General features: G+C 45.3%; 2 protein-coding genes and 1 long non-coding RNA gene across 3 annotated transcripts; 1 reads left to right on the top strand and 2 right to left on the bottom strand.

Annotated features, from left to right (window-relative positions):
- Positions 1 to 1,376: 1,376 nt before the first annotated feature.
- On the bottom strand, positions 1,377 to 6,495 carry LOC119170630 (zinc finger SWIM domain-containing protein 3). The gene is made up of 5 exons (XM_037421846.2): positions 5,599 to 6,495; positions 5,339 to 5,447; positions 4,408 to 4,639; positions 2,374 to 4,278; positions 1,377 to 2,106 (listed from the first exon to the last, which is right to left on the bottom strand). Exons 1-5 carry the CDS (start codon positions 5,844 to 5,846, stop codon positions 1,799 to 1,801), a joined length of 2,802 nt encoding a protein of 933 aa, XP_037277743.1. The 5' UTR covers positions 5,847 to 6,495; the 3' UTR covers positions 1,377 to 1,798.
- A 1,781-nt stretch (positions 6,496 to 8,276) lies between these two features.
- LOC142776616 (uncharacterized) lies at positions 8,277 to 57,161 on the top strand. The gene is made up of 4 exons (XR_012887682.1): positions 8,277 to 8,685; positions 28,555 to 28,610; positions 46,891 to 53,524; positions 54,776 to 57,161. It is a non-coding gene; the product is annotated as an uncharacterized LOC142776616 (long non-coding RNA).
- LOC119161796 (uncharacterized) lies at positions 29,706 to 37,912 on the bottom strand. Its single transcript, XM_075880581.1, has one exon. It carries the CDS (start codon positions 36,713 to 36,715, stop codon positions 36,140 to 36,142), a length of 576 nt encoding a protein of 191 aa, XP_075736696.1. The 5' UTR covers positions 36,716 to 37,912; the 3' UTR covers positions 29,706 to 36,139.
- Positions 57,162 to 72,089: the final 14,928 nt, after the last annotated feature.

Raw genomic sequence — 72,089 nt, forward strand, 5'->3', positions numbered from 1 at the left:
CGGACGTACCCGATTACCCGAACTGCTTGAAAACGACGGACGGGCAGGTGGAACTTGAGTCGCTTGAGTGAAAACTTGCGAGAAAGCGCACGTCGGACGTACCTTTAGCTTTTAGTATTCTGGTACGTCCGACGTACCAGAATACTGTGTGTCTAAAGGTACGTCGGACGTACCCGAATACCAAAAGCTAAAGGTACGTCCGACGTACCCGAAACCGTGAGTCTAAAGATACGTCGGACGTACCCGATTACTAAAAGCTAAAGGTACGTCCGACGTACCCGAAACCGTGAGTCTAAAGATACGTCGGGGGTACGCGAAACTGAGTCTAAAAAAAAAAAAAAGATACGTCGGACGTACGCCGGGAGTTGCCGGGTGGGTCCACGGCTACCGCGTACCAATTTTTGCATATATACGAAGAAACGAGCCTTCGTGCGAGCCTGCTCACGTAAAAGACTGACAGGGAGCGAGTACTACCAGACTGACAGGGAGCGAGTACTACCGGTGACAATGGAAAACTTAGAGCATCGCGTGGTTGACGAACGGCGTCGATGTCGGCGGTGCCGTTCTCTCCTAGCAGATCTTTTGAACGGAAAGGGGGAGGCTCGCACGTAAGTACAGAGGCTGATGTCCTTCCCTCGGCAGAGCAATTTTCGGGCAAAGAGTTCTGTGCGGTACTCTCGCGAACGCGGTTTTGTGTGATATGCGCCTATGTAGCCAGCTGAGTTTGCACGAAAACCATTCTGGGAGCCGACCTACTCGCTGACCTTTGAAACCGTAACTGCGACCGGCTCCCAAAAACTAACCAGCGCGCTTGAGTCCACGAGGTTTCCAGATGAGCGGGTCGTTAGCTAATTACTGCAGGGAAAAAAACAAGATGTAAGATTTTTAAATGCAAAGCATTTCTTAGCAAACCAAACGAATTTATTTATCTGGTTAGCCAAGTTAGATCACTAACTAGCTAGCCGCCTACGCCTGGGTGCTCTCATGATCTCCTCCTTAGCAGGTTGCAAAAACGAAAAAGACAGGCCAGATAGCATTTTAATGCTCTTATTATACATAGTTTTCACGTGACATCACAGACAGGTTCTCTGCACTGGGTGCTCCGAGATGGCGGCAACCGTGACTTTTTATGTCATTAGAGAGTACCATTGCAGAGGAGGACACACAGTTGTTCGGTCCCCGTGTTCTTTTGTGATGTCCCCACTTTCTTCTGTTCGCAAGGCGCGCTGTGGGGAATCAAAGGAACGCGAAGGGCACCGGCACAAATCCTATGTCACCGTTTGAGCTAACCCAGCATCTCAAAGTAGCTGGGGGCCCTAAGATGGCGGCCATGGTGACGTCAATGCAAACTATGTATACAATGAATGAATTCAGTGTTCACTGAAGGCACAACTAATGCAAGCTTTAATCAAAGGATCACAATTGTATGAAGAATAATAGGAACAAATACACAGACACACAATACATGTAAATGTCACTCGCATGAAACAGCACTAAGCTTTCTTCCATTTTTTATAAGCATGCCAGTGGGGCATACACTCAGCCATCTTTTGTTGTGCTTAAGCAAACCCTGCTTGCGAGCTCCCCTGCTTGCGTAGAAGCAAACCCTGCTTGCGTAGAAGCTTTGGAGCAATTCTGCTCATTTGTAGCATTAATGTAGTAGCTTTCACAAAACGTAGCAGGTTGGAGTAATTTTGCTCATTTGTAGCATGTATGGACCAGCTTTAACAAAATATAGCACGTAGGAGCAATTGCAGCAGGTTTCCCATCGCTGTGTTCCACTCACGGAGCAGCTCCTTTACATTTGGGCTGCTGCTACACACTTCGCACAAAACCAGGAACTATTCCTGTTGCGGCTGCTCAGTGAAGTACAGATTTGGTGGAACCAACACAAACATAAGTCACAAATCACAGAAGGGTCCTCTTCTAACAGGTCCCGACATTCGTTGCATTTCCACTTTATGGTTTGCTTCTTCACCTTGACTGTTGCCAGCACAGCTGTCCAGCCGTCTTCAGTGAAGTATTTCTGGACACAGTCAAGGTGAACTTCCTCGTCGAGGATTGTCTCTGGAATCCTGGAAGGTATGGTTTCCACCTGGTCCTCACCTGTAAAAATTACTGAATAAGTGTTCTGAACCTGCCATCAGATGGCTTTAAGGTACAACAGAATGCTATGAATCTGAACAAGGGGAACTTATTTCTAGGGCTCAGGTTTATTTTGTGAATTGAACACTCAATATTCTTACAGAATGTAGCTGTAGTTGCAGCCCTATAGGTGATATCAGACACCTTCGTACTACACCTTAGATAGCGACTGAAGTTGCAACAAAATAGGAAATTTAAGCATAAATAAAGGTAAATCTCACAACTCACCGAGTAGCAGTTTCCCCTGCTGAACCTCACTTAGCAGGCCCTGAGGAACTAAGCAACTTAGGATCCTGAGCTCCTTTTCCTGAGGAGGCAGATCGCGAAATGGCTGCAGTGTTGCTGCTGATTTGTGGGGTCCCTGCCGCCGTCGTGGAAGCCCAATAACGGTTTTCTCCGCCCCTTTGGGTCGACCTCGTGACTTCACCTTAGCGGGCACTTTCAGCTTTCCGAGGCGTTCGCGCATGTAGTCTGAAGGCCCGGCGCTGCTTGCAGGGGCCAAGGTATTCTCGCGTGGCTGTGCCTTTCTCACTTCATCAGGAGTTTCGCATGCACCTGCATTATGGGCACGCTGCTCTTTCTCAGGAGTGGTATGAAGTGGTTCTGCCCCGGTATGGCTTAAAGGTGCTTGAGGCAGATCTGGTTGATCATGTGAATTATTCTGATCTGCAGTTTCAGACGTGTCCCAATCCTCACCTGATGCAGCTTTGGGTGACTCTGCATTCTCTTCTACGGACACAGTCAGCTCCAGCTGGCGTCTGACTTGCTCTGGTGATGAAGGGGATGAGGCTTCATGACGCAACACTTCCACGATTTCAATTTCGCGCCCTTGCTCCCATGCCTCAGAGAGTGCCAACAAAACTTTTAGACGGCCCTGGTATCTTTCACCTGTTTCTTCTGCAGCAAGTTGAGCTATGTACTTGCATGTAGGAAATACCTCCCTGTATTTCTCATGCTGCGACATTGGCCTCCGAGGTTTTGCAGCCTGCTCCGAAATGGAATGTTCAGTTGTGCACTTCTCTTGAGAAAGGAAGGCTCTCTGATGACAGTAGTAATATGCCTTGGACCACCTTTTTAGAAAAAGTTTGTCATCAAAGAGACTAATGTTCAGAGTCCGCCTAACTGCAAACACATGCCGGCATGGCAGTCTCATAGCGTTCCAAAAGGAACAATTGCAGTTAGTTTTTGTTGTTGACGTGTTGCCAGACGACGCCTCGAATGTGAACACATCTGCTTTTTGGTCACTTGGTACTCGCTTGGCTGACAGGTAGATCTGCTCCCTTACAAGCTTAAAGGCATAGGGAGTCAATGATTCCTGATACATAGCTTCTTCAGGGCTAGAAGGTGCTTTGCAAGGTCTTTTGGATATGCTTGTCAATGCTCTGTGGTCACGTTCATCGCTCAAGGCGTTCAATACTGTGAAAAGTGAGCACACAAACTCTTCAAGGGAGCTATTCTTTTTTATAACACTTTTCAGTTTTGCGTTCAGACTTTCAATTCTGTTGTTGGTAGTGTTGTTAAAGTTTTCAGACATAAACTTGGGTCCAGTGTACCACTCATCCTTGATGGGACGCCAGTTTTTGTCATAGTAAGAGCGGATCTCTTGGCAAACATTATTGTCAAATTCCAGTTGAAGCTCCTCAAATTTTTCACTCGATCGTGACAGGACCATCTTCTGGAGCAGTGCCAGGGCTTGGTCCCTTTCCTCTGCAGTGATGTTCATCTTGTTGCAGGCAATCTCGCGTCGAAAAGTCTTTAAAGTGTGGAACACACAGATGAGCACCTTCGACTGCGGGAAGCTTTCTTTGAGAAGGTCACGCTCCAAAAGGTCCTTGTCTGCCATGACACACTTTACTTTTGGCCAAGATGGGTGCAGTTCCTTGAACTTTTCCAACATCCATTTGATAGTGGGTGCAGACTCATTCACAAGAATTGCAACACATACTGTCTCTGTGTCTCCATTGGAGTCTTCAACGTGCATCACATAGACTGGTGTTCGTATTTCTAGAAGCTTGTAGGTGGCATCAATTCCTAGGAATTCTGGGTAGGCATCCATATTTGACCGCATAGACTCATTGGACAGCAAAATTCCTTGGAAGTTTTCCCCATCAGCAAGGATGTGGTAGTCTGTACCTGTAGAAATAAATTTCATGGTCTAAATGTAAAAGATTTGGCCGACTGTACATACGAGTTTCTCTGAAGCCCACTGGAAAACCCAGATGCAATTATTTAAAAACTTGTGCTACAATATCAGGTGCTTACCATGCTCATTTTGCAGAAGAGCTGCAGTCTTAATGAGGTCATTCCTTGTCTGTGGTCTGAGGGAAGAGGCCGCATTGCTCAAGTCTTTGAGCAGGACAAGTTTCCCCGTCTTTTCTTCTATCCTTTTCTTAACCAACTTCTTGTTGGCATGCAAAGCCAAGAGCTGTGTGGCTTCCTCCTTGGCCCCTGGTTCTCTTAATGCTCTGGTTTGTGGCAGGTGGCTGTAGAGTAACTGCAATAAAATAAACTTTTCATTCAATGTTAAACTGAACTACATATGCAATTATAGGTTAACTGCATTATGCAATGTCAAGCTCACAGAGTGAAGCAAACAAGTGCAGACAACATTCTGCATATATGGCATCTAGGTTCTTAGCACAAGCAAGCTCACTTCAATCTCACCTTATCATGCTTGTAACTGTAAATCTGTGTTTCCTATATATGGCTCGCATGTGATGTCAAGGACACAGTTCCTGAATGTAGTAGCACTGTAGAATGGCGGCTTTGATGACAAGCAAGTTGCAGTTAATCTGCCTCAATGTAATAATGATGCAGCAGGAATTCCTCTGAGTGTGAATAAGAAATGAACCTGCATGTACTGCTTTGATCCCATTAATTTGACATCGCAAAACTTCGCATCCCCTGTGCTGGTGCTACCAGCTCAATGAGAATTGAGCGAGAACATTTTGCGCGATCAAGTAAGCACGTCAAACATTTCGTCAAAAGTATATTTCAGTGGTGCATGTCACCCTGTATAACCTCAAAACTCAGGTTTGTTTCTGTGAAAAAACAGAACTGAACTTCACTAACCAATATGAACAGGTAACAGCAAAAGCTGTATTGGCTTAATTTAACAACACATGGTGAGGGATGAAGGACAGGGCATTAAGATACTGTCGCACACTTTTAAGGATGCTTAGGAACTCCATACCTTCGATAACTCATGGTTGTGGTCCTCATTCATTTCAATAACCTCCAGGAAGTTCCCATCGTCAGAGGCCCTGCACTTCACGAACGCCGGACATCCAGCCTGAAAGGTGCTGAAAGTGATCCGTTGTCACATGCTCAATGTCTCTCAGGAAACAATCGTCTAAATGCATGATGTGTACAACGCAACCACGTCGCTGACCATGGTGGATTGGCAGCACAGAAAGAAACACAAAGGAAACAATGACCAGTGCTGGCCCTCACCTGGTATCTCTTTCCCCCTTGCTGCGGCTCTTGAAAGACTTGCCCCCCTTGATACAGCAGTAAACCACCTGATACATTCCAAGTCGTTCGTTCAGAAAACGCTTCACTTTGGTCTTCGCCGCTGTGACAGTTCGACAGTCACGTTTGTAAAACTGCACGAACTTCTCTTCACTGTATCCTTTCACAGCAGCTTCCAGTTCCCTGAACGTTGGAAATTTGTCCCCAACTTTCATTTTGCTGCCAGCCATCACACGAGCTGCGGAACGGGAACACTTGACTGGCGCCGCACGTGCTGCGGAACGGTCACCACAGAACACCTGTAACACGCTGACTGAAGAGACGGGAGAATGGCGCCACACAAGTAGGACGGATAAGACTATGGATAAGACAGACTCACAGAACACCTGACAGACTCGGACGGACTCCAAGAACTGGATTGGAATGGATTGATTTGTACTACTTGCATCGAAATCGACCCGATGGCGAAAACTTTTTTTTTTTCCTAATCAAGCGATATAATAGCTGCGTGTAAACCACGGAGGAATAAACATTTCCGTGGTATAAACCAAGCTTGAGTAGGCGAGAAAGTGCAACCCGTGCAACGTCTGATGTAACCGGTGCAACGTCTGCGCGTCCAACTACAAACTCGTTGACGAAAACTTTTTTTTTCTCGGATCCGCGCGTCTAAGAGGTCAGTCGTGCGAACTGCTTGAAAACGACGGACGGGCAGGTGGAACTTGAGTCGCTTGAGTGAAAACTTGCGAGAAAGCGCACGTCGGACGTACCTTTAGCTTTTAGTATTCTGGTACGTCCGAAGTATCTTTAGACTCACGGTTTCGGGTACGTCGGACGTACCTTTAGCTTTTGGTATTCGGGTACGTCCGACGTACCTTTAGACACAGCGAACAAACATACCTACGTACCTTTTAATGAACAAGCGAGAGCCGTCAACTGCACACACACACGTAAAATTTATTTACACAAAAGTCGTAGCTGTTCCTCCTTTTCCCTATTCGGAGTCCGAGTCGGAGATCACACATTCATCCTCGCCGAGCGGGGATTCGTTTTCGGTGTCCGAATCATCCGCTCCCCACAACATGTCATCCTCACTCGCATCCAGTGCGTTCGAGATACCCGTCTTCTTGAAGCTTTTCCTGACGACTTTGTCGGAGATCGCCTGCCACGCTTCTACGATCCAAGCGCACAGCGTTTCCACAGGCGGCCTCTTAATCTTACCACCTGGAGTCAGCTGATGTTGTCCTCCAGCCATCCAGGTGGTGTACAGCCTTCGAACATTGTCCTTGAAAGGTTTATTCAAAGACACGTCCAAAGGCTGCAGTATCGATGTGAGGCCGCCCGGAATCGCTGCCAGATCTGTGCGCAGCTCCTTTAGCTTATCTCGTACGCGGCCTACTAGGTGCCCACGAAAACTGTCCAGGACAAGCATGGACGGCAACAACAGACCACCCGGCCGCCGACCCCAGACTGTTTTCACCCAATCCACCATGAGTTCCGCGCTAATCCAGCCTTTTTCCTGGACTCTGACGTAGATCCCTTGAGGGAATTTTGCCTTTGGGAGCCTCTTACGTTTAAAAATAACGTAAGGCGGTAGCTTACGCCCATCCGCTGTCACCGCCAGCATTACGGTGCATCGTTGTTTATCAGCGCCAGACGTTCTGACGATGACGCTCCGTGCACCTTTCTCCTCCACTGTCGTGTTCCACGGCATATCAAAGCAAAGGGGGGTCTGATCAGCGTTGCCGATCTGGGACAAAATGAAGTCTTTCTGCTGTCGGAGCTTTATAACAAAACTGTGGAAGTCCACCACTTTGTCCTCATATGCTGCGGGCAAGCGCTGGCACAAGGCGGTCCGCCTTCGCAGTGCGAGGCCATGGCGCCGCATGAAACGAGTTGTCCATCCGGAGCTGGCTTTGAACTCTTTTGCTTCGATGCCCTGCGCTCAGGCTATTCTGCGCGCCTCAGTCTGCACAATATCCAACGACACAGCACAGCCGTCTTGTCGTAGCTCCCGTTTATGCCGGACCAGTTGCTCTTCAACGTTCGGATACCTGCCGGTCTTGGCACCGCGGAAAGCCCATCGTGTCTTCTTCGTCGCCTTAAGTTTTTCTTCTTGGTCCCTCCAGTATCGAATACTGGTTTCTCCAACGCCGAAATGCCTGCTTGCAGCCCGGTTGCCGTGCTCCAGCGCGTACTGCACTGCCTTCAGTTTAAACCCAGCCGTATAGCTCGCGTACTTCCCCATGGTGGAACCAAAGTTCAATACACGACCACAACATACGCACACCGCTTGCAAAATGGCGTTTCTTTCTTTTTCTCTGATGGTGGTGATGGCGATCGAGCCCCCGGCGTTGTACACGTGACCTCCAAAAAGCGCGGCGAATTGTGGGGCATCAGTAATTGATGGAACAGCCGTTTTTTTTTTCAAGTTTTATTTCGAAAAACACGTTCGTTAGGTCGTTGCACTTCGAATTTTTTTATTTTCTCGTCGATTTGCCTTCTTTTTTTCTTCAGGGTACGTGGACCGCATTCCAACTGTACCGCTGGGGGGTAGAATCGTTTCTGATCACGGCCAAGTTCGGGGTGCGCCTATTATGCGCGGAATTAAAAAAAAATCGAATTTTTTGCGACCAAACTAGGGGTGCGCCTATTATGCGAGTGCGCCGATTATGCGAGTAAATACGGTATATAGCCATAGTTGCGTATTTTGCAATCATTTCGTGTATGAATAAAGCATTTTTTTGTGGGTTTGTGTATGTTTCGAAATTGGATGCCACATTGAATGATGCCAGTTTGTGATGCCCCAAATGCATTCCCTCGTTGTGGAGAGCTGGTTTTTCAAGAGTACTTGGAAATTATGTGCACCTGCTGTCACACAAGCATGTGCGACACTGTCACTATACTCGGGGACAGCTTTCTGTTACAATGAAGGGAAAGATGTGGGGGCGGAGTTGTACTGCACATGTACTCCTCCGTGAAGTAGTCTGGCTAGACTCGCTTTCTGAACGACGGCCGTGTGCATATAATACCACAGAATAGAACTTGCTACGTGTGCTTACACAGCCAATGGTGAGTGAAATTTGACACAAGTTCGTTCGGCGAGTCGTCTGAATTGCTGGAGGGTGCCATGCACTCACCTAAAAGTGAAGCCACCATTTTGACTATAAGGTGTACCTAAAACGTGCGAAGTTTTCAGACGTGCAAAATGAAAAAATCACAATTCATAAAGCAAAACAAATAATTATATATCCTTGGTTCGTTAGACATGTCTTTATAAACAGCATTCTGTAGAAAATGAAGCAATGTTGTTTTTATGATTTTCTCAAGGAAAGCAGACGCATTTGAGGGACTATATTCTTCAACTGTGGCACACACCCACTTTAGTTTCGAAGGCTTCCCTAATTGCCACAGGAAGTTGTCCCTCAGTTTAGGCACATATTTTTGACATAAATGCCACATTTGCTGTATATGAATCAAAGAACAAATATAAAAAATTTATCAAATTATTGACTTTTTGTTATGTGTAACGGCACCTGAAATGAGGAAAAGTCAGTTTTGCTTGTTTATTAAGGGTCACAGCTTGGCTATGCAGAGAAATGTGTTTGTATGGCACTGTTGGACAATAAGTATTGTTGACCATCAAAAGTTGCACTGGTATGCATGCTAATTTTGACACAACATGGTATCACAGGATGAATTTCCGAATGCGTCATTAGTGTTGATAATATTTACGCAGATTTGATGAAGGTAATAAATAATTTGAATTAATAGTTTTCATGGCAAAAGGATCAGAAATGTTTAAATGACGACTTCATCATTATTTTTTCTGTGCTTGCGTGTAATTTACGAACTTTGTATACTTCTTCGGAACTAGACAAGTGAACGGCAAGGTACATTTCTTTCACATTTTTTCTAACCTTGTGCACATCTGGTGGGTCATACCATGCATGAACATGCAAGACGGCTTTAGTTTACTGTAGCGATCAATCAAGCGGTCGCTCATTAGCTTGCTCAGAACAGCCAGATTGCTTTTTAAATGCGAAGCAACTTATAATGGAGTTATTGTCCTTCCCTCCTTGCCAGGGCGTCTAGAACCCAATTGCGCATGCTTGTCCCCTCGCCCTCTCACTGCTCTCCTATGCTCCCACGTGTCTCTTCTGAGTCGTCGGCGAAAAAAAAAAAAAAAGCGCCAGAGGTAGCGCTCAGTGACGGGGTCTAGACGATGATGGTTGTTGAGGCATTTGAATTTGTTCATCATGTACTTGTTCACATTGCCGTTCTTGTGGTGGAAGTGATGGTCACCGGCAGCGGCAGTCAGTTAGAGGTTATGAATGTTCGTGCATCTGCTTCAGGTCACATAGACGAGTTTTTGTGGGTGTTGTTCACCATCTCCCAGCGGCTTCGCATCCAAAGATGGTCTCTTTTAAAATGGTGTAATTTTTTACACGTAAATGATAATAATAACAATCACTCTAATTACTATCACAAAAATGGATGGATGAATGAACTTTATTAGGTACTTTGGAAGGTGCTTTATGACGTTACAGGCCGCTCAAAACAGAAAGATAAAGTTTCTCTGCTGTGTCGTAAGCCCGTTAAACTGCGCATGTGTGTTGTTCGAGTACAGAGCTGGCAATAGCACCCTCCCATTTGAAAGGCGGGATAACTTCTCCACAGCATGATGTGGAACACCACCAGAGCATGTGTTCTAAATTAGTTATATCATTGCAGAAGAAGCGTGTATTAGTTGGTTTTATTTCGAGATAAATCTTGTACAATAAGTCGAGCCCACATATAATGGCCCCACTGAAAACGAACTTTCGCTTAAAATGAACAATTTCCGCGTGACCGTGAAAACATACTTTGGTTCAATGGCACAAAATTGCACTTACAATGAACGTCTCCGAGCGCCACCGATCGGTTAGAGCGAACGGGGTCGGCGCTCAGTCAACTTCCCGGGAAACCACTTTCGACCACCCATCAGGCATCGGCGAGGTGCGCATACATTCTTATTGTTAAACGCCGACCCTGCCACCGCGCGCCTCTAGTTGCCGCTCTCCCCGACCGCTTTTTGTTATGCACCCCTGCGTGCTTTGTCCCCCCTCCCCCCCGCTACTTTGAGCACCCCGCATCGCCAGACGAGGCCCGTGTTTTCACACTGACACTGATCTTTCAAAGACCGGTCGGCCATCTTCCCTGTTTTTTTATCGCTGGTATATATACTGTCATTGGCGTCGCCGGCCTGGAGTGACCAGACCATTTGCCAACACCGTCGGCCACCAAGTGTATCCGTTCGTCTGCGTCTAGTGAACGCGCGTACGCTACCCCACCGACTCTGATCATTCGCGATTCGTTTTGTGTTTAGGACCTGTTCTCGCTCACTTCGCACTCGGCTCAGCATGCCCTCCACACGCAGGCAGAAGCGTGAAAACGGCTGTTAATTTGAGTGGAACGAATCGCGAAATATTGAAGTCAGTGAGGCCACGCAAACCCGCCGGCGCAACAAAACGATTTTTCGACCACGATCACCGATTCTTTGAACATCGCCGCGTGCGCCGATCCAAGCGGCCGGGCTTGGATCAAGCAAGCGACGTGTCCCATGGTGGAACACTGAGTTTCCGATTTCGCTAAAGGAGCAGAACAGGGCATGGAGGTTTCTTCTAAACTCACCTACAGCGACAATCTTGACAGCTTTCAGACAATTAAGTCTCAATGCAGGAGAACGCGTCGGCAGGCGAGAAGAGAAACCTGGCAGAAGTTCTTGTGAGCGATCAGTTCATATACGCAGGAGGCTGAAGTCTGTAACATGGTCGGTAGAATAGCAGTGAGGACAAGTACACTCACTCCCACTCGTGAACACACATGGTGACAGGTTGGAATATCAGGCGAACTTCCTGGGTGCACACTTCGATCAGGTGTTTAGCTCGTCACACTATTCTGACGCTTTCTAAAAATACAAAAGAAGAATAGAAAAGCAGTAACTAGAACACAAATGTACAAAATACGAGGCATACAACCAAGCTTTCATTTTAGCTGAGTTCCAAACATCAGTGAACTCCTGCAGTAATTCCGCACCAGGTTCCCCGTGTGCTGCATGAAATGCTGAAAAACCTCCCAATTGAAACGCAAAAAAAAAAAAAACTGTACAATGCTATCTGGTTTTCTGGCAATATCTCTGCTTTCTAGAAGAGTCTATTATTATTCCCATTTTGAAAGAGGGCAAGGATCCTTTTTCAGTTTTGAGTTATAGGCCTACTGCGCTTACAAGCTGCTTCTGCAAACTTTTCGGAGAAAAAAAAATTATATACTGCCGACTTTTACATTTACTTGAAACAAACAATTTGTTCGACCCATTCCAGTGTGGATTTCCAGAGGGTAGATCTACCACCGACGATCTTGTTCGTATCGAGGTACCGATCAGAGACGCTTTCGTCCACAAACAATACATTATTTCTTTGTTCCTCTATATCGAAAAGGCTTATGATACAACATGGCGCTTTGGCAGATTAAGAGGCCTATCCCACCTTGGCGTGTGTGGCAGAATGTTTATTATAATCAAGAGTTACTTGTCAAACCGGACATGCCGTGTCCGAGTGGGCAGCGTTTTTTCCAAAACATTTGTTCAAGAAACAGGAGTGCCCCAAGGTGGTGTACTTAATTGCACACTTTTCATTATCAAAATGAATTCTTTGCGCTTGTCTAATCCTCGCAATATGTTTTATTGCACATATTTCGACAACGTCCAGCTCGGTTGAAAATCTTGTAATCTGGCAATGTGTGAGCGACAGGTTCAGCTTGGTTTGAACAAAGTGTCCAATTGGCCAGAAGAAAATGTGTCCCGACTGAATGCACACAAAAGCACGTGTGCCTTGTTCTCCAGGAAGAGAGACATTCATTCCGATCCCGATGTTCAACTGCATGGGCGATGTCTTTCTGTTAATGTTGAACACATATTCTTAGGTCTAATATTAGACGCCAAGCTAACCTTCATACCACAGATGAAGTATTAAAAAAAGAAGTTCATTAAAACAATGAAAGTTCTAAAAGTGTTTTCACACACTGCGTGGGGAAGTGACAAAAAGTGTTTATTGAATTTGTATAAAAGCCTCATACGCACCCACGTAGACTATGGTGCAATAGCATAGCAGTCTGCAACACTTATCCTTAAAATGATTGACCCTGTTCATCACTTAGGCATCCGACTCTCTCTACGGGTGCTTTTCGCACTAGGCCCGTGGAAAGCCTGTACGTGAAATTGAACGAATGGTCGCTCCACCTACAGAGATGTTACATGTCTTATAAATATTATCTTATAGGGAACACAGGCATGGAACACCCTTCACATTCGACAAAGACTGACATGACAAGTTATACTGTGTTTGAAAAACGGCCTTCTATGGGACAGCCCTATTCACTCTGTATTAGGGCCCTAGCGAAGGAAACTGGTGTGTCACTTAAACACCGTTTGATGGCTCCCGCCGTGTGCCTGTCACGGTGGCAGTGGCAGGCAATAGACTGCGAAGTGTCTTTTTTAGGGGTTACGAAGCACGCGCCAATTGCCCATATTCAGACATACTTCCTAGAACTTCAACATAAATACACGTCTTTAGTTCTTTACGGATGCTTCAAAGTCCAACACTTTTGTCTCGTACGCAGCCGTCGGCCCATCCTTTTCGAAAGCTATCGTTCTGCCCTTTGATACGAGCATTTTTACCGGCGAAGCTTATGCGATACTTGCGGCTGTTAAACATAAAAATAAAACTACACAAGGCAATACTATATACAAATTCCTTAAGTATAGTAAAATCTCTGAAGACTCCTGAAAAGCACTAAAACCTGTCCTTGTCTCGCTTTATTCACTTTTATGCACAGTCTCTTCATCCAAGCAGCATGTTGTAGTCCGTTGGGTGCCAGGACACCACAAAATACAAGGCAACGGTCTGGTGGACCAGCTAGCTGGATCCGCCAACAAAACCGATACCAGTACATTGATACCAATTCCTGCACTCGACTTGAAACCTTTTCTAAAATGAAGGCTCAGGGGTTATTGGCAGAGCACATAGGACCGACACACAGGTAATCAAATGCATGCCATCATGCCACAACTTGGTCATTGGCCGCCAGTATGAAAATCACGCCACACATAAGCAATACAGTCGCCGACCGATTTTCCGGACTCCAAAAATTCGGACTTGTTGGATATTCCGGGCTTCATAAATACACTTTCGGGGATCCCATAGAGCTAATGCATTGTTTCGACCGATTTTTCGGGCGAATTCGCCCCTGAAAGTTCGATGTTTCGGACTAAATCGCTCGTTTTGTGCTACGCCCCAAGCCATTGAGAACGCCGCCATGTTGGATTTTCTGTCGGCTTGGCTAAGCTTGGTCTTCAGATGCCTTTTATGCCTCCGAGATAGGAATGCGCACGCCATATTTTAAGTTTCAGAGGCCGTGTTTGCTTTTTAAAAGACGCGGTGATGGATGCCGTTTTTTCGTCTTCCGTCAGCACTATCGTCATCACAGCGCACGTGGAGAAGGCGAAAGAAGGATTCTTTTATTGTCGTTGCAGCTTTTTTCAGTCCCGATTCTGCACGTGTTGTGTCGCTTAGCGTCGAGACGTTGTGTGCTTCGCAGCGGCTATCTGCGGCATCGAATTTTGTGTTCTCCGTGCCATGGCTCCGCCATCTGTGCCATCGCGGGAGCCAGGTGGTGTGAAGAAGCGTGGGAAGTATACGACCCTGACGATGGAGAAGAAAGCTGCCATAATCAAGCTAATAGAGAGTGGACGTTCGCAGCTAGATGTCACCGGATGACGGTCGACGCCGGATGGCGGTCGTCGTTGTCGTCATCCGACGCCAACGAAGACCGCCCGCAGCCGGCGGAGATCGCCAACGCGGTGACAATTTTGTCGAGCGTTTACGGCGACGATGTCACCTTGGCGCAAATCCGGGCAAACCAAATTGCCTCCAAGCGTAGTTTGAGGCAAGGCAGCATCAAGGACGTTTTTAAACCTGCCTGATGCAATAAACTTCAGATTTTTGGCGAAAACGAATTTTTCAGACTGTTCGATTTTTCGTACTTTTTTTCGGTCCCCGCCAGGTCCGAAAAATCGGTCGGCGGTATTTACAAGGTTAAGAACAGGACATGCATACACTACACATTCATTTCTTTTGTCTGGTGGCGATCGACCTTCGTGTGATCGATGTGGAGAAGTGCTCACCGCACTTCACATTGTGATCCTGTGTAAAGAATTAGGCACACTGAAAAGAGAAAACTTTCCACTACCTTACCGACAACCGTTACCACTTTATCTTGCAATGTTCGTCTGTAGGGAACCACTTTTCACACATAAATTATTGTTAGCTTTTTTGAGAGAACTTCGTACTTTTCATATCACATACTCGGGCATTCCACAGCACGACCTTTTCAGAGGTCAACGCTGTGGTGGCCACACTCAACAAAGCACTTGCCGCACAGCTCTTCATTGGGTAAGAGCCATGCGCAGAGGAAAACAACAACAATAAGCTTTTGTTATGTTTAATCATCCTCCATTGGGTAAGAGCCTTGTGCAGAGGAAAACAAAAACAACAAGATTTTGTAATGTGTTGAAGCAGTGGACGACCCACCGTTACGCGATTTGCATTATGTGACGTCTCAATGTTCTTTTGCTGTTCTAAATTGCTTTATTACTCTCATTAACACAATTCCTTTCCAAGTTGCAAGTTTGAGAATGTCAAGCGTGGGAATGAGTTGCAAGCGCTGGCGACGAGTTGCAAGCGCTGGCGACATATGTCTTCCACGGAAGGTGCTTCGGCGGCTGAGGCTGGCCACAGTGTCAGGTTTCCTTCTGCACCATCAGAATGCTGGTTGCCTGCATTGCCATCGGGTGATTAAATGGAGCAATTTGCATGTTTTGTGCACGGTGATTTGGCAAAAAGACCATACCGGTTGGAAGACTGTCGGGCCCCGTTAAAGGAAGTGGGACTCATCAAAGCGATCTTTGGCAATGGAGCCTTCCAAAGAAATCACATCTGGCTGGTGAAGTATCGAAACATCTTCACCAGCCAGACGCTATTAAGATGCTTGACAATGCCAGATGTGACAAAGGTGTTTCACTTAAAACGGGTAGACTCCAAGTCAGGGGTGGTTTCTGTGCTATAATCGGCCCCATCTAACAAGACCTCACCATGAAAACCCACTGGGTCGATTTTGCCGTCTCAAATGAGAGCATTCGACAAATGTTGAGTGAAGTCCTGGAGGTTTCGAATGACAACTTCACCGTCACAGGCTTTGAGCACGCGACATCGACGACGAGGATTGTGCGACTGAAACTGAATGAAGGAGTGGTGCTAGAAGACGTTCCACATCTTCTTAAATTTAGAGGGGCTGGTACTGTCCTTGTGGCCCCGGGTCAGGCCCCCACTCTGCCTTAGGTATCACATGCAAGGACATATACGACGAGACTGTCAGACTCCTCAGTGTGTTGTATGCCGAGCGTTTAGACAGGAAAGTCAAGATTGTGCCAGGAGTTATGCCAGATTAACGAAGACCATGCTGCAAACAGGCGACACCCAAGAGAATATAATGGCCGCCGAGGAGGCTAAAAAATTTGCCCCTAGCAGTAACGCAATGGAATAAGAGGCAAAAGTTCAGGTAACTGGAGAAGAGACAGAGGACGTGCCAACACAAGACGACCATGACTCAATAAAGGGAGCAGAGGAGTTGGCCGAAACAGGTGGCGAGCGGGATGTTCAAGAAACGATAGAGGAAAACATGGGTACGGGTGGTGAGATCGGTACACCAGAAGCTAGCTCAAAGTTTACGGAAGCGACCGCGGGACGCGTATTCGAGTAGAAAGCACGGAACGCAAACTGAAACGCCCGGAGTGTCTGCGGCATCGCGTCACAGAAGCTAGAGTAAAAAAAAAAAATATGCCCTCGAGATTCGGTCGGCGCCATCTTCGCCGGTTCGGGGACAAAATAAAGACGTGTAAGACCCATTTTTTCCACTGCACGGTATAAGAGACATGGTAAGCACAGTACTGTAGTTTCATCCTTATCAGCAAAATGGCTAGTATGACTTTGGCGTAGCGCATTGATAAGCTGAATGTTCGCGGTCTAGGAGCGCGTCGCCTGTAGTACCAGTTGAAAAGACTGATGCAAAAAAAAAAACGTCACTTGCTCGTGGTCCAGGAGACTAATGTTAGTACTGAGGACGCAGCTGATAGCTTGCTATCACAATTTTTATTGTGGTACAATAGATGTGTGAGGCATGCAGTGGGAACATCAGCCGTATGTAATATTTTATTTTGATAGCAAATATATGGACACGGAGGCTGTAGCATTACGCGAGCTATAGAATAAAACATTTCCCAATCGGGTATCACATCATGAATTTTACCCGCACTGCTATGCAGACCGTTGCCCCGGCTTTGGAAACTCGCCTACGACCTTCCATGTCTTGATCGAGTGCACTACGAATATTTTCCCTCTCGTACTAGCTTTCCTTCATCCTTTATGTAACGAGGAACTGTGGGACGATGCTCTCCGCGATGGACCTCCCGAAGTCCTCCCAGCTCTGATACAACGAGCCCGACTCGTCGCTGGAGTCGTCCTAGGAACCCCGGACTAGGGGTTTCTGCGTCGCCTTCTTTCTGCATGCCTTTATTAATAAAGACGTTTCTCTCTCTCTGTCTCTCTCGGCTGTATTTCGCCACCGGCATCATGCACCTAATATATATATCTATCTACATATACGAAAACGCAAGAAAGAAAAAAATATTCCGAGAAAGTTGTCGGCGCGCTGAATCAAACGTGGAACCTCCAAGTCGAAAATGCGAGGTGTTAACCACTGAGCTACGGAGAAGCCCGCCCTCAAGTGCTCGAACTACAAGCTCTGTATATCTACCACTTACCGCTGGTGATGGGCATCTCGGAAAAGAACTATCATGTTTTTAGCATTAAAAGCAAGATGGTGCAATAAGCGCGTGGCCGCGTGCCCTAATCTCCCACGCGTAGTTTGCCTCGCGGAGGGGAGTGGGTGGTCGTAAAGCGCCCGAGCGCTCACTCGCACGCCCTTATCTCGCGGTTTGGAGGATCTTATGTCTTGGCTGTCCTTAAACTTTCACCGGAAGCATTTTGTGGTAGTTACCGGGCGCACAAAGGTCACTGCAATCGTGCACAGTCTCCGTTTGCCGAAAAAGCAAGCTATCAGGCACAGCGAAGTAACAATTGAGATGCTCCTTCGTGTTCATGTTTACCTGTAAGTACATTTCGTATGTTATTTGCACACGGGAAACGTCGGGCACGTTTTGATCTGCTTGCCATTCTGCACGTGATCTTCCAATTTGTTTCTATCGCGTTCATTGCTTTGCCTTTGCTGCAAAGCTGTGATTTTTTCTCAAGAACTCTCTTGGCATTTTAGTAAGTTGCTTCGCGCTCACTGGATTCCGTGCCGACCGGTTGTGCCCTCGTGATCTCCAACGACAGCGCAGCTCTGAACGACTGGGACTGGGTTGGTCCTACGCCATCTCCTGCAGTTTCGCCGACAAGAGCTCTTGCTAGTGATGCCCTCTCCACGGACTCCTGTGGCCGTGTTTCCAATTTTCCTGTCTCCTATGTCATCGCTCGCTATCCTTGCGCATCTCTCTCTCTCTCTCTCTCTCTCTCTCTCTCTCTCTCTCTATCTTTAATCATATCCTTTTAATCCCTCCTCACCCCCATTTCTTGTTGGCTACTGTTGAGGTGTCGCACGCTGTTGCAGACAGTTACGAGGCTCATTTTTCTCTTCTTTTCCCTCTTATAACCACAATCTCAAGTTGCTTACATGGGCGTTTCGTTTTGTGCGACTTTGGTTACGGGAACACGAACTTTAGAGTTATCTGTGTATAGGCATCTACAAATCTCAAAGAGATGTTTGTTTTTCCGTGAATTTCCAGCGTGATTTTAGTGTTGAAGATGTGTGATTCTGTTGAGTGACTTCAATTGTGTTCTCCCCAAGAAGATCGTACGTATACTGCTATAGTAAGTGATGAAAGCGTTGGTTTGCTTAGAGATAGCCTTAATAAGTTCTTTTTTCGAGATGTGGCTCTGTTTGTGAAGGGTGGTAGTTGCCAACAGTTCACACATTTTCAAAACTCTAGTCACGCACGACTAGATCGAGCATATGTTTGTCCTAAGATTGTACCTTTATGTCAGAGCTATGACGTTTATGCTGTTTTCTTCAGTGATCATTGCTTAGTCTCATTTGAGATAGGGCGAAAGTGCAAAAAAGGTATGGGGAACATGGAAACTGAATACTAAGAAAATAACGCATGAAGGGTTTCTTGATGAGACAAAGAAAGAAATGGAGAATTTTTAAAAAAACTCGGGAAGGACTGCGACGAAAAAATGGGAATTATTGAAGGAAAGGATAAAAATGATGGCAATAGAGTGTAGTTTCCACATGCAGTATCAAGGTCAAAAACAGGAACGCGAGCTCCTGGTGGTGCTAAATGATTTGATGAAGATTAAAACAGAAAACTCGGGCTTAATTACGCATCAAGTGCAGGTCGTCAAAAACAAAATTGAATGTCTTGAAGAGGATAAATATAAATGGCCAATTACACGCGCAAAAGCTGAGATGAACATCGTGGTTGAAGCCTCGATAAAGCGAGCTTTTCCAGATGACAAGGGTTACGCTCGAGCTCGCGGCATACTAGAAATAAAATAGAATGTTAAAATATTGAAAGAACACAAAGATATTATATATCCATTTGAAAGCTACTATCAAGAACTGTTTGATTATCGTTAGCCGAAAGAGCCGGGTTTTTTAGATGAGTTCTTGATAGAAATGTCGGCACTTAACGCTGCGGACACAAATCTATTACAAATGTCTATAATTATAGGGGAAATTTTGAGGGCTATCGAAGATCTTGGCATGGGTAAGTCTCCCGGTGCGGATGACATGAATGCCGCCTTTTACAAAGCGTTCAAGGAGGACATGGCCGCAGCATTGCACGAGGTTTTTTCAGAGTCTTTAGATCGAGAGACTGAGCCTCCATCTTTTAATGGTGTGCACACTGTGATGATTGCTAAAGGAAAAGAGCAATAAGTTTTACGCAAAGCGACTGGATACAGGCCAATCACGTTAACAAACATGGATTATAAGGTAATAATGAAAGCGCTGGCTAGGGGGCTGCAAGGAGTTACACACAAGTTGGTCTTGCCGTATCAGACTTGCGGCATCAAGCGCAGGAGCATATTCAAGAATATTCATGTCGCCAGGAGCATTTTACTGTATTGTGACGCTGCACTTCTGAAAGTAGCTGTGTTGCAAATTGATCTAGCCAAGGCATTCGACGTCATTTCACACAATATACTCTTTACGCTAGCTCTGTAAGCCGGTCTTGGTACGATCATATGTAGAGGAATTAGATTGGCATACAAAAGTTCAAGTGCAAAAATAATTGTGAATGGAGCGCACTCTCAGCGCATACATGTACTTTCCTTCGTGTGCCAGGGGTGTCCTTTAAGTCCTTTGCTTTTTGGTCTATTTTTAGAACCACTGTTTAAGAAAGTGATCTTCACCTTGCAGGGATTAATGTTTTCATGTTGCAATCATGTGAAGTGCGTGTTTCGGAATACACAGACGATATTGTCTTTTTTGCTGTTGATAGAGAGAGTGTCACTTCGTTATTAGGAACACTGAGAGGTTTTGTGACACGAGTGGAAGTTTAAAAAACAAAGAAAAAAGGGCTGATTTATTGCATGATGATTGGGACCTCATACCTAGTTCCTTCTGAAATATTCAGTCGCTCACGACACCTATAGTTGTTACCTAGTGGTATCATAAGACAGGTATCAAGACAGTGAAGAGTTTTGGCTTGAAATGCGGAGGAACTGTGCGTGACAGCAGAAGGATGGGGTGGCCGTGACTTATCAATTTTTTCATGGTCAGCTGTATGTAACGTGTTTCTGGCTGCTAAAATTATGCACTTTTACAAGCACTTGGTTTCACGTGTAAGAGCATCAACAAAATCCACAGGATACTTTCCACGTTCGTCTGGAGCTCTACATGGCAGCGAACTTCAAGAACAAGCTTGTTTAGGCGTGTTAAGCAACGAGGACTGTCTTTGTGCCATCTATTTCTTAACCAAGTTTTCTCATGTTTCATGACGATAAGAGACCACAGAGACGTTTCTTTATGTTCATTATTTCAAGCAATGTTGGTGCACCACATGTATGACTTCTTTGTATCTTCAGACAGGGGAAGACGACACACCTTGTTACCGTTCTTGCGTGAAGTTGTGTTCTCATATCGTGTCTTAAGGGCAAGGTTTTTGGTAGACTACAAACGTAAGTGAAAAGAAAGTGCCTTATGAAAGAACTCATACAGAATGTTTTTCCTGTCCATTTACCGTTCAATGTATAAAACCTCATGCGGGTAAGATATGTACTAAAGCAAGTGAAAAACTTTTGTATGCCAAACAATGTTAAAACTGTCTTTTTCAAGCTCCATACAGGAACCTTGCCAGTGAAAACGTGCCTTGAAGAGAAAGGGATGTATGTACCATGGGGAAACCGCTGTCTCTCGTGTAACAAACTTGAAACCATTGAACATGTATTTATTGATTGTAAGAATGCCATTTTCTTTTGGAACATTTTACAGAGGACTTTAAAAAAAAGATTTACCTCTTACTCCACATGGAATTCGTTTCTTGCCTTGGGAAAGTTCTGTGCAACATTTGGACGTTATTTTCTTGCTTGGTCTTCATTCGGTTTGGCGTAGTATGTTATCGTACAAAGAATGTGATGTAAGAGTTCGATCTGTTCATGAGTGTTTTCTGGAAGCTGTTATCAAAGTGCTAGATGTGTATAACACTACCGTCTGCATTGAAGATGTGATATCTCTGTTTAATGCAATAATACACATAAAACGCAATCTGATGTGCGATTGTCAGACTGATTTGTCCCGTAGTCAAGATGACAATAGAAAAAAAAATTAAGCCGGCGTGGTTCAGCGGTAGAATACTGAGGCTGGCATGCAGTGGACCTGCGTTCAAACCCATCATGTGGCCACATGCCTTTGGTATGTTCATTAGGTATTTTTTTCTTATTTCGTGGAATCGCGGTAACGAAAACAGGTGGCGGACAACTAATTCGCTGCGCGTGACCCGTATTATGATCTCATAATAGCTTTCGTTTTAATAATTGTGTTCTTATAACGTCCCGAAACCACCATTTGATTATGAGAGACTAAAAATGAAAACACCATAAAATATAGTCAACCTTCAGCGGTTCTTTCGCATTGTGAGTATGATTTACATTTTTAAATGGTACTTAAAAGTGACAGAAACTGTCATGTGGCACCGCCAAGTGAAGAGAGCTGAAGCTGGATTATAAAATATGGAGTTGATCACTTTCCTGTACGTAGGCGCGTAAATCGATGCTCTCATGCGCGCCAGTTCTGAACATTAGAGTGTGCATATTATTATCCAGCCTCGCTCAATTATCTGTTGCTTACGTCGTAAGAGGAGTTGCACTGTGAAGCTGTCGGCTCCGCCTTCAGCGAAGACAGGTGGGCAGCGCTCTTGCGCATTCCCGAATTCCACAATGAAACCCTGGCCGTCCAGAGTGCCCGCGAAACGGGCCACCAAGCTCGGGTCACAGTCCTCACGTGGGACTAGCCGTATAGAGTGGGGTCTCCTCCGCGTCTTCTCTGTACCAAAATAAAGTTTTCATCACCTTCATCATCATCATCGACTTGGTCGGTCTGTAATCGTGAAAATACCTTAGGATCATTTTTACGTGTGAAGCAGTGAACGAAGACAGGGCACAAAAGGAAGACACGAAAGAACAGCACAACAGCTGCAACCGCTACTAATATTATTTTGAAAAAAAGAAGTAAACAACCAAAGTACTATAAATGTAGGTAACACTCATACTCACCAGCGTACCACTTATGAAAATAAACTACTTTCACTGATACCAAGTCTTCGCAGTTTCTGGTGATTTTTCACATTAGACTTCCCAACTGCACAGAACTAGACATGCGAAATCTCCGGAAGTTTTGAGTAGTCGAGAAAAAGACTAGTTTCTTTCACGTTTCCTTCCAATTATTTTGAAAAAAATGTAAATAAATTTTCTTTGCATATGAAAATAGTTTATTGCCAAGTGATATCCCTATTGAAAACCCTAATTTGGTGGATGCGGCAATCGTTGGTGGGTATAGTGGAAATAATAGTGGATATGATGGAAGCGTAGGCTTATAAGCCGGGGAGGGGGGGGGCAATGGTGCACGAGCACCTTAGCAAAGAAAAGTTTCGAGGGATGAGCCCCCCCCCCCACCCCTGACTTTACAGTAGTAACAGTGTCCTACACACTGGAAAAACCAACAACTAAGGTGAAGCTTTTCTTCATCACAGTAATAACTCAACTATATTGTTACGAGGGAATATTACGATATAATTTTCCGGCATTTGTTTTGTGCCCATTTTTTTTGTAGGCTATTTGTGGTGCGGCCCACCCATGCGATGCTTTCGCGCGTGTGCTGTAGCATTGCAGATCAGGCTAGCGCTGAACAGGGGGCCTATAGCATTACATCACTTGTTTATGCTTTTATTTTGCTGTGACTGGCCGATGAAGGTATGGATGGGAATGAATAAGTTTTTATGAACCGGTCAAAGCATTTGCTGCTTCAAAAACCCCATTTTTTTTCCAGCTGCTCTGTCCAATCTGCTGTAAGTCGATGAGTGCAACGAAACTTTCATTAAAGATTTAGGGTTTTCTAGAACCGCAAAAAAAAAAAGAAATGTTCTTGTCTTAGTCCCCGATAAACCTGAACAACCTTTATTATGGCAACTGGGAGCGATGGCGGCTTCCTGAAAAGTGGCGATGAATAAAGCAGTGCAATAGAGTACAGCGGCAAGCTGAGCTTTTGGGCTGACCCACCAGACAACGAAGAAGGGGAAAGATCATAGTTTTTAGCACTATGGGGGCTTCATTAAAAGTTGGCTTAGTTGGTTTTCTTTCAACTTCAGTTGTCTTCTCCAGCTAAAAGTACAACTTGGACAGCTAAGAAGCAGACATGTGTAGTGCTGCTTAGTTCTCTCTCTTCCTGCCTCTCTCAGCACGGATGAGCTCACAGAGATGTATATGCACACAAACTTCTAAACGCCCTCATTCTGCAAGTGAATATGATTCATGATAGTCATACAAATCTATCTCGCTAGCTGCTATAAGTGTAGCCACTGCTAAGATGACTTGCGACTGGCATACTTGAACTACATTACGAAGGAAATGCCCTTTGGCTATTCCAAAAAGTGTTCGGTATTGCTTCAAGTGAATTCACTGTTTACTCTGCATGGACTGTAATAAACGCCACGCCATTTCACAGGTTTGTGACGTCATTTAGCAAGCAAGATTTTATGGCACACAGAAAAATTAGAATGCTGAGAACAATGGCAAACAACATGCTACATTGAAATTACTTCATCCTCCTATTTTTTTACGTGGTTGTGCCTAAGTGGTCACTATGCAATGGATCATTCTCGTCTAATTTGTTGCCTCGCGTAACAAGCTCGTGCTGTGTGCATGACCCGGAATGCTTTAACCAGTCATATACAGCTAAGCACCATTTAAAAAAGGAAGCAGCTAGGTATACTTTAACGTTATAATCACCCAGATTTTTTCTTTCAAAAGAAATTGTTGTTTACACAGTTTGTATTGGCGTATATATGCAGCTGCCTAGGGGCTCATTAGGAATTAACTGTTGTTGATAAAAATACGATGAACGTAAACAAAGAACACAATGAGCAACCGACCCTTGGGCTAAGGCCACCACCTCGCGGTGCGTTATAGCATTGACGAAATCACATTTGTATTGAAAACGCACCGAATGAGACAGACGCGTGACAGTATATATTGCCGGTGCTAATCGCTGAGGCCACAGAAATGATAAACTCTTTGCCGCTGCAAGGAGACGACGCTAGCTCGCCCTCTTGTGTATATATGAGATATATAGGGCGTGTTTGTGCCGCTGTTAGTATCTGTGGTCGTTACACAGTGTATATAGCGTTCTCAGTATTTGTGGCGACACATTGAGAGGTCATTTATTCGATGCCCATTGACGGAAGTTTTTCTTTGACATGCGGTTACGTACATTTTTTGGGCCGTCGTTTCCAGGACGAAAATGCGTCACGGTAGTCTTGTGAACCCCGGCACATCTAACTGTTCCGCGGTGGCATTCTATGGGCTGTGGTAATGTATTTCATGCGAAGCTGTTATCGAGTAGTCGTCTATGCCACATTTCTTATTTTCCTTCGCACATGCCTTGTGGGGTGCATCGACGTGTTCTTAACATTGTGGTAGTATTGGTCGACCACACTGATGTGTAAAGAGAAATTAATTACCTGACGCAACCTCAGCACTCATGTTAGGGCAATGACGTAAATATTATCGAAACGAAGTGCGCGCTATGGTGCGTTGATGTGAATATCATTCGTCAGCGTATTCCACCATTGTCCAACAATGCTTGATTATAGCTTGCCGAGTGATATGAGTGCGTATATAATGTTTATGAGACCGTTATAAGAGCGCAGCCGACACTCAAGCCACATTGATGCTAACCCGACATGACGTGCGTCTGTATAGCAGGAGCACGTATGAAATATTTATCTGCTTGTTGTAAAATTAGATAGCTTGCACTGTAATCATAATCATATTGCACCGACTTATGTCTGCAGAGTACCTTTGCCTAAGAAGATTCAAGACCTTGTGGGCTTCTGTGGTACAATACATGACTGCCACACGAAATTCTTGGGTTCAGTTTCTGCTGGGATATTGATTGTTATTCCTTGCAGTCGTGTGGTCAAGGCTTCCGATGCTGGGTTTTTTAAAGGATCTAACGTGTAAATTACGAACGCTTGTTGTCATTGCTCCTAGATAGATGCCCACTTTGAGGCGCATACTCGCTTGCCTCAGCCCGTGGTATAACGGGTATTTGACGTACATGACTGAAAGAAAGAGTTTCACGACGTGCAGGACATGATTTTAACGTTGTTCATGTCGGGACCAGACGCATATTTTCTTATTCTTGTACCACCCTATGCTGAATTTGGTCTATAATAAAGTGGTGAGGCAATACAAGAGCACCAGGACGAAGTTGACCAGATAGGTAGATGAATAGAAAACGCCAGGCCTGTGCGGAAGGTGGCACACAGTTACAGTGAAAGCTAGAAGAGCGGCCTTCAGAGCGGCTAAAACTCAATGGGTAGCTGCTGCAAGAATTGCAATGGGTAAATGCTTGATACCCACTATGGCACTCTTAATAAAAAAATTTTGGTAGTAGGCTGGCATTTATTATGCCATTTTTTGTCATTCTTTTCAGAAGCGTGGTATCGCTGAACACTTGCAAGGAATTGTGTGCCAGTTGTTCATGCAGTCACTGACGACGATGAGGAATTCCTGAAGTGGGTATGCGCCACAGTTAATATTAGAACAAGAACATGCTTTTGCAATGGTTGAGGAATTGGACGACCTACTCGTTTCGCTATTCGCATTGTGCGACAACTGCTTGTTATTTCGCTCTTTTAAAACGCTTTAGTAGTTGTATCAAAGGGACACTAAAGTCAAATAACCAGTTACGTCAGAGCGAAAGCTCGATGTACGACAGTATCTAAAACGGCAATATTATCAACAACACTGCCCTACTTACCGAGAAATTAAGGTAAATGCACAAGAACACAAGCGCTGCACTAGGACATTTTCAAAATGATCGCTATGACATCGGACGGACTGCCTTCAATTAATCACTAGTAATCGATCTAATTGCACCAAATAAAAGAAAGTTTTCATGCATGAAGAGGCGCAATAAAATGCTGCTTTTTGGTTTCTGTTTGATTCATGTAAAAAAAAAAAAACCACCGGGACGTTACTATGGGAAATGGCGCGAGTGGTTCAAATTTAATTTTCGCGTGGTTACCTGGGGCAGGTAATGCTATCTAGCGGGGCGCAGTTGAAACAAAAATGTCTGCAATCTTGAAGCCAGGGGCAGGAAATTGATCAATGGCCCTTGTTTCTTCTATGTCTCTTGCTGCTTTCATTCTGCTGCTACTAGCGCAGTAAAGCCGGGCAACGCTGTGTGCGGCAACACTGACGTGAGCCGGGCCGGTCAGTCGCTTTTGAGGCGGGTAATTTGAAGTGCGCTAATCCGAAGCGGGCCACTAAAACGTGTCTATATTTCAAAATAGGCCCTTTCTTGGCACAAAAGTAACACTACGAGGTTTCAGAACCATCATTTCAACAATGAACGTCGGCCCAATAGTGGCTTTAAGTGTCGCTTTACCGTGATTGCTTTTCCGACGTCAAGTCTGCCTAAGACAAGTTTGACAACACGTTCTAAGCACCGGAACGGCTCAGTGGTCACTCTGTTTCTGGACATCGACGCGTTCAGACGCAGCATGTCGGGCTGCGTAGGAGCGGTTGAAGAGGCCGAGTCAGGCCGCGGTAACATGAACGCATCGATGGAAAATGACGAGTGCCGTTTGGTTCTGCCTAATATTCCCACCGGACGTCAGCCCACCAATGCCAACGTAAAGGAGCGACGTAAAAACAGGACCATTTCTTGCTGTACGTCACTGCCTAGATCTTGTGGCGCATGCCCGTGAGAATGACTGGTGGCATTAATTAGAAATTGAGCATTTTTTTGGCGACATGTAATTTTGCAATTCTTAACAGGAATGATCGGAAGTGCTCAGTGCACTATTACGCTTGTCAGCTCGAAGTGCTGAAACCTAATGAGGGGCCCTTTAAGGTGTTCACCAATAGGGGAGAAATCGGTCCTACGCGATGAGACCTAGCATGCCTCTCTTCTGAGGTATCAGTGGTCTGGTTATTTGCTCCTGCGCTGCCCTTGACCAGCCACAACGAATCGAAAGAGACCCCCGAGTGTTAATTGAATGGTGGACACTTGACGCACATTGCTAGACAATAAAACGAAAGACCACGTACTGTGAATCGCGCTAGAAATACATGCCTATGTTCAATCGTTGGCACCTTTCTGCTGTCTTAAACATCATTTTTCTTGCTTCTCGCCGTAGATACAAGTCACCGACGACATTGTTTTGGGATATTTCAATCTATGTAGAAATTTATTGTGCCTATAAATATAATTTTGAGGACCTAAAATGATGTTTTATCTGCCTGTCTTTGGCACCTGAAAGACACTTTTCAGTGCCTAAAAAATCCGGCCTCTAATGATGAACTTTTGGGCAGTAGGCCGGCATTCGCTATGCTATTCTTTGTCATTCTTCTGAGAAGTGTGGTATCCGCTAAACACCTGCAAGGAATTCCGTGCCAATTGTACATGCATTGGATGACAGCGATGAGGAATTATGGCTGAAGTGGGTATGCACCACAGTTAAATGGGGAACAAGAACAAGTTTTTGTAGTGGGTTGGAGCATTGGACGGCCCACTTGTTACGCTATTTGCTTTGTGCCATGACTGGTTATTCTATCGCTGTTTCAAAATACTTTATAAGTCGTATTAACGCAATTGCTTTCCCGACATCAAGCCTGCCTAAGGCAAGTTTTCCAACAAGTCACAAGCCCCCAGCGTAGCTGAGTGGTAGAATGCGGCGCCGGCACCCAGTTGACCCGGGTTTCGAGCCCCGCTGTCTCTGGTGCTAGGTTTTTTTTTTCAAATTTCGCGCGACGTGGTTACGGACGCCAGCAGAGAACTGCGCGTGACCCTAGTTGTGATCTCATAACAGCTTTCGCCTTTAAAAAGTAAAAAAAATGAGGGGGGGGGGGTGTTTACAATGTCTCCAATAAAAAAAGTCAAAGTTTGGTGTTCCATGTTGGCTTGACGGCAATGCTTAAGAGCTGTGCAAAAAAAGTTTGCTTTGCAAGACTATGCCGGATCATTTTCTTTACAACTGAAGCTAGTTTTCTATTCTAGGTTGAGCCCCCAACTTTGGATTTCCAATTTAAACAAACTGGGTGGACCTAAAATATGTAAGTACGGTAGCTTCTAGTGTGCTCGTCGGGACGAGAGAAAGCAGAAAGCGTGCGCCAAGTTCCTGTTCGTTCTTTGTGCGAAATTTTCGCGAGGCAACAAACTCTGATACTGAGACCACTTCATGATCACTGTGAAGAAGTGGTTCAGGGCCCCTTGAAGGTTAAATAATGCCAAGCGTGTACAAAATTACCATACATAGTTTTGCACAAAATGAGTCTGCTCTTTTGTTGTCCTTGTGTTCTTAAAATTGATCTCCAAGAACAAACATGAAATGAACTGCTCCACAAAAACCTCACAGCTGGTTTTGTGAAACGGCATTCAAGTTTAAGCAGTGCCAACATTTATTGAGCATTCTGCATATGTAGCCATAATTGCATATTTTGCAGTCCTGTCGTGTATGAATAAGGCATTTTTTTGTGGGTTGGTGTGTTTCGAAATGGGATGCCACATTGAATGATGCCAGTTTGTGATGTCCCAAATGCATTCCCTCATTGGGGAGAGCTGGTTTTTCAAGAGTACTTGGAAATTATGTGCATCTGCTGTCACACAAGCATGTGCGACACTGTCACTATACTCGGGGACAGCTTTCTGTTACAATGAAGGGAAAGCTGTGGGGGCGGAGTTGTGCTGCACATGTACTCCTTCGTGAAGTAGTCTGGCTAGACTCGCTTTTTGAATGACGGCCGTGTGCATATAATACCACAGCATAGAACTTGCTACGTGTGCTTACACAGCCAATGGTGAGTGAAATTTGACACAAGTTCGTTCGGCGAGTCGTCTGAATTGCTGGAGGGTGCCATGCACTCACCTAAAAGTGAAGCCACCATTTTGACTATAAGGTGTACCTAAAACGTGCGAAGTTTTCAGACGTGCAAAATGAAAAATCACAATTCATAAAGCAAAACAAATAATTATATATCCTTGGTTCGTTAGACATGTCTTTATAAACAGCATTCTGTAGAAAATGAAGCAATGTTGTTTTTATGATTTTCTGAAAGAAAGCATAGACGCATTTGAGGGACTATATTCTTCAACTGTGGCACACACCCACTTTAGTTTCGAAGCCTTCCCCAATTGCCACAGAAAGTTGACCCTCAGTTTAGGCACATATTTTTGACATAAATGCCACATTTGCTGTATATGAAATAAAGAACAATTATAAAAAATTATATGAAATTATTGACTTTTTGTTATGTGTAATGGCACCTGAAGTGAGGAAAAGTCAGTTTTGCTTGTTTATTAAGGGTCACAGCTTGACTATACAGAGAAATGTGTTTGTATGGCACTGTTGGACAATAAGTATTGTTGACCATCAAAAGTTGCCCTGGTATGCATGCTAATTTTGCGACAACAGGGTATCACATGATGAATTTCAGAATGCGTCATTAAATTTGATAATATTTACGCAGATTTGATGAAGGCAATAAATAATTTGAATTGATAGTTTTCATGGCAAAATGATCAGAAATGTTTAAATGACGACTTCGTCATTATTTTTTCTGTGCTTGCGTGTAATTTAAAAGCTTTGTATACTTCTTCGAAACTAGACAAGTGAACGGCAAGGTGCATTTCTATCACATTTTTTCTAACCTTGTGCACTTCTGGTGGGTCATACCATGCGTGAACATGCAAGACGGCTTTAGTTCACTGTAGCGATCAATCAAGCGGTCGCTCATTAGCTTGCTCAGAACAGCCAGATTGCTTTTTAGATAAGAATCAACTTATGATGGAGTCATTGTCCTTCCCTCCTTGCCGGTGCGCGTCCAGAACTGAATTGCGCATGCTTGTCCCCTCGCCCTCTCACTGCTCTGCTATGCTCCCACGTGTCTCTTCTGAGTCGTCGGCGAAGAAAAAAAAAAAAGCGCCAGAGGTAGCGCTCAGTGACGGAATCTAGACGATGATATTTGTTGAGGCATTTGAATTTGTTCATCATGTACTTGTTCACATAGTCGTTCTTGCGGTGGAAGTGATGGTCACTGGCATCGGTAGTCAGGTAAGGTTATGAATTCTTGTGCATCTGCTTCAGGTGGCATAGACGAGTTTCTGTGGGTGCTGTTCACCATCTCCCAGCGGCTTCGCATCCGAAGATGGTCTCTTTTAGTGGAAAATGGTGTAATTTTTTACATGTAAATGATAATAATAACAATCACTCTAATTACTATCACAAAAATGGATGGATGAATGAACTTTATTAGGTCCTTCGGAAGGTGCTTTAGGACATTACAGGCCGCTCGAAACAGAAAGATAAGGTTTCTTTGCTGCGTCGCAGGCCCGTTGAACTGCGCTAGTGTGTTGTTTGAGTACGGAGCTGGCAATTGCACCCTCCCATTTGAAATGCGAGATGACTTCTCACAGCACCACCAGAGCATGTGTTCTAAATTGGTTATATCATTGCAGAAGGAACGTGTATTAGTTGGCTTTATTTCGAGATAAATCTTGTGCAATACGTCGAGCCCACAGATAACGGCCCCACTGAAAACGAACTTTCGCTTAAAACGAACAATATCCGCGTGACCGTGAAAATATACATTGGTTCAATGGCACAAAATTGCACTTACAACAAACGTCTCCGAGCGCCACCGATCGGTTAGAGCGAACGGGGTCGGCGCTCAGTCAACTTCCCGGGAAACCACTTTCGACCACCCATCAGGCATCGGCGAGGTGCCCATACATTCTTATTGTTAAACGCCGACCCTGCCACCGCGCGCCTCTAGTTGCCGCTCTCCCCGACCGCTTTTTGTTATGCACCCCTGCGTGCTTTGTCCCCCCTCCCCCCCGCTACTTTGAGCACCCCGCATCGCCAGACGAGGCCCGTGTTTTCACACGGACACTGATCTTTCAAAGACCGGTCGGCCATCTCCTCTGTTTTTGATCCCTGGTACTGTCGTCGGCGTCGCCGGCCTAGAGTGACCAGACCATTTCCCAACATCGTCGGCCACCGACTGTATCCGATCGCCTACGTCTAGTGCACCCGCGTACGCTACCCCACCGACTCTGATAATTCGCGATTCGTCTTGTGTTCAGGACCTGTTCTCGCTTAATTCGCACTCGGCTCAGCATGCCCTCCACACGCAGGCGGATGCGTGAACATGGCTGTTAATTTGAGTGGAACGAATCGCGAATTATTGAAGTCGGTGAGGCCACGCAAACCCGCCAGCGCAACAAAACTATTTTTCGACCACGATCACCGATTTTTTGAACACCGCCGCGCACGCCGATCCAAGGGGCCGTGCTTTGACTTCAGTGCGCGGAGGCACTAGGGAGTTTTAGTGCTGGGTACCCAAGCGGCTTGCGTACCCAGGGTTGGGGCGGCGGTATTGCGCATGCGCGAAACCCCGAAGAGATGCGTCGCAGGATCGCTGGGGCGATGGAGCGATGCGTCCTCGCGGCCATAATGGTGCATTCAGACGACGGACCAAATCCGGATTTGTCGTGGACGCGGACAGCTAATCCGCGGATGGTCCGCCTGCAGGCGCATCCACACGACGGACGGTGTCCTAGGGGAAAACAGCCGGATTACCCTCGACAGCAGATTCGGCGCTCACCTGCGCCCGCTGGCAGCAGACCGGTTTGAGAGTATTCAACATGGATGCCCGCAAGAAGCGAAGCTTGGCTGCGATGTCTGTCTGTCGTGTTGTGACAAATGAACGAGTAGTGTTATTCTTTCAGGAGAAAAGGGAGTTGCTAGCAGGATATTCTTTCAACTACTATATTCCCCACTTGTAGAACTTCTAAACGTGTCTCCCGCCTTTTTTTTTTTTTTAGAAGCGGCAAGTAGCCGGTTGCAGAAGTTGGAATATTTCACCACCATGACGGCTAAGAATCTCGCGTGTTAAGCGACGGCGGCGACATTTCCCGAACCACCAAAAGTGATTTCTGCATATTTAATCACCCGAGAACAAAGTCTCCGGAAACTAAGTAAACAATGCTCAAGCGTAGATGATGCCGACCAGTCATGCAGCTGTCCGCGAGCCATGGAGGACATGCCGCGAGCAGACGAAAAGTGTACTGGTTGCCACCGACCCCAAGCTATTCCGCTGAAGTACCGGCTCTCCCCCGCCAGAATCCCGATGTGAGAAACAGGTTGAGTTCATCCGTCCGCGAGCCACGCGGACGAGGGGAATCGCTGATGTGAGGTCACGTGACGCGCCGTCCGTCCCGCCACATCGGGATTCGATCCGTCGTCTGAATGCACCATAAAGAACGCTGCCACCACTGGCTTCCCAGTGGAGATAAGCTGCCTTGGCGCATCAAGTTACCCGTGATGTCACTCGCCTTCACGGCGAGCAAAGCCTAGGCTGGCCAGCGCCATCACTTTCACTTATAGGTTTTAAGCACAGATAATATAGTGGATAGCCACTATACAAATATGATGGCACAAAGGCACCGAATTTCGGACAGCTTGGATCGGCCACCTTGTAAGATCCACTTTCGCAGGAACTTACGCTATCCGCACTGCGGATACTCTAGCCGTCTAGTTAAAATAGGCGAAAGTGTGAGCATCAATAGTGATTACATTGTTTCAGCCAGATTACCAAAATTAGAATGGCCTGGAACATAAAAAGTAAAAATATGCCATCCCTCCGACCAGCCTAATATGTGGCGCCATCTAGCGCGGCCGTTGTGAACCAGACAATCACAACATTGTTATTGCAGAAACGTTGTGCATTGTACGTCTGGTGCGAAAACAGCGCATCAGCGCCATTACACATTATTAACCTTTTTATTCATTTTCACCTAAAATAATTGCGTGTAAGCCGAGATGTTCATGACTGTGGTTGCACGATGTGTCACAAAATGGCGACACTATCGTTACAGCAACCTCGTATTTTTCACTTTTTTGCGATAAAAGTCTCGTGATTTCGCCGCAACGGTGATTCATTCCAATGTAAGTTAATTGCAGTGTAAATACAGTTAGCATCACCATTTATAGTTTGTGAAAACGTAAAGGCACACATATTTACGTCTGAGGAGCTCAAAACGTTGATAGAGGCACGTTCCGGTAGGACGGTAAATGCAAACTGGTATCCGGTAACACGTCAACGTAAAGAAGTATACGTACAAGCTAAAAGTTACACAGAGTTGCACGTTACACCGTTGCTCTGTCGTCGCACTTGTCGGACTACGACCGGCCATCTGCATTGCTTGGCATCGATGGTGCCGGCTTCAGTTGCAAGTGAGGCGCATAGGCGCATAGGAAAGTTTTTTTTGTTCCGTGTTGATAACTGTCAAATTATTTATAAATGATTTATTGAAATTTGTTTACTTCATGTCACAATGTAAGTTTATTTAACATTTTAAATCGATTGATTTGTGGTGTTTAACGTCCCAAAACCACCATATGATTATGAGAGACGCCGTAGTGGAGGGCTCCAGAAATTTCGACCACCTGGGGTTCTTCAACGTGCACCCAAATCTGAGCACACGGGCCTACAACATTTCCGCCTCCATCAGAAATGCAGCCGCTGCAGCCGGAACATTTTAAATCGTAAACATATAAATAATACTTACGCGACCATTAAGACGCTAAGGCGCTGCGAGCGCGTGTGACTTTCGTGCGGCTTGCGTTTGCGTTCGTGCCTCTATAAGGCATTTCAGCTGGATATGGGTTGGGTACGCAACGCCGCGCGCCCCCAAGCCCGTAAAGCCCCAAGAGCTTGCGCACCCTGCACTAAAACTCCCTACTCTTTCAAGTATTTCTACGCGCATTTCGCTGACCTTTCAAGCAAGCTACCCGACCTACCTCGTTCCCGCGCGTTTTGGTTTTCAAGGTCGCCCTCCCGCCGTGTCTTCCCCTCTCTATCGCAACTCCTTGCTATTCTTCTTTCGCAAATCTGCTCTCCTTTCTTGATCACAACCCCTTCGCCTATCTCCACCGCTCCGATGGGTATGTGCCACAGGTGATTGACAGTTTATGTTGACCCAGGAATGACAAGAACAGACATTGGTAATATTGATATGAGATCATTCAGAAAAAAGTTAAAATTCGCATCATTGATTCGACGAATGCAACGAGTATATATGAGGAACCATCAGGAATTGAACCCAAGCATTCGGCGTGACAATCAAGTATTCTACCACAGAGCCAAGCCAGTTCTCAATTGTGCTTTGGCAAAGGGCACTCTTGAGGCATAGTGTTGGTGAAATGTATATTGTTGGAATGCTTACTAGACACTTTTATGAACATTACACATGCACTCCTATGATCAAGCCTTCACGTCGGGTTAGCGCCAATCAAAGTAAGCGCCCTTTACTAAAGTTGATTTTGTAGCGGCATCCAGACCTACCATCCTCGTGAACACAGACGCAACATATTATCTCACCACTTATGATGTTGTTAACACTCATGTGGGTGTTGGAAATTATTGCGTAAGTGTAAATGACTAGTGATATAAAATATCCCGACTGAAGTTCCTCCATTCTCTTTTAAATCGTGAATTTTTTGTAGATCTCAGTCTTTACATAACCCTTTCTGAAACTAGGAAAACCCGATGTTACCATCCCCTTACATGCTCCCCCTATGTTGCTAGATCTGAACTCTTTAAATATTCTTTTTTTCCCCGCACCATAGAAGAATGGTACGTAATACCTTTTGATCATCTGGACTCGGCTGAATCAATAAAGAATTACTGCTTGAATATTTCCTAAATATATTTTGTTTATAATTGTTTCTTATCGTTACCTGACTAGCTTATGATACTAAATTGTGCTTTGTACATGTATTTATGTTGTACCCTGCCCCTCCTGCATGGGCCACATGGTCTGCAGTATTTTGTAATTAAAAAATAAATATCCGACTGTTGAACACACGTCCGTGCGTACTACACTTACACATATATTTGCCATCATTTGGTAACCCTTCACTAATTACCGACAGTCACCTTCTCTCTGCTTGCTTCGAATAACATCGATTTTTGTAATACGTGGGATCTGCCGAATTTTCAAGTTAGTGAAGTCGCCACCCAAAGGTACCAGCATCACGGGAACACTGCTCACATCGTTATGCAGAAACATGCCAAGAGGAAGGTCATCATGACGTATAGAGGCTGGGGAATGGTCTTGACCAGGAGAATTTCTGGACATCAATGCACCCTCAAATGATAAGCCATTCCAAAAAAAAAAAGAACCTGGTTCAGCTTTAAACGAAATAATGCGCTACAGGTACTAAAAAAACAAAAGAACCAGCCGGTACTCAACCAACCAAACCAGCACAGGGCAGGCAACAAATATCGGAAACTTGAGAGAACATTTCCAGAAAGGGCAGGTGCTTTTACTTCGTCGATAGTAAAGCATTTAGTGCTGACGTTCAGTGCTTTTCGTTGTTTTTTTTCTAAAGTAAACTTTTAATTCTAAAGTAATAAAGAGAAAAAAGTCCCACATGCTTGACTCGTCCGAGTCCCATGAAGTTCGCTGCATCGGCCTTGTACTCTCACTCCAGAGACTCTGATTCATTGCCCTGTATGGTGAGCGCAGCCTTGGCACGCTCACCACGCGGGGCAAAAAACCACGCATGGCGAATGAAGGCTCACCCTGAAAGAGCCGACCTTCTTGTTTCTTGAATGCCGCGCTCTTTGAGTAGGTCGTCGAACATGGCACGCTGCTTGTCCCTGGTGGCCTTGAAGACGCTCTCGTACTTCCCCTTGGCCAGCAGCACTACACTCTTGAAGTCGTCCGGCGACAAGATCTTCTCGAGCTTCTCGTATAGACGCGCTATGAGAGTCGACACCTGCACCTTTCGCAAGCGGTTGTAGGTAAGGTCTGAAAGCATGAGCTTGTGGGTGTACTCGTCCAAGATGCGCACCACCTGCTTGGTGCTCTTGACGTTGTTGCAGTAAATGCGATAGGCATGCGGCACGACTTGCTTGGTACGGCAGCGCATGAGGAACGTTGTGTGGTTGTCGTAGGAGGCGAGGTCAAGCATGGAGCGGAAGTAGCGGCTTACCATCTCCGAGGAGCGATCACCGTACGTCTTTCGCAGGTGCCGCTTCAGTGATTTTAGGCCTGGGAGTGATGTCTGTGCCGGTGTCGCCACTACCTCGGCCTTAGAAAGGGCACTCGTCTCCAGAGTGTCGCCTGCTGCCTTGTTCAACTCTTTCGGCATCGTGGAGCGGATACTGCACTAGATACTGGCGTTCGATGCGCAGTGCGGGTGGCGCGTGCAGTATTACTGCATCCGCCACGAGAAGCACTGCCGCTGGCGTTGTGACTGCCATGCAAGAAATAGCGCGACTCGTCTGCTTGATGATGATGATGATGATATATGTTGTTGATAGGCGCAAGGGTAATGTCATGGCAAAGTATCGCCCGTACTTGAGAGACGAGGTGTTGATTGATATGTGTGGTTTAACGTCCCAAAACCACCATATGATTATAAGAGGCGCCGTAGTGGAGGGCACCGGAAATTTCGACCACCTGGGGTTCTTTAACGTGCACTCAAATCTGACCACACGGGCTTACGAAATTTCCGCCTCCATCAGAAATGCAGCCGTCGCAGCCGGGATTCGAACCCGCGACCTGCGAGTCAGCAACCGAGTACTTTAGCCACTAGACCACCGCGGCGGGGCGAGAGACGAGGAGTGGGTAATGGGTATGATAATTGGGTGTACAGTGGCCTGAAAATTCCTCGCGCTAAACGTTAGTTAACTTATAGGCATTAAAATCGCGGGTGTGACATGAGGTGTATACAGTAAAAGTGAGCGACGAAAAGTTTTTATGAAAAAACTATGGCGTGATGATAGAGCACGAATTTCTTTGTATAATAAAAATGACCAGGCCTGCTCGCACCGGGAAGCACAGTCACAGCAAAAGCATAATGAGCGACCTTTCAGAGCCTTTTCTAAACAATCTTCAGGTAAATGCTAATAGCATACTTCCTGGGTACCAACTACACCATAAATAATCATAATTTCTGTGTAGTAGGGCAACATTCACTGTGCTATCTTTCATCATGTTCGGAGAAGCGAGGTATGAGCTAAACACTGCAACGAATGTTGTGTGAATTTTGTTTGCATTTTGCGGCTGACGATGATGAAGAAAAAACGCCTGAAGTGGATATGTGCCACCGTTAATAGGTGTGAAACAATCGGGAAAATTCACCTTATAATCGGCAAATCTCCTCGATTGTGTACCCCGCAGGGGCGTCTGCACATCAGGCGTTCGGTGTGTAGCGACACCACAAACCCGAGATAACGTGGAGGTTTCGACTCCCTCCCACAGCTAGCGGTGCGTGGCTTTGCTGTGTCTGGAAAAAGGGGATCCTCGGAAGTGAGCCGACACTAGGTAATTCGATGTTTAATACCCCCCCCCCCCCCCCCCCCGCAGAGGCAACACAACCCTTTGGCCCCGGCTTCGCGTAGACGGCACCCCTCGACTGAACCACCCAAAGTAAACCGTCAGTCGCTTTTTCCTATCCCCCTCTCTCTCGACGTCTTCGCCTTTCTCACTTTTTTATCTCTGCTGTCCACTTCTCCCTTCTGTTTATTTCCAATTTTATCGGCGGCAAGGGTTAAACATGTGCGAATAGCCTACCTTGGCTTAGGCGCATTGGGTTGTAGCAGTGTTGTACGGCTGACGTCTGCAAGCTTTCAGCATTCGCAAATTTTCAGCGTCCTCCCGTTGGGCTCCGTGGTGGGCGGCCGCCAACGCTGCTGAACAACATACAATTAGCATGCATAAAACGTTTGCTTAGTGGTCGTGCTTCCTCAAAGCGGCTACGCACCGAAGACATCAATATTTTTAGCCGGCCAAAATAAAGCTTTCCTCACTTCCGTGTTATACACTGTGAGGAAACTAACAAGCTAGAACAGTATGCCTCCTCGTAGTGGCTAGGTGCTCAACCGAAACTCTCTGTGCCGGGTTCAAGGTTACCAGAATGGCCAGTGGAGATCTCCTTGAGATACAAGGGAGAGACGAATTCGAAGAACTGAACTCTCTCACAACTTCTGGCGACACACCAATCAGTATTAAACCGCACAGGTCTATGAACTCGACTCGCGGGCTAGTATCAAATGCAGGTTTGCTTGAGCTGACTGAATCTGAACTTCTGGAAGGATGGAAGAGCCAGAACGTGACCAAATTACGGCATAATAAGATAAAACGGATAAAAAAGCAAACCATTTAAGCAGCTAAGATTGACCTTTGCTTCGAGCGATCTGCCGGAAACCATTCAAACTGGGTATACAAAGCCTTCCGTGAGGCCACATATTCCTAACCCTTGCCGTTGCTTCCAATGTCAGAGATATGGCCACGGCTCGCAAAGTTGTCGTGGCTGGCAAACTTGTGCTCTGTGTGGAGTCGTGGGCCACGCGTCCGACAACTGCGAAGCATCTGCACATTGTGTGAACTGAGGTGGGAATCATGCCGATTACTCACGGTCCTGCTCATTTTGGAAAAAAAGAAAAAAAGATTGTCACGTTGAAAATAAAAGAAAACATCACATATAAAGAAGCAAGAAGAAGAGTCTCGCTATATTATGGCCTAGCATATGCTGATGCGGCGCGTCAGGGGGCAGCGTTGCACCAGCCCTCGACACTCCTTCGGCCTGCGTGGTGCGTGGCTGCCAACGCTGCTGAACAACATACAGTTAGAATGCATAAAGCGTTTCATTTGCTTAGTGATGGGGCTTGCTCAAAGCGGGTACGCACCGAAGACATCAGAGCGAGCCATCGGCCCCGGCGCTTGCCCCCAAAGCGGCAGTAGTTGAGTCTACTCCGCCTACTATTGAACCAAAACCAGAAACGCCAATGTGCTTGGGTCTCAAGGCCTCACCTCACCAGGTGAGGCCCAAACTTCGGACAAGCATCTCGCATGTGAGGGCGTCCAGTGCCTCCGAGGAGGCACTGGATACAGCGGCACCCCTGGTGCCGTAAAAGCGGTGTGGCTCTCTGGAGCGCGCCAAAAAAAAAAAAAAAAACTGAAAAGCTCATAACAGCCCTGTTACTTAAGCTCTAACTTTCAGCTTAAACAAGTAACCCTCTTAACGTACACACAGCACTTCTTTACTTCCAATTTGTAAACACAAACTATATATTGGAACGTCAGAGGACTGCTTAAAAACCTCCACTATGTCCAAGAGCTCTTGCACAAACACTCACTAAAAGTGCTGTGTGTACAGAAAACACACCTGAAATCCCCCGATAAAAATTTTCTGCGTGCTTACGTCATAATATGAAAGGAACGGGATGATGCTGTTGCGTCATCCAAAGGCGTGGCCATTATGGTTAATCAAGGAGTAGCGTGTACACACTTACCACTCCAGACATCCCTTGATGCGGTGACTGTCCGATAAGAACTTCTAAACGAACTCGTCACTGTCTGCTCTTTTTTACATACCTCCACACCACTGTCTCGAAAGACGTGAATTCCAGTCTTTAATAGACTTGAACTACTTGAACCTTATCTGCTCGACCTGAATGCACATAGCGGTCTGTGGGGAGATTCTCGCTGTGATGCACGAGGTCGACTCATTGAACAGTTTTTCTTCTCTTTCGGTGCCTGTCTGTTGAGTAAGAAAGAGCCAACATACTACAACGTGGCCAACAAACCTTACTCGACTATCGACCTCAGCATCGTATCTCCTTCGCTTTTACCGCTACAGAAATATAAAATCATAAATAATCTATATGAAAGTGTCTTTTTTTCTGTAGTGTTGAGTACACACACATCATATGAATGTCCTCCGCGTGTTCCCAAATGGCTGATAAAAAAGCAGACTGGGAACACTTTCGCAACACTACTTGTTTAGGTTCGACCGACATATGTAGGTTAGAGATTGATGAAGCTGTGCAGTACTTCACAGTTTTTCTTACTGACGTAGCAGCCAAGTGCATACCGCAAACATCTGGAATTCATGGCAAGCGACATGTGCCCTGGTGGAACACTGATTGTAGGAATGCGCTAAAGGAGCAGAACAGTGCATGGAGGTTGTTTCGAAACTCACAAATACAAAAGAAGAATAGAGAAGCAGTAACTGGAACACAAATGTACAAAATACGAGGCCTACAACCAAGCTTTCATCTTAGCTGAGCTCCAAACATCACTGAACTCTTGCAGTAATTTTGCACCAGGTTCCTGTGTGCTGTATGAAATGATTAAAAACCTCCCAATTTGAAAGCAAAAAAATAACTTTATTTGTACAATGCTATCTCGTTTTCAGGCACTATCCCTGCTTCCTGGAAGGTGTTTCTTATTATTCCCAATTTGAAAGAGGGCAAAGACCCTTCTTCAGTTTCGAGTTGTGGGCCTACTGCGCTTACAAGCTGCTTGTGCAAGCTTTTCGTAAAAAAAGAGATAAACTACCCACTTGTACATTTCATTAAAAGAAACAATTTGCTCGAATCATTCCAGTGTGGATTTCCAGAGGGTAGATCCACCACCGGCCACATTGTTCGTACAGAGGCGCAGATCAGAGACGCTTTCGTCCACAAACAATACTTTATTTCTTTGATCCTCGATATCGAAAAGGCTTATGATACAGCATGGCGCTTTCGAATATCAAGGAACCTGTCCCACCTTGACGTGCGTGGCAGAATGTTCACCATAATGAAGAGTTACTTGTCGAACTGGACATTCCGGGTCCGAGTGGGCAGCGCTTTTTCCAAAACATTTGTTCAAGAAGCAGGAGTGCCACGAGGTGGTGTACTTAGTTGCACACTTTTTATTATCAAAATAATTTTTTGCGCTTGTCCATCTTACACAATATGTTTTATTGCATATATGTTGACGACGTCCAGCTTGGTTTAAAATCTTGTAATCTGGCATTGTGTGAGCAGCAGGTCCCGCTCGGTTTGAATAAATTATCCAATTGCGCAGAAGAAAACGTGTACCGACTGAATGCACACAAAAGCACGTGTGTCTTGTTCTCAAGGAAGAGAGATATTCATTCCGAACCCTATGTTCAACTGAATAAGCAACGTCTTTCTTTTAGTGCTGAACACATATTATTATCTCTATTCTTGGACGCCAAGCTAACCTTCGTACCAAACATGAAGTATTAAAAAAACAAGTTCATTAAAACAATGAAAGTTCTGAAAGTGTTGTCACGCACTACATGGGGAAGTGACAAAAAATGTTTGTTTAATCTGTATAAAAGACTCATACGTACCCATCTAGAATATGGCGCAATAGCATATCAGTCTGCGACACCTACTTCCCTTAAAATGCTTGACCCTGTTCATCACCTAGGCATCTGACTCTCTACGGGTGCTTTTCGCACTAGGCCCGTGGAAAGCCTGTACGTGGAATCGAACGAATGGTCGCTCCACGTACAGATATATTACATGTCTTTTGAATATTATGCTAAAGTGAACGCAAGCATGGAACACCCTTCACATTCGACAAATAATGGCACGTCAAGTTCTGCTGTGTTTGAAAAACGGCCTTCTATGAGACTGCCCTACTCACTCAGTATTAGGGGCCTAGTGAAGTAAGCCGGCGTGTCACTTGAACACTGTTCGATGGCTTCCACCATATGCCTGCCACCATGGCTGTTGCAGGCAATAGATTGCAACGTGTTTTTCTTAGACGTTACGAAGCACGCACCAATTGCACATATTCGGACATACTTCATAGAATTAAACATAAATACACATGTCCTGAGTTCTTTACGGACGCTTCAAAGTCCAACACTTCTGTCTCGTTCACAGCCGTCGGCCCATTCTTTTCGGAAGCCGGCGTCCTACACTCTGATACAAGCACTTTCACCGGCGAAGCTTATATGCGATACTTGCAGCTGTTAAACACATTAAAATATAAAAGTACAGAGGGCAATAATATATACAGATTTCTTAAGTGTAGTAAAATCTCTGAAGACTCCTAAAAACACAAAGACCTGTCTTTGTCTCGGTTTGTTCGCTTTTATTCACAGTCTGCTCATCCAAGCAGCATGTTGTAGTCCGTTGGGTGCCAGGACACCGCAAAATACAAGGAAACGTTCTACCTGCTAGCTGGATCCGCCACCAAAACCGCTACCAATACATTGATACCAAGTCCTGCACTCGAATTGAAACCTTTTCTAAAACGAAGGCTCCGGGGTTATTGGCAGAGCGCATGGGACACACACACAGGTAATGAATTGCATGCCATCAAGTCACAACTTGGTCATTGGGCGCCACTATCAAAATCACGCCACCCTAAGTAATATTTACAAGGTTAAGAACAGGACATACATACACTACACATTCATTTCATTTGTCTGTAGTCGATCCACCTTTGTGTGATAGACGGTGAGAAGCACTCACCGCACTTCACATTCTGATCCAGTGTAAACAATTAGACACGCTTAGAAGACAAATCTTTCAATTGCCCTACCGACAACAGATACCACTTCACCCTGCAATGTTCGTCGCTAGAAAACCACTTTTCACACATAAATCATTGGTAGCTTTTTTGAGAGAACTTCATACTTTTCATATCATATACACGAGCATTCCGTGGCACGACCTCTCCAGAGGTCTCCGCTGCGGTGGCTACACTCAACAAAGCACTTGCCTCACGGCCCTAGGACGCAAGTGTGTGAATGATCGAGGCACTAGTGCTTGTGCCATAGATGTCCATCACGGTTTTATTATCACAAGCTTTCGTCATTAATTACACCACACACTTTAATCGGCATGGTCATGATTATATGACATGTGTTTTTACCCCCCTGAGGGGAGGAATTTTAAGGCCATTATACAGCCGCTAATCACAATCATTGTCCACACCTCTTGTCCCATAAACCGGCGCTTTTTGGCCATCAAATCGCCCTTGAGCCACAAAGCATAATCATCATCATCATCATCATCATCATCATCATCATTCTCCATTGGGTAAGAGCCATGTGCAGAGGAAAACAACAACAACAAGCTTTTGTAATGTGTTGAAGCAAGGACGAGCCACTCGTTTCGCGATTTGCATTATGTGACACCTCATTGTTCATTTGCTGTTATAAATTGCTTTATTACTCACATTATCACAATTCCTTTCGAAGTTGCAAGTTTGAGAATGGAAAGTGTGCAAATGAGGTACAAGCACTGGCGACGTATCTCTTTCACGGAAGGTGCTTCAGCGGCTGTTGCTAGCCGCAGGGTCAGGTTTTCTTCTGCGCCATCAGAAATTTGTTGTTGCCCTGCATTGCTTTCGGGTGAGAGCATGGAGCAATCTACGTGTTTTTGCACGGTGATTTGGCAAAAAGACCATACCGGTTGGAAGACTGCCGGGCCCCGTTAGAAGAAGTGGGACTCATCAAGGCGATCACTGGCAGTGGAGCCTTCCGAATGAATCACGTCTGGCTGGTGAAGTATCGAAATAACTTCACCAGCCAGACGCAATTCAGAGGCTTGACGACGCCAGACGTGACAAAGATGTTTTATTTAAAACGAGTGGACTCCGAGTCCAAGGGGTGGTTTCTGTGCTATAATTGACCCCGTTTAACAAGACGTATTCGTGAAAATCCACTGGGTTGATTTTGCCGTCTCAAATGAGATCATTCCACAAATTTTGAGTCACTTGGGTGAAGTCGTGGAGTTTTCGAGCGACAACTGGACCGTCACAGGCTTCGAGCACGCGACATCGACGAAGAGAATTGTGCGACTGAAACTGAAGGAAGGCGTGGTGCTAGCAGGCTTTCCGCACCTTTTTACAATGTGAGGGGGCTGGTACTGTCCTTGTGGACCCGACTCAGGCACCACTCTGCCTTAGGTATCACATGCAATGACATTTACGAAGAGACTGCCTGACTCCTCGGTGTTTTGTATGCCGAGCGTTTGGGCATGGAAGTCAAAATTATGCCAGGAGTTATGCCAGAATAACGAAGACTATGCTGCCAACAGACGACGACCAAGAGAATATAATGGCCACCGAGGAGGCTGAAAAATTTGCCCCTGGCAGTAACGCATTGGGACGAGAGGCAAAAGTTTAGGCGACTGGAGAAGAGACAGAGGACGTGCCAATACAAAACGACCATGACTAAATAAAGATAGCAGAGGAGTTGGCCAAAACAGGTGGCCAGCGGGAGGTTCAAGAAACGATAGAGGAAAACATGGGTACGAGTGGTGAGATCGGTACACCAGAAGCTAGCTCAAAAATTACGGATGCGGCCGTGGGACGCGGAAAGCGTACCCGAGTAGAAAGCACGGAACGCAACCTGAAACGCCCGGAGCGTCTGCGGCATCGCGACACGGGAACTAAGAGCAATATATATATATATATATATATATATATATATATATATATATATATATATATATATATATATATATATATATATATATATATATATATATATATATGCCCTCGAGACCCGGTCGGCGTCATCTTCGCCGGTTCGGGGACAAAATAAAGACGCGTAAGACCCGTTTTTTCCACTACACGGTATAAGAGACATGGTAAGCACAGTACTGTAGTTTGATCCTTATCAGCAAAATGGCTAGTATGACTTCGGCTTAGTGCATTGATATGCTGAATGTTCATGGTCTAGGAGCGCGTCGCAAATAGTGCCAGTTGAAACGCCTGATGCAAAAAAAGAAAACCCTTGACTTGCTCGTGGTCCAGGAAACTAAAGTTAGCACATAAGACGTGGCTGATAGCTTGCTATCACAATTTTCATTGCGGTACACGTGCAATTTTCATTGCATGTGTTTAATTTTATAACAGTTGACTCGAAGCTTTTTGAAATTTCCGTCGTTGTAACTTCGATGTTGACAATTGAGCGAGAAGTTATGAAGTGAATAATATGAAATCAGCGAGACGAAAATAGCGACGAAATACTGCAAAATGCGTAAGCAGCTGCTTGCGTTCCTGCGCTTTTGATTGTTTTCGTCTCTTTCCTTCCCGAAGTTCTTGTGATAATGCAACTAATAAAACAGTGAACACATAACTGAAACAAGATGCGTGAAAATATTTTATTTATTCTCAATTTAGGGCTGATCCTGGAAATTTTGTGTTTTGTTTACTTCTTTACACCTTTGGCTAATAAAACAACTTGACAATTGACCCAGTTTGTGTGCCCAACTTTTGGCTTCTGTGTCTATCGAGAATGAAACCATCCGTTTGGTCTTTTCATGTTAGCCTCTCCACCGGCACTGGTGAATACCCGTAACACTCGAACGCGCTTGTCTTCTTGTAGTTTCCGTGATGTGGTTCTGTCATTCAGAACTGTTTATTTGTTCTACTTTGCATCGTCGACAAATTGGCACCTGTGCTTGTCAAACGTAGACAGGTCACGTGCACTCGACTGCCCTACAGCAGCAGGGGATTTGCGATGTGTGAACGTAATAAAACGTGGTTGTCAGTTGACCCGGTCGTACACACACACACACACACACACACACACACACACACACACACACACACACACACACACACACACACACACACACACACACACACACACACACACACACACACACACACATATATATATATATATATATATATATATAACTGGAGGGGAGTGCACTTATAGTTGCAGCCCTATTGCGGCAACGAGCGCCTTGTGCCCCCTAAGCAGGTGTTAGTGTCTTAACATAAAAAACAATGCCAAAAGTCTACATGGAGCGGCCGTGTTCTCTTGCACCAGTGTTTTGTAGAGTTACGTGAGATTGGATCTAAACGAGTGAACTGCCCGCCTCACTTCATACATCAATGTGGTCATTACGCACAAGCCTTGGGGTGGTCATACACTGTGGCCTAGCTGCGGGAATCTTGGTTACTTAGCAAGCGCACGTTTACTAAAATCAATATTGGGCTGATATTTTATAGAGAGCAACAGTATCCTAGATTTGAAGGCACATGGGACACTGAAAACTTCACCCATCTTATGAACGACTTGTTTGACGCGCTCAGTGCAAAAAGGCCACTAACTGGCATCTTCAAGAACTCTGCCAATATCAAGGTAATAAAATGAAGTTGCGCATTTTTTTATCCCTGCATTTAACTGAACTTAGAGAAAGAACCCTTCATACACAAACCCTTGTAAACAGTTCATCTACGATTTCTCTGAAATGCGGAATACCAACGAGAGCACCAGCAGGTTGCTGCTGTTTGCATCCCACATCTCTATGAAGTCTGTGAGAGTTACTTTGTTGTCCGCCCTGGACATAATCACCCTCCTACACAACAAAGATGTACCATATGTGCTCACGGCAAAGCTGAACCAATATCTCTTGGAGGTACGCGGCTAGTTGTTATTAACGCATTTTGCTCCTAATCTGAGTGCTGTGTACCTGATTCTGGCATTGCTTTCTGTACCCTAACGTGCACATCGTGCTAAAAAGATCTTTTCTCTTCTGCCTCTAGTGTTTCTTTGGAGTGGTCAGGAGCTTTGGTGGAGACGAAGATCAACCAACCATAACCCACTTCGGCCAGATATTCAGGCTTTTCAGCCTGCATATGCTACTTAATATGGCAACGAAGGAAAACTGTCAAGTCAAAGCAGTTTCAGTGCATGTGGCAGTGCACGAAAGTAATAGCTCTTTCGAGGAAGTATGCCCGGGAAGAACAACTTTGGAAGATGACTTCACGGATACATCTGCACGAGCCAGTAACTGCTGATGTGCTTCAGCACAGTTACTGCCACATGACTGCAACAGCAAGCACTCTGTATTACTTTGGCGTTTTTATCGCGTAGAAAGCGAACGGGCTCACTAGTTGTGAAGACTGCCTTGAAACCTGTGTACTTATCTGAAGACTACATACCATCAACAGCAGCCTTAACAGAAATGCGATTTTTTGTTCCTGGTACACTGCAGCACCATCAGGTGCTTTGACATCTGTGCTACGCACCAATAAGCGTGTCAATGAAAAAGTGCCAGAGATAACAAAGTGTGCGGATATTTGTTTCAGACTATCATGAAAAAGCTGGCTGTGCGTTTTGTGACTCGAATAGGATGTACTGAGCATTTTGAGAAGCTAAGTGCACGAATCATTACATTTTATGACCACGCAGATGCACTTCTATTCTAAGTTTTCACGCCAATGGTGAGACTCTGATGTGTCAGTAAAGGTAGCGATAAAGTATGCCAAACTGCTCTGAAATTGAAGCTGTCACCAACATGGATTATTATGTGCATAACTTCTTGCCGATGTATAATGGCACCACACTTTTTTTGTTCTGTAGTATACATTTTGTTTTCCAAACTGTCTCTTTCATCCAGCATATGGAGCCCTGTGTATCCCCCCCCCCCTGCAGTAATGCCGTCGGACGATGCAGATACTCAAAATAAAATTAAAGTAATACCTACCCCATTTTCTTTGGATTCGAGTGAATTAGTACATTAAAAATCTGTTTCATGTCACCCGTGGTTATTGCAATAAATCACAGTCTCCTTGTGTCACAGGTCCCGTTGATTAGGGAGGCGATCGCCACGCTAATTCCAAGGACCGAAATATCGGCCCCCCAAACTGCACCACGAAAGCGTGGACAATTTAGAAGTGGTCCTATTTGGCGCGCCAGCGGACGCGGGCTGTGGCCCTAAGAAGAAGTCAGAGCCGAGAGTTGATAAACAAAACAAAATTATATTCTCAATTATGGCAGATCAAATTGATACAAAAATATGCACACTCGACAATAGTTGAATACGATATGTCACCAATCAAACAACGTACTACACAGTGAAATCAGCCACACTCGAATCAACGAACACAAACAACACAACGAACACAATACGCATTACAATGCAATCGCATGCATAGCACAACTTAGATACTTAAAGACTAAAGAGTTCGAAAACTTATTCAGCCCAAAGTCCTTGGAACGAAAGTCTGAATGATACTCTTCCGAGAATCACTCACTCAAAGTCCAGCGCTGTTGTCGTTCCGCTGCCCCCGAAGTTTCTCTACCAGGAAACTTCGCGTCTGCAAGTGGCCGCTCTCCAAGCAACAAACTTCGCCGGTAACACGTCGGCTTCCCATGCGCAGCTGTTGCCACCCGTCTTCGCTCGCTGGCGGTAGACACACACTCCTGCCTGTAGCACGAGTCTTCACCCCTCAGGTGGAAATCCTCTTCTTCTCCTCCTTTGTCACTGAGGACAAAAGGTTTCGCCCACATGGCGGACAGACCCTACGCACACTAGCGCAACATTCCTTCTTCTCCCCTGTCACTGAGAACAAAAGGCTTCGCCGACAAGGCGGAACACCCTACGCACACTGGCGCGAAATTCCTTCTTCTCCTGCTCACCCATCTCCGCTGCTCGGTTAAATACCTTTCGCGCTAGATTCCAGAAACTTCTCAACGTTTCGTCGGCGCGATGCACAGCCAAGGCTGGGGAAAGAGCGCGACATTTCGAGGGCCGTCCACGACTCGTGACGCAACTCTGAATCACCCCGCCCCTTTCATTCGAGAACCTTCCAGGGCTTGCTCGGCCGCTGCTGTGAGGAGGTTGGTTGGCGAAACTACGCTTCCGAGGGAGAGAGATGGCGCGCCCGGGGAGTCTTTGGATGCTTGTTGTCTTCTTTATAGTTGACCTTGAGGCGCCTCTCTGCGCTTGGAATCGTTACTGTCGCTAGAATTCGGCGGCGTGCGCTTTTTCGAAGCGCTCGCTTGTGACACCTTGCAAGAAACGTGGATGTGTCTTAAAGTCTATTTAGAAACACTTAGCACTATCAAATGAACAAATGTGCCTGCGCTGAGCAGATGACTGCGCGTTGGCTAGAGCCCAATGCGATGGTACCGCCATCTGGCGGCAAGCATAGAAAAGGTGCTACCTACGAAGCATAATGGGAGCGGACTGTTTGATAACTGAATCTATTCCAGTTACGTTGGCTATGCCAGTGAAATGAAGTTGTGTTGTGCTCCTCAACTTGAGGTGTTCCATTTTTTCTCGCTTGCTTTGCTTTGAATAATATTGCCCTGCGACAAGAAAGTGTCACCTAGAGGCGACGAAAAATCGAACCATTCGTTTGGTAATTAGTAATCTGTGATGCCCACTGCCTAACTTATTAAGCTTATTTAAGGAAAGTAGAATATGAGGTTCATTATTCTATCGGACTTTCGTTTATTGAAGCTGAAGGTATCTTACATTGCAGCAACAAAGCTTTTGAGTGCCTTGGAGAGGTAAACAAGGCCACCTCTACCAATGCGCTCAGTAAGACACGACTCTTCTGGAAGCAAGTGCGAGTTTTTTGGTTGCGTCAAAAGCTGAGGACACTGTTTATATTTTACTTTCACCAGACCTTTCCTATAGCCAAGTAATCGCTAGCCCCGCCGCGGTGGTCTAGTGGCTAAGGTACTCGGCTGCTGACCCGCAGGTCGCGGGTTCAAATCCCGGCTGCGGCGGCTGCATTTCCGATGGAGGTGGAAATGTCGAGGCCCGTGTGCTCAGATTTGGGTGCACGTTAAAGAACCCCAGGTGGTCAAAATTTCCGGAGCCCTCCACTACGGCGTCTCTCATAATCATATGGTTGTTTTGGGACGTTAAACCCCACAAATCAATCAAGTAATCGCTAATGTAGTACGTTATGTGAGAGCCGCTTTTTGATTCCATCATGTCACGGTGATCTGGAATGGCATCACATGCCTTTATCATTTCAAGAACTTCATCCAAGTGCTTATATCTGGCAGCTTGTTCAGCTTGCTCTGGAAGTCCAGTAAATTGGGGCAGGGGTGCGATGCAGGATGGCCCGAGCTTCTCGGCAGACGAGTTTGCTCCAAGCTTGCTCTGCAGTGCCTTGGAATGAAGACAATCACGGAGCGCTTGATAGCAGCGTTGATAAAAATGGCTACAAAAACGCGCGTGGCGTTGGAAACGGATGTAGGACATTTGCGGTGGTTATCAAATAAACACCGTGTGGGAACACGTCAGCGTCGCCACTCAGTAAACATTTTAACAGTGCAGCAACGTCAGCGTGATTGCCTTGGTATATTTTTCCCATCTCAACACGCGCCTCCCGCAGGCGTGTTCGTGGGCGTCTGTCCTGTTTCAGACAGGTTCTTTCATTCCACCTGCAGAATGGAAATTTCCACCCTCGAAGGCAGAAAGGGTGCACACGCAGCACTCTTGAGCTGCTGATTTCGCTCCTATGAAATATTAGAGATAAATATAAGAACAACTGGTCACCAGGGCCGCTCGCATCATTGCGGCAACGCGGCTGTGATTGGCGACGTTCTGAGCGCGTTAAAAAGAATGGGAAACATCCTAGCCGCGTGGTGATATCGCTTTTACTTCTGCGTGCGTGTGTGCCTAGTCTGCACCATGAAGCTGATAGATAAAGTGTGTCACTCGACGTGAGTACTGCTCCTCGGCAAAAGCAAACGTGGTGGACGTGCCGGATCTCTGCCGTGGGCATATGTCAATCAAGCTGATTGACGCGTGAACTCGGATACAAACTCGTTGATTCTGAAAAGGTCAGAGCTCTACTCAGGACTGTGATGGTGCCGGCGTGACCGTCAAGTATTTGATGCGGTGAAAGCTTAGCGGCAGCTTCTTTGCATATAAAATAATTTGATAAGCGTAAACTACTAATTAGATTAATGTACTTTCAGATTTTTTATTATCCTAAGTGATTACTTGTCAATTTGTTTAGTAATATTTATATTTGCCTTTCTGAATAAAAATTCCCCTGTAGTTGCTCATCCGGTGTCCTTCCCGCTTTCATTGCTCTTCCAAAACTTAGCTTGATACGTTTGTGATCACTACCCAGACTTCTGGAGCCACATTCATCGATGTGCATTCCCCTGAGCCTATCATACATCCTATGTGATATCAGTGCATAATATATTGTCGACGTTTTGTTTTCCGGCGGCGGCAAACAAAACGCCGTCTGAGCCTTTATTTTGACAATTTTCTTTGTAAGACTTGAAGAATGATACGCATAAAATGCTGCTTCTCATTTATATTGAGCATTTGTAAACATGAATAGTACGAACGCGTAGAAGATTAGAAAGTGACCCACTTTAAACAGTCGGGCCACACTGCTCGTAAGAGGCACAGGAATACGTTGATATTAACTACTGGAAGTTTGCCGAATAATGTCAACGAGGTGTTATGACATCATTAACTACAGAAGTGCTGGAACGTTATTGGTACACATTTACTTACTGCAGCAAAGGCTCCATGGAGTGCGATGGATATATCAGCCAGCATGGGACAGCTTCTGGGCTCCGGGCATCTGCATTGGCGCTATGCGTCGTACGTACATTGTTTGCACATGAACGCTGATGCATGTATGTTGTTCACTACTGCACATGCTAAAACATTACTTACGTGACCTTTATTATATGTAAACATTGATTGACCGGCAATCAAACAATTTATTGCAGCAAGTTTGTGTGATCAGCGTTGTCGTTTCGCTCGGCCTGAATGCGGCATCACTTACCCACTCAAGTGTGTATGCAAGATGCTTGCGAGCTTCTAGTAAGTAGTTTTACTTCACTGTATTAAATAGAAACGAGACAAATTGAGAGAGGGAGCTTCTTCAACGAGCGGTGGACAGCCATGACGCAGAAGCAGACGACGATGGTGTCGTCTGCTATGCGAAGGGCCAGCCGCCTTATCTAAACGCTCTCGTGCTTTGACATCTATTTCGTTTTATACGCAGCTATAAATTATACAAACAATAATTTTGGTTAATTTTGTTCAAAAACGTATTTGAGTGCAGAAGGCAATAAAGACTTTTTTCAGTTGTCAGTAAAATATTATTTTTCAATTTTTGTACAACTGCCGCTGAAACCAAGATGGCAATGTCATCGCGTCCAATTTTTGTCCTGGACATGCCACTCCCTAATTTTTGTTTAAAAAAGTATTTGAGTGCAGAAGACAATAAAAACTTTTTCACTTTTCAGTAAAATATTACTTTTCAATTTTTGCACAACTGCCACCGAAACCCACATGGCGATGTCATCGCGTTCAATTTTTGTCCTCATTGGCTCTATGGACATACCACTCCTTTGACCGCACTGTGCATTAGCGCCGTTCCCCGCGCTGCCTTTGTTATCGAGCAAGACAGCAATTGAGTGGAATAAAGCTAGATTCTTGGATTAACTATGTATCACTCTAATTACGCGTGATCGCCGACTAATTTGCAAGATAGCTTTGATAAACAAGCTTCAATTGTTCGAGCTTGCGTGTAAGCGTAGAAAATTCCAGTTTTCAGACGTGTGTGATTGGCAATTTATAGCAAAAAGATACCAGAAAAGTGTGTGGCTTAGATGCCGACACAAAATACATGTCCGCAACAATAAGTATCGCATCTCAATTAATTCTATAACACTGGAAGATAGCTGCAGGCACGTTGTTGAGCGCAGCAGTTCTGGGCTCCACAAGCCATGGTTGATCGCGGGTTCTAAATGTGATCCGTCTGACGCTTATGTTTCAAGCGCTGAAACTACAGAAAAACAATATTACCGTTGAACACGTTTGTGGCACTATGCTTGCTTGCACAGCAAGCAAGCATGGTGCATTTTTTGACATTATTGATTGATTTGTCGGGTTTGACGTCCCAAAACCACCATATGATTATGAGAGACGCCGTAGTGAAGGGCTCCGGAACTTTTGACCACCTGGGGTTCTTTAACGTGCACCCAAATCTGAGCACACGGGCCTCCAACATTTCCGCCTCCATCGGAAATGCAGCCACCGCAGCCGGGATTCGATCCCGCGACCTGCGGGCTAGCAGCCGAATACCTTAGCCACTAGACCACCGCGGCGGGGCTTTGACATTATTCAGTTCGCAATATTGAAAAATAAGGACTGGAACGAGTGATTTAGCTGAGCAAAAAGTTAAAGAGTTAGAAAGATTGCAATTATTCATTGTTTTAAAATTCACCCTTCACAAAAGGACGACCTATGGCATGGTCGGCAATATAGCACTGCACTTTCAGTAGGCATCCAAGAATAACTTGAAAAGGCTGATTGTAACGCACAGAGATGTTCGTTTTCTTGCAGCTTGGTTGAGGCATCCACCGGGAACCGAAGGCCGACCAGCAATTAAAAAGGTGATAAACTCAGGGTGTCATTATGATGTTGTGCTCAACTCTTGAAGCTCAACAGTTCTCACTTTAAGTGAAGCTCAACAGTCCTCACTCTATTGCACACTAAAATATGTGTTGCAGTTGTGTGTCCATGCAGCCATGATCTAAATTCCAAAGCACTGCCCCCAAAACAGGAAACTTAAACAAAACGTCTTGAAACGGGTACGAACCGCTGTAGACGACCTCGTGAAGGCCTAAAATAGACGTTGTTGAAAATATATTGATTTGGCGTCGAAAATATTGTATCCTCATACTGCCAACTTGCATTGAATTGACTATTCTTATAGAGCCCATAATGGTAAACAAGTTCCTAACTGCTACTCTAAGACATTATTTAAATGTTTTGTCCGAACGCGCGTGCGCTACGGCCCTTTCGAGAGAAGCGATCGTCCTTCTTGAAACATCCATCAATATATGTTTTGCTGATAACACGGTAACACCAAACAACACATAAAAGAATGGTGACTGCAGTGTTCAAAGAAAAAACGCAAAAAGAAAACTTTTATAAAAATAATTTCTCATCGACAGCAGCAGTTTCTATGCATTTTTTGTTCAACCGATGACTCAGGTCAGCAAGCCGTTCTAAATACGGCATTGCTTATATCGCCTCAAAAAATTAATTCTTACAAACCCCATCGGTAGTGCGAGTTAACCATCCTTATAAAGAATATTGATGTTACATTTTTTATTACATGCGTTACGCTGTTACATTTTCGTGGTATCTAAAACGTGGCCGCATTTACGCATTTTTAACCTCTTAAACGTGGGTCTCATCTCGAAGCTCGTTTTTGTATTTCATTAACACCACAATCAACCGTAGTTGTCACTCGTTTTAATTTTTTAGAATTTAAAGTGTGTATAAGACGCCACCTTGAAGTTATTTGTTGGGGGCACTGATATACTAATTTCATGACTGAGCATGTTCAGTGCATGAGCTGTTTTCTGGCCTGACCACCTTGCCGGTGCGAGTCTGTCTTTGTGTGAAAGTTTTGAATTCTCAGTGTGTTGCACTTCAGCGGACGCCCAGGATTTCCATCGCTGACAATCTGAAGTTGGCCTACAGTCACGGTAAAAAACTGTACCTTAATTCTTCGAATCATGCAGCGACTTTCGTTTTTGCGCGAAAGTCGTACAAGCAATACACTCGTATTTAGGTATAATATTTTTAGGTCAGGGGCAGGCTTACTTATTAAAATTTTAAACAAACACTTTCAGGCACTCTAGCTGTGGTAATGGAAAGAAAGGAAAAGCCACTGGAAGCTTTCTCTCGACGACAAAAGCAACGTTGACTGAGTGCTGTTGTCGAGCCGTTGATGTGTGACTTCTCCGTGCCCGTGGGAACGTCCAGCAAGGTTGAACTGATACGGACAAACTGCATACACTGGAGTCGACTTCTTTTCCGTTGTTGTGCCACATCAGATGATATTAGTGAACTGGTCTCTTGAAGTGTCGTTTTGCAAGACTCGCATGAGTGTGGCGTGTCTGGGTGTATTGTATTAGACAAAGAACGACTATTGTGTTTTTTCGAGATGAACTTTTCCTTTTAATGCCATGTTTCTGCATGGCTGCCATTTTTGTTCTTCATGGTATGTCAGAGCTTGAATGTTTGCACTGCCGTTTGATATGGGTTCCTGTAACATATTTCCTCTGATGTAATGTTGGTATGGTAACGCATTATGGCTTTGTTAGTGAGAAACTTTATTTTCGTGGAGAAGCAACATAGAAACCAAGCTTGTAAGGGATGGCACCAGGAATTATTTACACAACAATGCTTTTTTTGTGTTAAGTGTATAGCGTGCACCATACATGCAACAGCTGTTCTGAATTTTTCAAACAGATAATAACTCTACATACTCACTTAAAAAATGGCTAGTTATATGTTGCACCTGAATTGGACTCGTATTTCTTTGAAACTACGACTGCGTGTCTCGATCAGTACTGATTTAAAAACTTGCCTGTTTTATTCCAGCTATTTTTGATGATCTGTTTGTGATTCATAGTTTTTATCTAAGCATAATCAAGTGCATTTGATTCTAAGATGGCTTGAGGTAGAAAGAAATTCATTACAAGTTAGTACAATGGCGTATATCTTGTTGTTTAAAGTACCTTACCACCCTGCAATTTTAAAAAAAAAATTGCCTTGTTTACTCTCTTTCTTTGTGTGTGCAGTTGTCGTTCATTGCTACTTTTAAGCATAGCACGTGGAGTTTACTACAGTGCCAGATTCTGTAGAAGCCCGAGTCCTCGAGCACATTGGTGAAGAAACTGAATTTTTGTGGCTACAGGCGCAGTCAGATTGGTCCTTGCTGTCACCCTTTCAATTAAATTTTGTGCACTATACAAGGTGCTCCAGCTATCTTCAGCCAGAGCTTAAACATGCCGACACTCGCAATGACGACGCGATCAAACAAAGGCATGTTGATGACTGAATACTCAGTGCATCTGGAGTGAGTCAGACTATTCCTCGTGTCCCGATTATTGGCCTAATTAGGCCACTTTTAATAACTAACCTTCTAAGGAACAAAAATGGGCCGGAAATTTAAGTGCAAATTTTTTCATTGGCTTGCAAAGCGCCTGATTGGACAGTTTGAACCTTTACACCTTTCATTTTTAGTTTTTTTACTAACTGCAAAATCCCGCGAAATGCAAAAAAAAAAAAATACCACGTGACAAGCCAACTCATGCGCCAGTGCGCACAATGATTCTAGTGCGCCCTAGCATTCCGCGTACGAACAACCATAATATTTTTTTGCCCGATTATGCTGTCTTGGCAGGGCGCAACGATAAAGTGGCTTTGCGATGAACATGTTTCGTTATCGCCCACGAAAGTGATTATAACCGCTGTAACTGCTTACCATTCTCGTAAACCGGTGCGAAGGAAGCGTATATCGTTCTTCAGGGGAACGTTACGGTGCAACAGAATAAGCGCGCACGTAGGCGCGCCAGTGGGATTGTCACGTGGCATTTTTTAAAGTTTTTGTGGCCATTTGTAGTTAGCAGAAAACACCGGTAATTAACTGACATAAACTTTGAAACTATATAATCGGACGTTTTGCAAACCTATCTACAACATTCTCATTGAAAGTTTGGATCCATCTTTGTTCCTACAGAAGTTAATTAAAAGGGTGTAAATTAATAATTGATCAGAACAAAAAAAAAAGTCTGGATCACCCCAAACAACGGTCAGCAACATAAATTTGATCGCGTCGAAATCGCGCGTGTAGGCATAGTTTAAAACTCTGGCTAAGGATAGCTGGGCACCATGTATATTGTAGGCCCGTGTGCTCAGATTTGGGTGCACGTTAAAGAACCTCAGGTGGTCGAAATGTCCCGAGCCCTCCACTATGGCGTCTCTCATAATCATATGGTGGTTTTGGGACCTTAAACCCCACATATCAATCAATCCCCCTGTATAATAATTTCTGCATCATTATATTGTTACGGGGATTACAAATACACGGAAGAGAGAAACGAGTGTATTTGAAATAGTTACAGGTAGGTGTGACACTCTAGGGCTGCTAGCATCTCGTGCGCCGAATTTACTTCTTCTTCATCGATGCGTCTACGACGGCGGAGCCATGCCCACGGCCTCATAACATCACCCCCGGTGGACGAAGCGCCGTCACGGCGCTGCTAAATCAATCAGGACTGGCAGTGTAGTAGCGTTTTAGTCGCTACGCATGAACAACATCAGTAGGTGGTGTGGCAGAATATGAGTGTGGTTCAACGGGTGTGATGAGGTAGTCGACGTCGGTGACCTTGCGGAGAACTTTGTAGGGCCCGGTGTATCGTGGGAGGAGCTTCTCGCACAAGCCTTCACGCCGATGCGGCGTCCAAAGTAGTACGAGAGAGTCAGCAGGGTAGTCAACGCCACGATGTCAGTCATCGTAGCGTTTTTGTGAGGCCTGAGAAGCAGTGAGCCTAGTGTGCGCGATTTGGCGAGCAACGTGGACTCGAGAAACAACGTCCTGAGCATACGCCGTTGGTTCGGTGGTATCAGAAGGAAGAAGTGTGTCGAATGGCAACGCAGGGTTGCGGTCGTAAAGAAGAAAGAACGGAGAATAGCCAGCCGTGTCATGCCTTCATGAATTGTACGCAAACGTAACGTAGGGGAGCATTGCGTCCCAGTCACGGTTATCAACAGAGACGTACATGGACAACATGCCTGTAAGAGTTCGGTTGAGGCGCTCTTGAGACCGTTGGTCTGGGGATGGTAGACAGTAGTAAGGTGATGTTTGGTAGAGCAGCTACGGAAGATTTCGTCGATAACTTTCGCGAGAAAGCAGCAGCCACGATCCGTCAAAAGCTGGCGCGGAGCCCCATGCTACAAAATGACGTCATTCAGTAGAAAGTCTGCGACGTCTGTAGCGCAGCTACTTGGCAAGGTACGAGTTATAGCGTATCTGGTCGCATAGTCAGTTGCGACAGCGATACATTTGTTGCCTGACACTGATGTTGGGAAAGGTCCGAGCAAGTGGAGGCCGACGCGGAAGAATGGTTCCGGGGGAATGTCGATAGGTTGATGCAGGCCAGCCGTACGGAGAGCAGGACGTTTGCGACGCTGGCAGCGCTCGCAAGCAACGACATAGCGGCGCAGAAATTTATACAGGCCAGGCCAAAAGAACCGTTGCCGCACGCGGTGATAGGTGCGTGAAAAACCCAGGTGTCCTGCGGTCGGCGCGTCATGCAGATGTTGAAGAATGCTGGCACGCAGGTGTCGGGGAATAACTAACAAAAATTCCGGGCCCTCAGGCTTCATGTTGCGGTGGTACAGAATTTCGTTGTGGAGGACATATTGACGAAGCGAAGGGTCGGAATGTCGTGAAGATACTCACTCAATGACCGTCTTGAGGGTTGCGTCCCGGCGCTGCTCTGTGCCGATGTCGCGCAAATCGGATATGGCGAGCACACCAGAATCGCTCTCATGCACAGCGAGGCTAGCAGGGTCCACCGGATAACGCGAGTTACAATCGCCATCTTGGTGTAACCTGCTAGACTTATAAATTAAGTCGGAGTTATACTTCTGGAGACGTAGATCCCAGTGATCTAGGCGACCAGTTGGGTCCCTGAGCGACGACAACTAACACAGAGCGTGGTGGTCCATAATAACTGAAAACTCCCGGCAGCACAAGTAGGGGCGAAATTTCGCTACAGCCCATACCAACGAAAGACACTCGCGCTCTGTTATCGAATAGTTTCGCTCAGATGTGGATAGAAGGCGGCTGGCATACGCAATAACGCGCGTTTAGCCCCCCTGGTGTTGGGCGAGGACGGCGCCGATGCCGTCAGCACTGGCGTCAGTGCGAACAGTCGTCGCGGACGGGTCGAAGTGAGCCAACATTGGTGGTGAAGGGAGCAGCTGGATCAGCGTGGAAAACGCAGCTGCTTGGTCTTGGCCCCACGAGAAGGGCACAATTTTTTTTGAAAAGATCAGTGAGTGGTCGTGCAATTGTAGCGAAATCACGTATAAAACGTCGGAAGTACGAGCATAAGCCCAGAAAACAACGAACATCTTTGGTAGTAGAAGGCAGAGGAACGTTCTTGACAGCGCTAATCTTGTGAGGGTCCAGTTGGATGCCAGCAGCACTTACACGTTGACCAAAAACAGTGATTTCTCGTCGGACGAAAAAGCACCCCAGGGCTGCTGGAATCTCGCGTGTCGAATCCGCTTCTTCTTAATCGATGCGTCTACGACGACGGAGCCATGCCCACTGCCTCGTAACAATATTAACGCCTCTTTGCAAAAAAAAATCGAGTGCTTACTAGAGTTTAGCATGTGTAATTTTTCATTTACATGAAAGCATACTGAAGTGTGTCAATCTTGTGCCTATCAGATTTATTATCAGCTCAATAGAAGCTTGCATAAAGACTTCTGTGACGGCAGGGTCAACGGCTGACACAGGAAGAGAGTAAAACGACAGTGAAGTGCTTCTTGTCCTTTAATTCTTGTAATTTCTGTGGTAGACATAAGGCTTTTAACTAAAGATTTTATAATGGTTTACCCTTAAACTTTGTGCAGGAAAACTTCAGACAGGAACACAGAGAGAACACTGCATTAAAATGAAAAATAAGCCCTTATAACATCTTAGAAGGGTGTTCACTTGAACTCGTTGGTTTACCATACTCGTAAACTGTTGCTTGTCAAAGACCTAGACAGGAACACAGAGGCTTTTTTGTCTTCCTGTCTACATCGGTCACGTGCAACAGTTTATGAGTATGGCAAACCAACAAGCCCAAGTTGACACCCTTCCAATGTGTTGTTATGGCTTGCTTTACATTTCTAATATTTCTATAAGCAAAGCAACGAAAACGTCTGAAAATTGTCTAAACTTAGTCTTGCAAGACTTCTTTTAAATGACTATAATAGCGGGACACAAAAACAAAAACTTTTAAACTTGGTCTTGCAAGACTTCTTTTAGATAAGAAATAACTAAACGACCCCCCCCCCCCCCCCAAAAAAAAAAGACGCCTAGAAAACGTGTAAACTTGGTCTTAATTCACATATAAACCCAATAAAGTTGCTGTGAGGATAACCGCCGTGCTAGCTCTGTGGTAGAGCATCGCACGCGTTGTTCGAAGGTCACAGGTTTGGTTCCTGCCCACGGCAAGTGAGTGATCCTTTCACCCTCTTTTCTGTCTTCACAATCACATTACAATTCAGTCTAATAACTTCTCCTTCTCCTATATATATATATATATATATATATATATATATATATATATATATATATATATATATATATATATATATATATACAGAGAACAATAATAATAATTATAGATGGCAACTAGACGGCAAAAACTGTTTTATTATTCTATGATCGCAACGTTACAAAGCTTGATGACCTTGCTTATGCAAGAAAGCATGATGTATTTAGAACCTGATTTCAGCACACAACTTTAGAAGTACCTTTATATTTCCATGTATTACCGCGTTACTAGATTTCTTAGTTCCTGCGGTGTGGCTTGAACGACTTCAATGAGTGTTGATGGAAATAACGCTGGTTCTCTTCGGACTGGTCCCCAAATTTCTCACCATAGCTCTGTAAAAGAAATAGAAACAACACAATGCTCGGCAAACACGTTTAGCAACAAAATGGAGGCGCTCTTGGTAATTCATGCGCTTGCGGGCAATCTCGTCAGAACATTTGAAAGCACCAACAAACGTGAGAACACCAAGTATAAATGTACGGCCTGAATGAGGCAATGTAAAGACATTCTCTGCATCATGGATTACGTGTGAATTTTTCAATATAGTAAGATATCAATGGGAACGCTCTTCTTGTACAATAAGACGAGTCGTTGGGCTTACTCGCGCTCGCCTACAGCAACGTTCACTCTCTCGCTCCGCATCGCAGCTTTTGCTTATCAAATAAAATAAATATCACTGATCGTTCTGCCATAGGAATCGGTATAACACAAAAGTGAAACACGTCTTCAGAATGGTAGTTGAGCGTTTATTGAAAATTGTTTTGCCACACTGGCAAAGGAATGAGTAATATAGGAGCGAATTGTAATGTCTTGAGAAGAATGGCAAGCCACTTGAAACTTGCAGCCTTAAGTCGGTGAAACTTGTGGAGCTAACTCAGACTGACTCATGAAATACCTTTCTGTCCTTAGGGCTCGCTCATACTCATACTCACCAAAGTTTCCCTAAGCAAGACTCACTCGGACTCACACAATAAAATGTTCTTCAACCAGACTCACTCGTGCTAAAACTCACCTCAATATTAGTTACCCGAACTCCTCCAGACTCACGGCTTGATCCGAGTCAGAGTGAGTCAGAGTGAGCTGACTCATGAGTGAGTTCACCGACCTAGTATAGCAGCACACTCTTCCCGCAGAAAGGACGCACGACAAAAAACATACACAGGATTAGCGCCAAGACACAATCGCAACTGTCACTGCTCGACATATGTAGACAGCACTCTGCTCTAAACGGAAAGAAGGACGCACGGGACGAACGCGCAAATATACATAGACGAGTGCGAACAACTTACGCAAATGTCACTTTTGTGTGAGCAGCATGCTCATTCGAGAGTGTGGCTGCTGCAATGAGCGAAGAGGCCTTCGTGCTCTCTAACTTCGTCACGCACTTGCGGCGAGAGGCCAAGCCACGTGGCTCGAGCAGTACAAAGCGCCGTGATTACGAGGTAAGAGCGGGAGCACGTAAAGCCCCTAAAGCTTCGCAAAGAAGCTCTCCTCCGCCGCTCACGTTTCTTTTCGGTCTCCTCTCCTAGGCACTCGCATTTCGAACGTGGCGCCACCTGCCTTGCTTCTGCGTAGGAGGCTCCTTTTCGAGAAGGAAGGGCTTGCTTGGCAAGCAGCACACTGAGAGAATTCGCCCCAGCCGTTTAGCTCATCCTAAAAATGTCTTAACGAGTATAACGTTGGCACATGACAACTCTTCTTAGTGCCACGTGCAACGCGTGCGTGTAATGAGGCCTTGATCGAGTCCCTAGGTGTCGCAGTGACTGGGTGCTAACTTCGCGCCCACCGATATTTTAGCATTTGTGTTCCTAAACGTAAAAAAGTTATTGTTACCGAAAACCCCCTTTATTTGGGCCGATTTCTGGCGCGTCTCTGAATAAGTTTCACACTATAAATAACATCTCTCGAATGTTCTTGTGTGGCTGCTGTGGCGTACCTTCCGCGATAGCGCCCGAAGGAACAGTGCGGCTGTTTTTCTTTACTCAGCGCATATGCAGTGAAGTTCCGCCGTATATAGCGTATACAATATGTACAAAGAGCATTAACAGTGACTGTCATGTAGTGGAATCAACAACTCGTGTTGGCGCGCGCTGTCGACGCGGGACGGCGATGTCACCGACGGCTAATGTCGCAGTTTGGTAAGGTATCTGAGGCTTTCACCTTGATAATCTGTCAGGAGGCGTACATCGTTTACAATTGATACATTCCAACAGCTGTAGTTGTTTTGTGAAGGGGTTAGATGCACCAATCACATTTCGGAAGTGCGCCTTGTCGACGTATCTAACAAACGAAGTATATTTGAAAGCACGCGCTAGCGGATAGATGAACCAGCATGCCACCTTACGCGATTACTTTGCGAGATTCCCAGTCGCGGATATGAACATTCACATAAGATAGCGAATAAACACGTAAAATGACACGCATGTGTGAGGTTCATGAACGACACAGGCACCCACTGACTCGAAGGCATGGACTCTTTGCATAGGTGCCCTCTCATCGGAGTTCCTCGACTGATCGGTTGGCGTGAAAGAGCCACAGAAAGCGAATTGCTTTGAAATATACGAGCCCACAACAAACACCAATGGAAAGTACCTATCTAAATATGAGTTGCCGCACTGCTATCTTTTGATTAAAAACAGCAGTGAAGTTTCGCAATTACAATTTGGAGTGTCTTTCCTTAAGTTTCGCAATATCAATTTCGAGTGTCCTTCCGCGAGCATGCAAAGCGCACAATGCAAGACCGTGAACTCAAACCATTCGACGCATAACGAGAAGCAGAACACGCAAGAATGTACCAAGACAACAGAAAGCCATCTTAGATCGCTTTTAAAAAGTTTTCATGAGGGCGTTTGAACGTCCTGAGAACATGGTAAACCAGTCCAGATGGAGTCCAAGAAAGATCCTGTTGTCTGACCTCAGCACGTCTTCTGAAAATCTACAAATAGTTCGCCAGAGCATTCCTAGTACTATTTCTGGATTCGTAGGGAAATAAAACATGCTCAAGCGGTCCACCAGGACATTCTACGCCCTAATAACTGTGCTACCCACTAGGACATTCCGAAGCCATTTTGCGTACAAAACACGCAATTCACCAGGACTGGTTGTATGCTAACTTGCTGTATTTTATAAGTTACTTTTATGTGATGATAGCGTTCGAGCTTAGTTGTGTAACAATAGCACAAAAACGTGGCTGTGCCATCCACCGAAGCAAGAAAAAAAAGCAGTTCCAAGAAATACTTTATTCTGTTGCGTCGGCCACCATAGACAATAAAATCCTTCAAAAGATGAGGGGAACAAAGCGCTCCATAGTTTTTATTTGTCAGATTAATCACTGTACTTACAGTGATACTCAAATAAAGTCTGAACGCTTTGTGTGAAAAATATTGATAAATACTACACATATTTCGCAAGCACAGCGTAGAGCCACCTATATGATTAGTGCGGACATTGTTTTAGAAAGTCGGCAAGCACTTCTTATGCAGTATATGTGCCCTACATGCCACAACTTGTGCCGATAAAATAGCCTGTGTGGTTCCTAATATACAGAAGAGAAGTTTCGGCAGATGCATCTAGAACTATGCTGTGCGGCTTCAGAAGAACTGACGTACCATTAACCAAGAAAATCCTAGCAAGCAGTCACTTAGTTTCTTCAACAAAGCGCTACAAAAACACATTAGATTTTTTAAGTTCGGCGATGCCACACACACAAAAAAAAACTCTCAAGAAAGGTTCTCTGTTTTTCTCATTCTGGAAGCAACCGAGGGTTACTCTATTGGGAAACCGTCAATACTCCAACATATAGGCTGAGTTCGTTAGACAAGCGCGTGCATTCTAGCAGTTTGTCACAGTTCGGACTCTCAGCTGGCCATAATAACAAAACTTCCCTCCTGCCAGCTCTCTGAAGTAATAACTCTACCTGGACTTTACAAGGGTGTCCTAGCAGATGGCGGCAGTGACATGAGACAAGAGTGGCTCCTAAAAACTGACAGCAGCGATGTGACCGCGGCGTCGGAAATTCAGCACACTGATTCCGCCGCCGTGAGGCACAATGCCCCAACTTAGACGACCATATTCTGTGCATCACTGCTTAGTCGGTGCCGATCATGCTGCAACAAAAGGCTGGTGACGGCAAGTTTACGTCGTCCACACGCGAGCCACCACTGATCGTAGCACCTACTCGATCTGCAACACGCTGATACAGCACATGTGCATCAGCATTAAGAAGGCTGGCAGAATCGCCACTAAGCTCGGAACCATGCGCCATCCGTTCATTATGCTGAGTCGCTTAACCTTGAAGTAGGACGCAACCAGTACAACTGGCGTCGGACAGAGAACATACATTTCTGTGGACTCAGACGGTCTTAGAGCGCTAGACACCGGCTCAGCAAAGTCTTTGTTTACGCTCACAAGCTCAACGCAAGCATGGACGCGTTATTTTTGCTCGCGCATTGCTTTCTGCCTTGAATACACAAAACAACAGCTGCAACGCTTTCAAGAAACTGAATAGAACTCCCCATTGTTCATGCCTTGATGCACCATCACACGTGCAGCTAGTGTATGATCCATAGCTTCTGTATCCTCTCTGCATGCCCCCATTGAAATGCAGAAAGGAAGCGGAAGACACAGCGGCGAGACTGCTACAGCCACTAGAGGGTCACTTCATTTTGTAAGCGAAAGATCACAACATGGTTGCCGTGCGGCACCGTAGATGTCCACCACCACCGCAGGGGTCCGTAACCACTATCGTACGAAGTAATAAAAAGCTCAGTAAATGAAAAACAACACGGACACAGTGCGATTTGAACGCGGGTCCACTGCGTGCAGCCTAGTATTCTGCCACTAAGCCACGCCGGTGGTCGAAACTCGTTTGCAAACTTGCCTTAGGCAGGCCTGATGTCGGGAAAGGAATCTCGTCAATATAAGGAATAAAGTGTTTTAGAAGAGAAAAAGAAACTGGGCTTCACACTTGCAAAATGAGTAGGTTGTCCATTGATCTAACTCAATCCTCTAATAACTGTGGCCCATACCAGCTTCAGGCATAAATATTCTCCGAATAGTGTTCTAGGATATAAGTGGATGCCTGCATACTACACAGAAATATTGATTTTTTATCGCGTGGTGGGCACCCAGCAAGTGTGCTCGCAGCAGTTAAACGAAGAGTATTTTGAAATGGCTCTGAAAGGCCCCGCCGCAATGGTCTAGTGTCTAAGGCTGCTGACCCGCAGGTCGCAGGATTGAATCCCGGCTGCAGCGGCTACATTTTCGATAGAGGCAAAAATGATCTGCGCTTGTGTTCTCAGATTTGAGTGCACGTTAAAGAACCCCAGGTGGTCAAAATTTCCGGAGCCCTCCACTACAGCGTCTCTCAAAATCATACGGTTCTTTTGGGACGTTAAACCCCACATATATACCATATCAATCAAAGGCTCTGAAAGGCTGCTCTTCTAGCTTTCGCTGTGACTGCGCGACCTATACGTTCCACGTATAGGTCACGTGCTTTTTTCCGAATCCAGCGAGTGGCAGAGTTTACAATAGTTAGAAATCCAAGAAATTTAAATATATGTCGATAAATTTTAACTTCGAGAGGGTTTATTTCCTAACCATAGGACATTTTAAAGTACTAGAATAACAAATCATTGAGTACCAGTCTTGTGTATTCATTCCGAATAAGGCAAAAACGTGTGCCTCGGCAATTACGGTTGTGCGATATCGCGAGATGTATTTTTTGTAATAGATGTGTAGTCAAATAGTGTTCATTGCACAAATCCTGTAATTTTTATTGAGAAGCACCAAAGCTTGTTGGTGTGCTAAACACGCCCACGTGAGAACATTTTACGCATAATCCTGCATGGAAATGGTGCTCTGAGAACGTAAAGCTCGCGACCACATAATTCTCCGAAAATGGCTGGCGTCACAGCTCCGTTGTTTTCCTTCGGCACTGTGCTGTTGCGTGCCTCAGTGATGGAAGTCTAGAATCCCTAGACGAGAACGGCGGCGGTGAGCCATTCTCGTGTACGATGGTCACAACTATAGTAAAGCAGTACGTGGACACTGTTCTCACCGAAGCTCCATATAGTGCTTGCTGGTTCACTCGCCAGAGCAACGGCGAAAACAAGAGCAGACGCAATAGCTCCGAGCTTTAAAAAATAGACCCCGGTCGACGCTACTGTTGCGTTGTCAATTGCCACGGAGGTAAAGGACTTCACTTTTGATAATTTCCGCAGCTTTAGCGAAACAGAACGAGGAGATTGCTGGATACGGGCCATCGCAAACGTGTTGGGTAAGCGAATTACTCGCGTTCTCCCCAACCGGTCGTATGTGAAGGTGTGATCATGTGGGTCATATGATAATGCGTCCGATAAGTACCATTATGAAGTGTGGTAACTTTGATTATAAAATTGTTCGGAAGCGTTTCTTTCGATTCTTTCGTTCTCCACATAACCTGCTTCCAGCTACGTTCCAATTCGTGTCACACATGCAGGTTAACGTGAGAATAAAATAGCTCACTTGGTTTTGCCTAAGGACTATTGGATACTACATATCATAAAAAATTGTTCCTTTAGCATTTAAGGGGGTATGGTAGGATAAACAGGTTATTCTGAATTCAACTTTATAACTGCAGAACAGCATCGTACTTCCACCTGGAGTTTTGTGGGCTTAGCAAGAAACTTATAACCTTCAATTGATTACATTTTGACTTTAAAACTTTTCATACTTCATTCTGGTGGAGCACGGAAATTCACAGTAGCACACGAAGTGTATTGTACCTTTTCTGAAAAACCAAAAACAGTATGAATATGATTTTCGGCACGCTTATTCCACTTGATAGGGGTAGTTATCCAAACCTACAAAAACTGGTTCTTTTACTTATCGCACACAAAAAAATTGCGCCCACTTGTCACACCACGCCGTGAGGGAGATGTTACAATGAATTGTTTTTCAAGTTTTAACTTAGTTTTTCGAAGTTGTAGGCTCAGACTACTTAAACAGAATTTACGTATAATCTGTTAAAATTTGAGTGTTATCAATTGGGTGGTTTTCCAAAAAAAGGTAGCGGTAGTTTGAAAAATAGCAGAACAACCATTGCGTTAAATCTCGGTTTATAAAAAGCGTTTATTTTAACAACACTTTAATATGCGACACCTTGACAAAAGTTTTTGCAAAACCTAAGATTATTATTTCAACTTGACCTTGTGACTTAACTTGAAAGGAGAGACGATGAACAAGTTCAACGAGCCGAGTAATAGTAGGTAGGCATTTTAAAAATCCATGTTGACGAGAGTATATTATGTTGTGAACATTTAGATAAGACAAAACATGCTTGAAGACAATATCCTAAAGAAGGTTGGAACCAGTACTTGTGACCGAGATGGGGCAGAAATTTTGCAGTCATTAGTGCTACCCCTTTGGTGCATTGGTATCACTTTAGTGACTTTCCAAGCAGTGAAAAAGCCACCACTACTTATGAAAGACTAGAAAGTAATTTTCCATTACTGAGGAACATTCTTCAAAGTGTCTGTATATTTACTAGGTGCTTTACCTGCATGCATCGTCTGGGAACCGCGGCAGCATCTTACAAGACCTCGCAGCGTAGAACACAACAGACACCATGGAGATTCCCAGCCAGATCTCCTGGTAGCTGCCGACATAGCCAAATACCTCCTCCGCCTAAGGGAAAGACAAATTTTAGGTTAAAAAATTGAGATTCCACTGAGAGTAGCAATCAATAATTATGCAAAGCACGAATGAGGAAGGTTGATACATCAGTTTAAAATCAGAACAACGTTGCGAGGTGGACGTTAAATAAGCCGCACATGACTGCCATATGACGATTATCATGTTTGGACGTGTCATTTACCGTTGTAGTTTATTCACGTCACGTGATACCAAATTCTGTATACATGAAGCTAGCAAAACGGCTGTGTGCACGCTATGAGCGCAGCATGTAGTCATGTTTAACATGACGTGCATGCTATGATTACCATGTTTGGACGTGTCATTTAACGTTGTCGTCTATTCACGTCTCGTGGTACCAAGTTTGGTGTATGTGTAGAGAGCGAAACGGCCGCGAATGCATCATGAGCGTGGTATGTTGTTATGTTTATAACAGACACGCATGTCATGATTATCATGTTTGTACCAATCATATACCTTCGTCATCCGTTGACGTGACGTAACGCCAAATTTAGTCTATGTGAAGCTGGTGAAACAACCGAAAGCGCACATTGAGCGTAGCATGTAGTAGTTTTACATAGTAGGAATGGTATGATTATCATGTCTGGACGCGTCATTTACCTTGGCTGTCCGTTAGCGACGCGTAATACCAAATTTGGTATATTTGAAGCTAGCGAAACGGCCATGAGCGCATCATGAGCGTGCTATGTTGTCATGTTTCACATGACACGCATGAAACGATTATTATGTTTGGACATGACATTTACTTTCTTCGTCCGTTCGCGTCACGTAATACCATGTTTTGTATATGTGGAGCTAGATAAACGACCGCAAGCGCATCTTGAGTTTGGCCTGTAGACACGTTTTACATGACACGCATGTCATGATTGTCCTGGTTGGACCTGTGATTTACCTTTGCTGTCCGTTCAGCTAACGTAATACCAAATGTGGTATATCAGAAGCCGGCCGAACGACCACGAGCGTGCCATGACCATGGCGTTAAGTTACGACTTACATGACATGCATGCCGTGATTTTCCCGTTAAGGTCTCTCACTTACGTTCGCCACGCACTCATGTCATACCATACCAATTTTGCAATAAGTCATGTCAACGAAACCACCGCATGTGCAGCAAGATCAAGAATTCTAAGTCATGACATTCATGACATACATGTTATAATTTTGATGTCATGACTAGTAAATTATGCCCACCATACAAGCATGTTATGCCGTACCAATTTTGGTATTGATAGATAAATAGGTAGACAGACAGACAGACAGATAGAAAAATAGATAGATAGCTAGATAGATAAATAGATAGATAGATAGATAGATAGTGCCACGTTTCTTAAGACAAACTTGGTTTAATGGGTTCGTTGAGTCGACTAGCCAAGCAGCAGCTCAGACAGATTGTCGTTGTCTTCTTTCACTCCTGGATCTCAACCAAGCATTTCATGTGGCAATAGTCCTCCCTTTAAAAGCATCGACTCGATGCTCGTAAAGAAAAAAAAATGAAGGCATACACATGCAGATACAGAGAACTAAAAGAGGGAGAGTGCCAGTACTCGCAGCGCAAATGAGAAAATTTCGCCAATGCTTGCGCCAAGCGCAAAAAGAAAAGGCATAAAAACACAGGAGAACACGAACAGCAGCAGCAGCACAATGTCACGGCTTGTCGCAACACGTGAACCACAAGGGCTACTGGTCCAAAATAACGGCTTAGAAGTTTTTCGAATAAGCCTGGTCGCCGGACAGGGATCCACACCCACACTCGGTCCCCAGGGTGGTAGGTGACGTTTCGATGGCGGAGGTTGTAACGTCGTGCGTCTTCATCTTGTTGGTGACTGGTGTTTATGCGAGCTAGCTGACGAGCTTCTTCGGCATATTGAGTGTATTGCTCAGCGTCTGGAGCGATTTCATTGCTTTGGTCACACGGAAGCATAGCATCGAGCATGGTTCACACGTTGCGTCCGTAAACGAGTCGGAAAGGCGGAAATCGCGTTGTTTCTTGCGTTGCCGTATTGCATGCAAACGTGATGTATGGAAGAATTTCGTTCCAGGTTTTGTGTTGTACGTCAACGTACATTGACAGCATGTCCGCTATGGTCTTGTTAAGCCTCTCTGTCAGTCCATTCGATTGCGGGTGATAAGTCGTCGTTTTTCGATGACTTGTGCAACTCAATTTACAAATGTCCTCCATCATTCGTGCTGTAAATGACGGCCCTCTGTCCGTAATCACGCATGACGGGGCACCATGCCGTAGTACGATTTGGTGCACGAAGAACTGCGCGACTTCAGAGGATGTGCCACGGGGTAACGCTTTTGTTTCAGCATAACGAGTAAGATAATCTGTCGCAACTATAATCCATTTGTTCCCAGAGGACGACGAAGGGAAGGGTCCAAGAAGGTCTATTCCCACGAGGTCAAACGGTGTCTGTGGTGGTGCGATCGGCTGGAGCAGGCCTGCGGGTCTCACAGGCGGAGTCTTGCGACGCTGGCACTCATGGCAGCATTTCACGTATCGATGTACACTAGTTGATAGTCACGGCCAGTAATACTGTTGGAGTACTCTGGCGAGAGTTCGCGAATAGCCCAAATGTCCTGACGTGGGCTCATCGTGGCACGCTAGGAAGATCTCGTCCCGCATTTCGGTAGGAACAACGAATAGGAAGGCTTTGTCGCTACCACGGGCGTTTTTCTTGTAAAGAATGCCTCTTCTTAAACAAAAAGAGCACAGTTCGCGAGCAATGTGTCGAGGGACCTGAGAGTTCCGGCCTTCCAGGGAATCAATAGGTGGGCGTAATTCGTCGTCTGCCTGCTGTTTTGACATAAATTCGGAATCGCTGACAGCTCCGAGAAAGGCATCTTCATCCTCGGAGCCCCTGACAGCGTGCCCCACAGGCGCGCGAGAAAGCGCATCGGCATCTTCATGTTTGCGCCCTGACCTGTACACAATCGTAATATCGAACTCCTGCAAACGCAAACTCCACCAAGCTAGACGGCCGGAAGGATCTCTCAGATTTGCCAGCCAGCAGAGTGAGTGGTGGTCAGTCACCACTTTGAAGGGACGACCGTAGAGGTAAGGCTGAAACTTGGTCGTCGCCCACACGACTGCGAGGCATTCTTTTTCCGATGTAGAATAGTTGGTCTCGGCTCGAGAAAGAGTACGACTGGCGTAAGCTATTACATGTTCAACGCCACCGTGTCGTTGTACAAGGACAGCGCCAAGTCCGACGTTGCTGGCATCTGTATATATATGAATTTCCGTAGCAGCGTTCTCATCAAAATGGGCAAGAACAGGGGCTGTTTGCATTCTCCGCCGTAGCTCTGTGAACGCTGCATCTTGTTCTGCGCTCCAAGTAAAAGGCACGCCATCTCGGGTGAGTCGCGTAAGAGGTTCAGCTATCTTCGAGAAGTTGGCGATAAATCGGCGATAATACGCGCACAAGCCGAGGAAACGGCGTACTGCTCCTTTATCTCATGGAACACGGAAGGCGGCGACAGCAGCAGTTTTGTCTGGATCATGTCGCACTTCATCCGCACTAATGACATGTCCCAGAAATTTCAGCTCTTCGTAGCCGAAATGGCATTTTTGGGGTTTCAGCGTGAGTTTAGCTGTGCGAATGGCGTCCAGAACCTTTCTCAGAAGCTCTCGGAAAAGATGACCACATCATCGAGGTAGACAAGGCAGCTTTGCCACTTTAAGCCAGCGAGAACTGTGTCCATCATCCTCTGAAAAGTAGCTGGGGCAGAACAGAGGCCGAAGGGAAGAACACGGAATTCGTAAAGTCCGTCTGGAGTCACAAACGCGGTTTTTTCTCGGTCTCGTCCATCCACTTCAATTTGCCAATAGCCATTCTTTGGATCGATGGACGAAAAATACTTCGCGCGTCGTAATCTGTCGAGAGCGTCGTCGACCCGTGGAAGCGGGTCGACGTCTTTTTTCGTGACGCTATTAAGCTTCCTGTAGTCAATACAAAATCGCAGCGTACCGTCTTTTTTCTTCACTAGAACGACTGGCGAGAACTAAGGACTGTTGGATGGTTGAATAATCCCGACATCGAGCATATCTTTTACTTGTGTCTGAATAGCCGCACGTTCTTTGAAGAAACGCGATAAGGCTGCTGCCGGATGGGGCGGACGT

The sequence above is a fragment of the Rhipicephalus microplus genome, chromosome X (assembly GCF_043290135.1).
Source record: "Rhipicephalus microplus isolate Deutch F79 chromosome X, USDA_Rmic, whole genome shotgun sequence".
Taxonomy (NCBI): Eukaryota; Metazoa; Arthropoda; class Arachnida; order Ixodida; family Ixodidae; genus Rhipicephalus; species Rhipicephalus microplus.

What these genes read in the sequence shown, in the direction of transcription:
- LOC119170630 (XM_037421846.2), bottom strand. Translation starts at nt 5,846, where the DNA reads ATGGCTGGCAGCAAAATGAAAGTTGGGGACAAATTTCCAACGTTCAGG. An exon ending in ACAACCATGAGTTATCGAAG is followed by an intron (nt 4,640 to 5,338) that starts GTATGGAGTTCC and finishes ATTTTATTGCAG; the next exon opens with TTACTCTACAGCCACCTGCC. An exon ending in TCTTCTGCAAAATGAGCATG is followed by an intron (nt 4,279 to 4,407) that starts GTAAGCACCTGA and finishes TTATTTCTACAG; the next exon opens with GTACAGACTACCACATCCTT.
- LOC119161796 (XM_075880581.1), bottom strand. Translation starts at nt 36,715, where the DNA reads ATGCCGAAAGAGTTGAACAAGGCAGCAGGCGACACTCTGGAGACGAGT.